The 72,089-nt window shown below is 36.5% G+C and overlaps 6 protein-coding genes across 6 annotated transcripts; 4 read left to right on the forward strand and 2 right to left on the reverse strand.

Annotated features, from left to right (window-relative positions):
• Positions 1–3,107: 3,107 nt before the first annotated feature.
• LOC131951422 (uncharacterized) lies at positions 3,108–12,809 on the forward strand. The gene is made up of 7 exons (XM_059313834.1): positions 3,108–3,222; positions 4,349–4,560; positions 6,985–7,123; positions 7,794–7,853; positions 8,836–9,077; positions 10,163–10,298; positions 11,142–12,809. Exons 1-7 carry the CDS (start codon positions 3,138–3,140, stop codon positions 11,261–11,263), a joined length of 996 nt encoding a protein of 331 aa, XP_059169817.1. The 5' UTR covers positions 3,108–3,137; the 3' UTR covers positions 11,264–12,809.
• A 2,862-nt stretch (positions 12,810–15,671) lies between these two features.
• LOC131951414 (uncharacterized) lies at positions 15,672–22,456 on the reverse strand. The gene is made up of 3 exons (XM_059313822.1): positions 22,398–22,456; positions 16,954–17,286; positions 15,672–16,136 (listed from the first exon to the last, which is right to left on the reverse strand). The coding sequence occupies exons 2-3, from the start codon at positions 17,248–17,250 to the stop codon at positions 15,723–15,725; spliced, it is 711 nt and encodes a 236-aa protein (XP_059169805.1). The 5' UTR covers positions 17,251–17,286; positions 22,398–22,456; the 3' UTR covers positions 15,672–15,722.
• A 5,379-nt stretch (positions 22,457–27,835) lies between these two features.
• LOC131951508 (tumor necrosis factor receptor superfamily member 10C-like) lies at positions 27,836–30,287 on the reverse strand. Its single transcript, XM_059313901.1, has 3 exons — positions 30,205–30,287; positions 28,776–29,124; positions 27,836–28,300 (listed from the first exon to the last, which is right to left on the reverse strand). The coding sequence occupies exons 2-3, from the start codon at positions 29,103–29,105 to the stop codon at positions 27,863–27,865; spliced, it is 768 nt and encodes a 255-aa protein (XP_059169884.1). The 5' UTR covers positions 29,106–29,124; positions 30,205–30,287; the 3' UTR covers positions 27,836–27,862.
• A 4,201-nt stretch (positions 30,288–34,488) lies between these two features.
• LOC131951389 (uncharacterized) lies at positions 34,489–36,659 on the forward strand. Its single transcript, XM_059313790.1, has 2 exons — positions 34,489–34,764; positions 36,107–36,659. The coding sequence occupies exons 1-2, from the start codon at positions 34,504–34,506 to the stop codon at positions 36,527–36,529; spliced, it is 684 nt and encodes a 227-aa protein (XP_059169773.1). The 5' UTR covers positions 34,489–34,503; the 3' UTR covers positions 36,530–36,659.
• A 2,575-nt stretch (positions 36,660–39,234) lies between these two features.
• LOC131951192 (tumor necrosis factor receptor superfamily member 10B-like) lies at positions 39,235–44,337 on the forward strand. The gene is made up of 3 exons (XM_059313533.1): positions 39,235–39,345; positions 42,893–43,168; positions 43,290–44,337. Exons 2-3 carry the CDS (start codon positions 42,914–42,916, stop codon positions 43,704–43,706), a joined length of 672 nt encoding a protein of 223 aa, XP_059169516.1. The 5' UTR covers positions 39,235–39,345; positions 42,893–42,913; the 3' UTR covers positions 43,707–44,337.
• An 18,266-nt stretch (positions 44,338–62,603) lies between these two features.
• On the forward strand, positions 62,604–64,034 carry LOC131951434 (tumor necrosis factor receptor superfamily member 9-like). Its single transcript, XM_059313841.1, has 2 exons — positions 62,604–62,884; positions 63,179–64,034. The coding sequence occupies exons 1-2, from the start codon at positions 62,624–62,626 to the stop codon at positions 63,581–63,583; spliced, it is 666 nt and encodes a 221-aa protein (XP_059169824.1). The 5' UTR covers positions 62,604–62,623; the 3' UTR covers positions 63,584–64,034.
• Positions 64,035–72,089: the final 8,055 nt, after the last annotated feature.

Raw genomic sequence — 72,089 nt, forward strand, 5'->3', positions numbered from 1 at the left:
GCTTTTGTTTCCCTAACATTAGTCAGGTACCCATTAGAGCTGGGTGGATTGATCGAGATCAGAACTTGAGACTTTGGGCAAGCTCTACCACACGGCCACGCTGTGCCATGTGAATGAATGTCGTTGGTCAAATATTTGGGGTCCTTATTTTTGGAAGTCGATTTGTCAAAATCTTCGGTTTTATGTTTCAAGAGTTCCCGCTGTCGTTAACCCTTTGAATGCGTCTTGTCAGGTCCTTTTGCTCGGGGGCCGTTTTGTCGATGCTGTTTTTCAAGGTGTACGGTTTCGCTGTGCTGGCAGCAGTGTTATTATCCCAGTGTATACCGAGTTATGCCCCTTCGCTTATTCAAAAGAGGGCAATAAATTGCATACGGTTCACACGTCTTTTACACTACAGTTTGTGTATTGATTTTTAATTTGTTTACGCAAAACTGCGTGGTTTAGTGGCCTTAGAATGATATTTTAGATCAGCTTTAGTATTGTTTATTTTACCAAACCACTATCAATGCAAAGATGCACGAACATGGATTAATGCCCCCCCCCCCTTATTGCTGGGTTTGGGGTCACGATAGTTAAATTAAACGATTAAAAATATAGGCCTTCATCATGAGCGTTGTATATTGGATTACTTTAATGAGCTTACAGTAGCTAAACTAATAGCCCAACCGCAGAAAAAAATCCCTCAGCAAAGCTGTAGGCTATTTTGTGTGAGACGAGTGGACAGGTCACATGATCAAGGTCAAAAACATACGTTGATCTCAAGATGTCATCAAACTGGTGAAAGTCAGCAACACGGCAGGCTTAAGTTAACCTGTGGGTCTAGCAAAGGTCTGGTCTGGCTAAACCTGTGGGTCTACCAAGGTGTGGTCTGGCTTAAGTTTAACCTGTGGGTCTAGCAAGGTGTGGTCTGGCTTAAGTTAACCTGTGGGTCTACCAAGGTGTGGTCTGGCTTAAGTTAACCTGTGGGTCTACCAAGGTGTGGTCTGGCTTAAGTTAACCTGTGGGTCTAGCAAGGTGTGGTCTGGCTTAAGTTAACCTGTGGGTCTACCAAGGTGTGGTCTGGCTTAAGTTAACCTGTGGGTCTAGCAAGGTGTGGTCTGGCTTAAGTTAACCTGTGGGTCTAGCAAGGTGTGGTCTGGCTTAAGTTAACCTGTGGGTCTAGCAAGGTGTGGACTGGCTTAAGTTTAACCTGTGAGTCTAACAAGTTGTGGTCTGGCTTAAGTTTAACCTGTGGGTCTAGCAAGGTCTGGGCTGGCTTAAGTTAACCTGTGGGTCTAGCAAGGTGTGGTCTGGCTAAACCTGTGGGTCTAGCAAGGTGTGGTCTGGCTTAAGTTTAACCTGTGGGTCTAGCAAGGTGTGGTCTGGCTTAAGTTAACCTGTGGATCTAGCAACTGGCTTAAGTTAACCTGTGGGTCTAGCAAGGTCTGGTCTGGCTTTAGTTTAACCTGTGGTTCTAGCAAGGTGTGGTCTGGCTTAAGTTAACCTGTGGGTCTAGCAAGGTGTGGTCTGGCTAAACCTGTGGTTCTAGCAAGGTGTGGTCTGGCTTAAGTTTAACCTGTGGGTCTAGCAAGGTGTGGTCTGGCTTAAGTTTAACCTGTGGGTCTAGCAAGGTGTGGTCTGGCTTTAGTTTAACCTGTGGTTCTAGCAAGGTGTGGTCTGGCTTAAGTTAACCTGTGGGTCTAGCAAGGTCTGGTCTGGCTTTAGTTTAACCTGTGGTTCTAGCAAGGTGTGGTCTGGCTTAAGTTAACCTGTGGGTCTAGCAAGGTGTGGTCTGGCTAAACCTGTGGTTCTAGCAAGGTGTGGTCTGGCTTAAGTTTAACCTGTGGGTCTAGCAAGGTGTGGTCTGGCTTAAGTTTAACCTGTGGGTCTAGCTAGGTGTGGTCTGGCTTAAGTTAACCTGTGGATCTAACAAGGTGTGGACTGGCTTAAGTTTAACCTGTGGGTCTAGCAAGGTGTGGTCTGGCTTAAGTTTAACCTGTGGGTCTAGCTAGGTGTGGTCTGGCTTAAGTTAACCTGTGGATCTAACAAGGTGTGGTCTGGCTTAAGTTTAACCTGTGGGTCTACCAAGGTGTGGTCTGGCTTAAGTTAACCTGTGGGTCTAGCAAGGTGTGGTCTGGCTTAAGTTAACCTGTGGGTCTAGCTAGGTGTGGTCTGGCTTAAGTTAACCTGTGGATCTAACAAGGTGTGGTCTGGCTTAAGTTTAACCTGTGGGTCTACCAAGGTGTGGACAGGCTTAAGTTAACCTGTGGGTTTAGCTAGGTGTGGACTGGCTTAAGTTTAACCTGTGGATCTAGCAACTGGCTTAAGTTAACCTGAGGTGAAGCAATGTGTGTTGTGTTTATCCACCTATACAACATAGGTCTGTTAACAACCAGTTTAGCTAAAACAATTTTAAATCTGTCAAAATCTAATTATCGCAGCCGTTCACATGATGCAAGAAATGTTTGTTTTCTATCTTGATTCTTAATTAGGTTTCATGTCACCTTCTGTCCACCCCCCCCCCTACAATATTTTTCCTTTAGGGCTAGCGATATCTCGCTAGGAAATACACTAGCTTAATAGAGTTTAGCGTGGGTTTTTTCATTCCACTAGCGTTAAGACTTTTGTAATGGAAAATTGCATTATTGTCCCACTTTAATTCAATGAAACATCCAATTACCAATTTAAATTGGTAGTCTTGAAATGTGTGTTTTCAAAAAAGGTAGATCTAGCTGCTTTTCAAAAAATCAGCTTCTTATCTACTTGATGTTTTCCCCATCTTCTGTTAACATTTGTTATCTAATGTTGCCCCCATCTTCTGCTAACATTTCTTATCAAATGTTGTTCCCCATCTTCTGTTAACATTTGTTATCTAATGTTGCCCCCATCTTCTGCTAACATTTCTTATCGAATGTAGTTCCCCATCTTCTGTTAACATTTCTTAGGCCTACATTAGTCAACACACATACACACACCACAAAAATATGCAATCGTTGCAGTAGGCCTACAATTATTCAGCAAAAACGTATACAAATACAACACATGACCTTTAACTTTCTCTTCATTGGTAGCTCTTACACCTACCAAACATTACCGTATTTGCTCTATTTTTTGATGCAGCAAAAAAAAAAAAAAAACCCTGAATCTTCCACTTTGAAATGCCTCCATTGACGAATATGTGGCCTGTGCTATTTATAGACCTGTGGATGATCTCGATGGTAGCAGGGGCCAACAAAGTGCTATGTAAGTATAAGACATTGTGCTAGGCTACCATTACACAACCCCCAGTATAAGACATTGTGCTAGGCTACCATTACACCCCCCCCCCCCCCAGAATAGGAAATTATCCTAGGCTACCATTACAACCCCCCCCCCCCCAGAATAGGAAATTATCCTAGGCTACCATTACACCACCCAACATAGGACATTGTCCTAGGCTACCAGAACCCCCCCCCCCCACCAATATAGGGCTGGTAAGTAGGTCACAAACCAGTTCTACGGCTCAATAAAAACTGCATGAGCCATAGAACTGGTTGGTCACCTACTTATCAGCCCTATAGGACATTGTGTTAGGGTACCATTACACCCCCCTTCAGTATAGGACATTGTCTTAGGTTACCTTAAAACCCCCAAAGCAATATAGGACATGCCAGATGAGTAGCTTTACCTGCAATGCCTGGGCTACCCTTACAGAACTTGCACCCCCACCTCCTAGCTACGCTACTAAATTAATCAGAAATGTTCGACCCCCAGCCCACGCACTATCTAGGATAAATTAATACCGTTGGTAGGCTAATAGGGCTGGTAAGTAGGTCACCAACCAGCTCTACTGCTCAATAAAACCTGCATGAACCATAGGGGTCATCCATAAATGACGTCACACTTTTTAAAAATGATTTTTACCTCCCCTCCTCCCCATCTCCCCTCCGTCACACCTCGTCACAAAAAGCCAGACCCCCCCCTAAAATGACGTCACACCTCAGCCTACAACCCCCCTCAACATTGCAGTTGAATTTTTTTTTTAAAACATCGATATTTTTCCAAACTCTTGTCTGAAATTTGTCAAAATAGAGTATTGTAAACAATTCCTATTACAATTTATTAAAACAGTTTTCTAAAACGCGAAATAACGTCTAAAATTCGTTTACTAACATTTGTTTTTTATAATGAAAAAAGTGTTACGTCGCACCATCTGAACCCCCCCCCTCCCCCTCATCACACATCGTCACAAAATTACCGACCCCCCTCCCCCCTCTGAGTGTGACGTCATTTATGGACGACCCCATAGAACTGGTTGGTGACCTACTTACCAGCCCTATTGTTGTGATTGCTACCATATTGGTTGACATACTGACCTATTTATCCGTAGTGGACCTGGCAGGGCCCGGATGTGGACAAACTGTTGACCTCAAGGACATGAATGACCTGGCCATCGTGTCCGGGAAGGCTGGGGTTAACGCCCCTTCCAAGTGTGAGATCACCCTCAGAACAGACCCAGGGGGGAGAATCCAGTTTCTCATTGACGTCATCAAGTTCTCTGGCTGCTCTGCTGAGATTTACATTTCTGATACAGCTCCATTGGTAAGTGGTCAGTTGCTGGTTAGTGCTGGATCTGAGAGCTAGGGCTAGACCAGTGGGCAGTTAGGGCTAGACCAGTGGGCAGTTAGGGCTAGACCAGTGGGCAGTTAGGGCTAGACCAGTGGGCAGTTAGGGCTAGACCAGTGGACAGTTAGGGCTAGACCAGTGGTCAGTTAGGGCTAGACCAGTGATCAGTTAGGGCTAGACCAGTGGGCAGTTAAGGCTAGACCAGTGGGCAGTTAGGGCTAGACCAGTGGACAGGGCTAGACCAGTGGTCAGTTAGGGCTAGACCAGTGGTCAGTTAGGGCTAGACCAGTGGTCAGTTAGGGCTAGACCAGTGGGCAGTTAGGGTTAGACTTGTGGTCAGTTAGGACTAGACCAGTGATCAGTTAGGGTTAGACCAGTGGTCAGTTAGGGCTAGACCAGTGGTCAGTTATTTTTAGGGCTAGACAAGTGGTCAGTTAGGGCTAGACCAGTGGTCAGTTAGGGCTAGACCAGTGGTCAGTTAGGGCTAGACAAGTGGTCAGTTAGGGCTAGACAAGTGGTCAGTTAGGGCTAGACCAGTGGACAGTTAGGGCTAGACCAGTGGGCAGTTAGGGCTAGACCAGTGGACAGGGCTAGACCAGTGGTCAGTTAGGGCTAGACCAGTGGTCAGTTAGGGCTAGACCAGTGGTCAGTTAGGGCTAGACCAGTGGGCAGTTAGGGTTAGACTTGTGGTCAGTTAGGACTAGACCAGTGATCAGTTAGGGTTAGACCAGTGGTCAGTTAGGGCTAGACCAGTGGTCAGTTATTTTTAGGGCTAGACAAGTGGTCAGTTAGGGCTAGACCAGTGGTCAGTTAGGGCTAGACCAGTGGTCAGTTAGGGCTAGACAAGTGGTCAGTTAGGGCTAGACAAGTGGTCAGTTAGGGCTAGACCAGTGGGCAGTTAGGGCTAGACCAATGGTCAGTTAGGGCTAGACCAGTGGGGTGTTAGGGCTACACCAATGGGCATTTAGGGCTAGACCAGTGATCAGTTAGGGCTAGACCAGTGGTCAGTTAGGGCTAGACCAGTGGGCAGTTAGGACTGGACTAGACAAGTGGGCAGTTTGGACTGGACTAGACTAGTGGTCAGTTAGGGCTAGACCATTGGGCAGTTAGGGCTAGACCAGTGGTCAGTTAGGGCTAGACCAGTGGTCAGTTAGGGCTAGACCAGTGGTCAGTTAGGGCTAGACCAGTGGGCAGTTAGGGCTAGACCAGTGGGCAGTTAGGGCTAGACCAGTGGTCAGTTAGGGCTAGACCAGTGATCAGTTAGGGCTAGACCAGTGGGCAGTTAGGGCTAGACCATTGGTCAGTTAGGGCTAGACCAGTGGTCAGTTAGGGCTAGACCAGTGGTCAGTTAGGGCTAGACCAGTGGGCAGTTAGGGCTAGACCAGTGGGCAGTTAGGGCTAGACCAGTGGTCAGTTAGGGCTAGACCAGTGATCAGTTAGGGCTAGACCAGTGGGCAGTTATGGCTAGACCATTGGTCAGTTAGGGTTAGACCAGTGGGCAGTTATTTTTAGGGCTAGACCATTGGTCAGTTAGGGCTAGACCAGTGGGCAGTTATTTTTAGGGCTAGACCATTGTTCAGTTAGGGCTAGACCAGTGATCAGTTAGGGCTAGACCAGTGGGCAGTTAGGGCTAGACCATTGGTCAGTTAGGGTTAGACCAGTGGGCAGTTATTTTTAGGGCTAGACCATTGGTCAGTTAGGGCTAGACCAGTGGGCAGTTATTTTTAGGGCTAGACCATTGTTCAGTTAGGGCTAGACCAGTGGGCAGTTAGGGCTAGATCAGTGGGCAGTTAGGGCTAGACCAGTGGTCAGTTAGGGCTAGACCAGTGATCAGTTAGGGCTAGACCAGTGGGCAGTTAGGGCTAGACCAGTGGGCAGTTAGGGCTAGACCAGTGGTCAGTTAGGGCTAGACCAGTGGTCAGTTAGGGCTAGACCAGTGGTCAGTTAGGGCTAGACCAGTGATCAATTAGGGCTAGACCAATGCGCAGTTAGGGCTAGACCAGTGATCAGTTAGGGCTAGACCAGTGGGCAGTTAGGGCTAGACCAGTGGTCAGTTAGGGCTAGACCAGTGGGCAGTTAGGGCTAGACCAGTGGTCAGTTAGGGCTAGACCAGTGGTCAGTTAGGGCTAGACCAGTGGGCAGTTAGGCTAGACCAGTGAGGCTGCTACTCTTAAAATATAAATCTGCTTTTATCTTCCTGAAGAAAATATAAGTTTTGATCCACACACTGATTTGCCAAGTCAACATTTTATTATAGACCTACTCAGCAGAATAACATTTCACAGAGAACCATTTCCCTAAATCTGATTTTAAACTAAACCCTTTCTCTCTACTGTTAAACTAAACCAACTGAATGTTAAACCCACCCATTCATTGACTGTTAATCTATTTTTATCCCAGACCAGCATCCAATGCTCAAATAACAACAAAGCCCCTTTGTATAAAAAGTCAAACAGCAATTTCCTGAAAATTGAAGTGAGATCTAAAGACACCCGTCCACAGTTGTTTGACATCAGTATCAAGTTGATGAATGATTTAGGTACAGAGTTTTATTCACAGATTTTTAATAGATTCATCCTAGCACTTCATTTGTTTTACTAAGTTAAGTATAAGATGAAGTGTCAGGATTAAGTCAGTAGTTCACTAGTAAAGGAGAGGCTTGATATTTGCAAGTCTTGAGTGCTGAAGGGGGTGGGTGCTGAGGGATTGGTGTAGAAGGATGGGGGGTGGGGATTGGGTTTTGAAGGGTGGGGGTTGAGGGGTTGTTGATGAGGCATGCCTTCTCAACCCATCTTACGTTCCTCCTTAGACCTAGTAATACACTGGGCAGATGAAGTAGAGTTCATGTTTCTTGGCCTCGGTATGTCAGGGGGTGGTGTGCTTGTCAGCACTATACTCACCCACCTTTACTTTCCCCAATGTTAGTCAGGTACCCATCAGAGCTGAGGAACTCAGTGACGTCCAAAGTCACATGTCTGAACTGAGATTCGAACTCGAGACCTTCAGGCTAGCAGCCTAACACTCTACCATTCGACCATGCCTTCCCTTACCCCTCTATAGACCTATGACAAACTTCCTTAAGATTACAATTAAAAAACATTTGACCTGTATGAACTATTGATGGGAAAAATTTCGTTGCCACTACACTTATTGCAATGATTACAGAGAATCTTATTTAATGAGAAATGACTAATTATTTTACATTTTAGGGCCAAGCTTATTGGACTCCAAAAATATAGCAAATACGCTGGAGGAAAGGGTAGCTTTGGGTATGTTCACTGGTCTATGTTGAAATTAGTCTTAATTGTATTCACATTTTATAATTCTCCAATCAAAACATAAATTAACATACAAATAAATCTGTAATGAATCTAATTGTATTCTTATTTTTCTAGTTAAATAATAAATTACTTACTGGTAATGCCAGCATACAAAGGAAATAAATCTTAAATAGGTTTTGTGTTTTATTTAATGAATGGATGAAAACAAAAGCTTTCAACAGACAAAGAGGTCTTATATTTGATAAACAAATGGACCATAGTTTTTTGTGATGTAATGTGCATGGTAAAAGTGGGGAGGGTTGGTGGACCTCTTTCATCAGATCCAGCATTAGTTCTCTGTTGAAACAAAATATTGAAAAGAACTTTTAATCCTGTTATTTCAAGTTCATTTTGTGCTCTATAGGGGATCAAAACAAATAAAAATTACAAAGAATTTTCCTACTGAAGAACTTCTTACTGTAGTAGTCTACACTATGCAGAACTTTTCTACTGTAGTAGTCTACTTTATGCAGAACTTTTCTACTGTAGTAGTCTACACTAAGCAGAACTTTCCTTCTGTAGTTTGCTCTACTCAGAATTTTCCATATGGCTACAGTGTAAAACATTAGCAAACTCACCTGAATAGGCTTTACAATTACAAAAATATATTTTGAACTTTTATTTATTTACTCATATATGGAAGAAAAAAATACTTGAATCGGATTTAAAAATGGCTTCATAAAACTATAGCAAAAATAATTATTGTTCTCTGTTGGTATATGTTGAAGAAAAATAATTTTCAATTGATAGAACAAGTTAACCAATATAAATGAAATTTTTTTATTGAAAATTTTCAAAAGTTATTAAAATCAAGTGAATTCTATTACAGCATGAAAAGAAATTTTCCAACATTCACAACATTGTTTTGATATACTTTTTTTCATCTATTTCAGTAGATCTTCCTAGTAATGTTTTTTACAATATATTCTAGTGGACCTCAATGGGGCAGGGTGTGACGCATCTGAAGGCTTCTACCTGAAGGACCTGAACGATCTGGCTGACGTCTTTGCTTACATACACACCAGCGCTATGGCCACCAGAGACCACTGCGATGTCACTCTGAGAGCAGACGCGGGTCACGTTCTTCAGTACAAGATAGAACAGATCCAGTTCTACGAGTGTGGCATTGATATCATCATCTATGACAACCCAACGCAGGACGTCGATCCTCTTGTAAGGAGTTTGTCTATTTTTTGGGTGGTGACAGGACAAATGATCTCGGACAAAATATCCCAGACAAAATATGTCAGACAAACCAGACAAAATATCTCGGGATATTTTTTCTGAGATCATTTGTCCTTGAACTGGATATTAATTTTGGGACTATTTATATTTGGTAAAGCATTGTATCGGTCATCTGTCAATGAAACTCTGGAACCATCACCTCAGGGTGAGACATGGGAGACATGTTACTTTAAGGTGGGAAGGGGGGGGGGGGCAGATAGTTAGAATACCTCAGCATTGCAATGTCTCAAAAGTTTACATGGCCTATCTATATCTTAATATATGACACTATTGATCATTTTTAGTAAAAAATTTTTTTCTTCATAATTATCCTTAGCACATAAAAGTTTAATGCTACGTCAGATTAATTAAACCCTTTGTTTATTGGAAATATTCACAGGAGTTTGAATTTCACCATCCTTATTTGCATGAAGCCGGGCAATGTAACACATCTTTCCCTCCCCTTCTGTGTGTAGCTAACATTCACAGTGTAGGCCTATAACTAGACAAACCAAAATGTGACGCAGAAACATAAGAATCAAATTCAACTATGCTCCCTCCTCCCCCCATCCCTTTTTCCCGCTGTAAGATTACGAAGCTCTATTGTTTATATTCCTTACATCATTACCACACTTACATCTTATAACACCACTCCCACTAAAGTTCATTGCTTACCTGTTATAAATTTAGTAATAAATCATTTCTGCTAGGTCAAATGTGTTTATTCTCATGTCACCGCTCAGCATAAAAGTTTCTGGTGTGTTTTAAAGATGTTTTTAAATGATCTTTTCTGTCCCATACATTTTTGCAGCACTTAATTAAATGATGGTTTTTTCTGTCCCATACATTTTTGCAGCACGTAATTAAATGATGGTTTTTTCTGTCCCATACATTTTTGCAGCACGTAATTAAATGATGTTTTTTCTGTCCCATACATTTTTGCAGCACGTAATTAAATGATGTTTTTTTCTGTCCCATGCATGTTTGCAGCACGTAATTAAATGATGTTTTTTCTGTCCCATACATTTTTGCAGCACGTAATTAAGTGTCAGGACAATGCCAAGGTCATCTGTGGCAAGTCAAGGACAAACTACATCAGAATACGGGTGCGCAAGGCTACGCCACAGACCAAGAATTACCAGTTCCGTATGAAGCTGCGTAGTGATTTAGGTGAGTTTTGATTCATGAGTTCTGTATTAGGTGAGTGTTGATTGATTAATAATTTATTAGGTGAGTGTTGATTCATTAATTCTGTATTGGGTGAACCTTAATCAATTAGTTCTGTATTAGGTGAGTGTTGATTCATTAATTCTGTATTAGGTGAACTTAAATCAATTAGTTCTGTATTAGGTGAGTTTTGATTCATTAGTTTTGTATAATGTGAGTGTAGATTCATAAGTTCTGTATTAGGTGAGTGTTGATTTATAAATTCTATATTAGGTAAAGGTTGATTCATAAGTTCTGTATTAGGTGAGTGTTGATTCATTAATTCTGTATTGGGTGAACTTTAATCAATTAGCTCTGTATTCGGTGAGTGTTGATTCCTGAGTTCTATATTAGGTAAGTGTTGATTCATTAGATCTGTATTAGGTGAGTGTTGATTCATTAATTCTGTATTTGGTGAACTTTAATCAATTAGTTCTGTATTAGGTGAGTTTTGATTCATTATTTTTGTATTATGTGAGTGTAGATTAATTAATTCTGTATTAGGTGAGTGTTGATTCATAAGTTCTGTATAAGGTGAACTTTAATTAATTAGTGCTGTATTAGGTGAGTGTTGATGCAATAGTTTTGTATTAGATGAACTTTAATTAATTAGTTCTGACTTAGGAGGGTACTACTGAGTGACAATGGTGATCATTCTTTTCTATTTTCAATAATACCTTTAACTTCTTTAACTTTGTATTGGTTTAATCATCTACAATTTTACTATGAAAAAATTTATAACAAATATTTTAATCACAAGGAATATTTGTAACTACTCTTGAAACAGCATTTGTCTACCCTTAATAGGTGCACCATTTTATTGTGATGAGCCAAGCAAAAATGGATCAGCAGCACAGGTGTCTGTGTACACAGTTGTGATTGCTGGGATAATTTCCTACCTCACAATGGCTGACACACATCTCACATAAGCTGATGGAAATACACACTAAGGCAAGGTGTACGTGTATGCCCAGATGTCAGCTGACCCTAAGGGGTTTGTATGTGTACGTATAGTGTACACGTACACCCAGATGTGAGTGGGTAGTGTGAACCACAGGCAACATCCAGACATAGGTCTATTAAATCCTGGTCGTGGACTTGTATCCTTACACCACATATAAACTTGCGATGTATACTATACTTGTCTAGAAAAAATAAATGACTAGGTCCCCTATACATGTTCTGATAAAATTAATTTGACAAAGTTTTTTCTTTCCTAGACTTGTATAGTCCTACATGTGGGTAGTGTAAACATGCTGTTAGGAAATAATAATTTCAAGAGAATATCTAGTGTCAAAACAAACTTTTTTATACTTCGCACAATGAGTTTGGCCTACTTTTAATTGAAACTGCCGCTATTTACACATTTATTGGGGCATAATGTAAATATAGTCACAATCCTCTTGTGTAGTTGGTGGCAAGTTTATGTAGATGTATATTTTTCTAATGAATGACTTATGTAAGATAGAATAGAAATGTAATTTTTGTGTGAATGTGCTTGTGTGAGAGGATGTAATTTTTGTGTTAGTGTGCACATGTGTGAGAGAATGTAAGTTTTGTGTGAATGTGCTCATGAGTCGATATAGATGGCTAGCAATAAATTTGACAAGAAAATAAGTAAGCGGAGCAAGTTTTTTGTTTTCAAATTTATTGAATTTTTATTTAAAATATTGCTTTAAGAATGTACCTTAGGATTAAAAGGATATTTTGCAATGAATATACAGCACTTATTATGATAAATTTTAAGCAGCCTTATAAAAAAAACGCCAGTGTGATTAGTGTATATATATGGCACTTTTATAAGGTTAGTTACAATTCCAGACAGGTCCAATTCAAGTAAATCATGATTTAAAAACTTTCTTGTAAAAACAGTAATAACCAATACAGGTACTCGTGGATCAAATGAAAGCACATGCTTCATTAGTTATAAATCATGTTTTGCTGGGTAATAGAACAATATTGCTAAATGTTTTTATTTAGAATAATAAAATATATAAGAAATGCACATTTGTGTCAATTGTATACCTTTTAAAATGGAATAAAGTTTAGAACATGTTACAACACAGCAGAAAAAATATTTAATTAAACTCAACTTGTTTTTTTAGACTGCGAATATACTTTAATCCATTTTATCATGTTTTTTTTATACTGCAAGTAGTGCAAGCATAGTAATTGTAATAAATTTTCAAAAAATATATTTAAGTACGTTACAATAAAATCTTAAAAGCTGATTAATGCTGAACATATTTAGATGCAATGTCACTATTTAGGATTTATCTATACCGGCTATAATGTGGTTTATTTTTGTACTTAAGTTACCATTGTCTTTCACAAACATTTTTTATACTTGTTTTTCCTTTATTAAACTTTATTATTTACTGCATAAATATTTGTGTCTGTTAAAACATAGAATAAAATGTATCGAAAATAAAAATCTCACCTTAAGTAAATGTGGAGAAAGGGCTTAAAATTTAGATAGCATGTATTTTGTACTTAAAAAAAAATAAAAGATAAAAAGCACTACTTTTCATTGATTACATTTGTTTATTTGGACGTTATCATGTACTAACACTGAATGACAATATGGTGGACACATTGCCTTACAAATTTTAATTAGTTCCAAGAATTATAGAAGCATGGATATACTTGGGTGTTGGCATATAAAGCAATAACTAACATTATACATTAACAGGTTGGGACCAATCTCAAGGTTGTTTCAATTATTCAGTGGATACCTACCTCTAAAAATGTACTCATGCCTTCTCCCCATTCCCCAGTTTCTTTCTTTCTTGGATACTAATTTACCTGGGTCCAGATTTAGCATTTCAACCGATTTGTCTAATATACTAAAAAGTCTGGAAAATAAATAATTTGCTAAAATGAAATTTCAAAAATGATGTTTTAATTACTGAACCTTTTACCATGTGACGTAAGTCCCACTAGACACTACGGACAACTCCAAAAAAAAAATACGATTATTAGAATTATTTGGATACACAACTTTCAGGAGTAAAACATTAAGTAATTTAGTCACGGCACTCACACATACAATTTGGCAATTAGTGCACTGCACACATAAATTATGGCAATTAGCATGCTGCACATACAAATTTACATAAATTAGGAGAACACAAAGCAATTATTTTCATAAATTTCGTTTAGAAATTTAACATTTCTCTAATTTAAAAGTTTCTTATAAAAAAAATGGCACCGGGCATTTGATGATGTAAAAAAATTATAAATCTATGTAAAATTGTGTAAATATATGTAACATAACAGACCTTAAAAATATACACTTGTAAACAAAAAAACTGTTACTGACTTTTGACCAATGACAAAATGAACCTCATCTTAGCTATTTCTCCTTAGTACAGGTTAAATAGCTCAGATTCTGGTGGTCAAAACTGACTGATGAAAGCTCAGGTCAAATCAAAAATATCATTCAAAATGTGGGACGCTATCAAATAATCTCATACATATTACATGTAATTAAAAAAACATAAGACAAAACACCATCTGTCCATACTATTTAGGGACCAAACTACTTGCTTTAAAAAAAATATTTTGTTGACAAAATCGCTGTAACTGAACTTAAAAGATTTACTGTAACTAATCCTCACACATTGTGAACTTACTCCATTGAATCTACTTCACCTTTTTATTGTCTGTTCAATTTTATATATAAACAATGTTACTTGGTATTCAGGTGACTAGAATTTTTTAAAATACAAACTATAACTTTTTAAGCTCTAATCGGATTCTAGAAAAGTATACATTTATACTGTTGTGCATAGACTGGATGAGCGCAGAAAATGTATACTATTGTGCATACTGCATAGACTGGGGAACATAATACTTTTATGCATAGATTGCACAGAATAATTTAACAAAACAGTGGAAAAATCTATGAAATCTCATCAAATCTTAGATGCCCAGGTGAACACATGCCCAGGTGTACCACATGCCCAGGTGTACCACATGCCCAGGTGTACTACATGCCCAGGTGTACCACATGCCCAGGTGAACCACATGCCCAGGTGAACCACATGCCCAGGTGAACCACATGCCCAGGTGAACCACATGCCCAGGTGTACCACATGCCCAGGTGAACCACATGCCCAGGTGTACCACATGCCCAGGTGTACCACATGCCGAGGTGTACCACATGCCCAGGTGTACTACATGCCCAGGTGAACCACATGCCCAGGTGAACCACATGCCCAGGTGTACCACATGCCCAGGTGTACTACATGCCCAGGTGAACCACATGCCCAGCAAACAGTAACATTAATGAGATGGAAATGTTAGGTTCAACTCCAAACTGTTAGAACTAGTCAAACAGACCTCTAGTTGTTAAGTATTAGTCCAGCTAATCTCCAAGTAATCTAAACTTCTAAAAAAAAACTAATATAGATAATCCCCCCCCCCTCCTTCCAGACACACACAACAAGAAACTGGCATTACTGAAAACTAGATGGACTCACCAAACTAATATTCAAACTGACATTACTGAAAACTAAATGGACTCACCAAACTAATATTCAAACTGGCATCACTGAAAGCCAAATGGACTCACCAAACTAATATTCAAACTGGCATTACTGAAAACTAGATGGACTCACCAAACTAATATTCAAACTGGCATTACTGGAAACTAGATGGACTCACCAAACTAATATTCAAACTGGCATCACTGAAAGCCAAATGGATTCACCAAACTAATATTGTTGACTGATATACAGTGTTTCTTCCCAGAAGAGTCTACCCCCCCCCCCCCCCGAACGAAATGGAATTCATATAGAAAATATATACTTCTAACAGTGAGTCGTCATCCCCCCCCCTGGAAATTTTATTTCTCCCCCCCCCCCCCTCCGGAGAAAAAAGTCTGGAAGAAACAATGCTGATAATGATATAAGAAACTGTTAATGGTCATGAACTTCAATGTATTTTAATCCCTTAAATGAGAACATTGATCAAATTATGCATTAATACTGATTTTATTTTTCTATTGTAGTATCCTACCACAAACTATGACGTTGTCGAAATAGTCCGACATGTAACTACATGTATAAATTACACGTACAATAATGATTGTCACACAACACGCTGAATAGTTTTATGAAAGTCAAGGTACCGCAGGACTAGAAAACCAGATGCATTAATTACCCTCCAATTCATAAAACTTAAACATTTTCAAAAATTACCTCAACAAAAACATTTCTATTTTGCTGCCTAAATTTCTATACCTGGACTTTGGGAAGTCCAAAATTACTGATTAAAAAACCCTAACCATTTCATTTCTATAATGCACTATGTATGAACAGAGAGGGGTATTAAATAAATAGAAAGAAACCTACAGTTGAGCAAAGTTGTATACATAAACAATTATTAAAAAAATGACAAATTGTAAACTTTCAAATAAAAGATCAAAGAAAAGATAACCAGTGCAGTTGCCTGAGGTTGACGAGCAGCATTCTCATTGTTGGAGTGATCTTTTTTATGTGACAAATTCTCCTTCTGTGTAGTAGTACTCACTTCCCTGTGTGATCCTGACTGGCTCTCCGCACATGTTCCATTTCCATCAACAAAATCACTGTCTTGTTTACAGCATATTGTGTCTCTATAGCCGTCACAGGTTTGTTTCTCAAAATTCAAGTAAAGATTTACACTCACCCCACATAGGCTGCAGGGGACACAATCAAAGTAACACTTTCCATCATAACGTTTCTTACGGTACATCCTCCCTTTGCAGTACACCTCTGAATCCCTTGTAGCATTGCAAGGATTCTTGAGATATTCATTCTAAATAGAAAAAATTTAATCAATAAATTATTACTACTTTGTGAGATTTAAAAATCATAGAATAAATATAGAATATGATAATATAAATATGATAATTTATTTATCCTCTGCATTTAGTTTAGACAAGCCAAGCTCACTTAGTATGCTGCAATTGTGTTCTAAGTTATAACAAGATGCCTCAATGTTGCTCTAATTATCATACAATGCCTTTAACAAATAGGCCTACTTTTATTACTGGTTTAGTTTAGGTAGTATCATTGTTTTTTTTTAATTAGGTAGTATCATTGTTTTTTTAATTAGGTAGTACATTTGTTTTTTTAATAAGGTAGTATCATTGTTTTTTAATAAGGTAGTATCATTGTTTTTTAATAAGGTAGTATCATTGTTTTTGTTTAGACAGTATTATACTTGTTTAGGTTGTATTATACTTTTTGTTTAGGTCATATACTTGTTTAGGTCATATCATACTTTTTCTTTAGGTCGTATCATACTTGTTGTTTAGGTCATACTTGTAACTTGTTTAGGTCGTATCATACTTGTAATTTGTTAAGGTAGTATAATACTTGTTAAGGTCAAGGGCTTTTATGTTCCACTCCTCAACAGGAGGGAAGGTGGTGGTAGAGCAGTGTGGTTTTGGTCAGGATGCCCTAGTTTATGGACAATCCTTGACCCACTTTACAGCAGGATACTTTACGCCCAATTCTAAAACATAAATCATAGTATTTCATTCAGAAAACAGGTCAACTCTACTTCATTTATTCTATGAACCAACAAAGCTTGAATGGGAACCATGCACAATACATCTAGCAGTACTCACAACAGGATCAATAGCGTAGCATTGTTCGCAGTGAGAATGTTTTCCTTCCCGAGCCATCGCTTCTGTCATAAAGTGTCCAGGTTTGCAAGGCTCACACACGCCAGTGGTCCCGTGCCAAAATTGTCCAGCAGGACAAAAAATTTTATCTCCCGAAGATACGGCGTACAGTATACGTGGCTTAGGTAAGGGTCTTGAGGGCACGTCTGGATCACAATCTCCTTCTTCTGAACTCTGGGCTCCAGCTAATGATGCGCAGCACACAACTGACAAAACTATAGCACTGAAAATTTGATGCATTGTTGACTTTCAATTCTTTGAGACAGCACCAGTTACCTGCAAAGAGATAAGACCATCCCATGTTACAAGATTAGACTTAACGAGCCGACCCGCGGTGTATCATACGCCGGTATTTAGTTGTTGTTTTTTCTACTTTTCAGTAATTTATAATTTGTGAATTCGACAGTACCAATGCTGCCACTGAAAATATTTGCTTAAAAACACTAAACCCCGTTTCCCCCTCCCCACGTGAAAGCAGCCTCCTCTTACTTACCTCCTCTAAGTTTAAAATCGTTTCAAACTAATTTTCTGCCCCTAATAGCCGTCACCAAACCCGTCTCTATGATTGTAAAATTTAAACAGTGTGAACCACAGCTCACCAGACCATGTGAGGGGGTGGGGGATGTGGGGGGGGGGGAGTTTGGTAGCGATAGAGAGGAAGAGAGGGGACTGTAAGGCGCGCTTTGCAGCTTATTTTCTAACGGCTCCCAGAAGAGAATTATATATATAGATTATGACTTCCATACAATACATTTTATTTACATATTTTTCTAACCAAATGAAAATGACGTATCAAACTAGTTGGACTCTCAGAGAAGATTTGAACTATTTTTGCAGTCTTATTAGTAAATTATTAGCAGTAATTATAAAAGCTTCATAAGTTACATTTTCTATCGATTTAAAAAAAATTTAATGCACTTTTAAAAAAAGTTTTTATTAATGTCAAGTAGCCTACAGGGGTCGGCATGGTCGAGTCGGTAAAGCTCAAGGCTGCTAAACTGAAAAGCCTCGAGTTCGAGCGCTCTGGCAGATGAGGCTCATTAGCTGGGGACAGCTACTCTTCTAGGAGAGAACTCCAAAATCAAACAACTGCTGCTTAGTTGTCTGATGTTTGTGAATCGCGACATACCATAACTAGCATAAAAATGTGTCCAAATTTCAAAACAACTATATACTATATTTATATAGATCTACCTCAAATTCACTTTTTTTTTTATTCAGTGTCAGTTGAGTATAGTATTAGTATAATGAATAATTGTGAATGAGAGAAATTCAGCACAAATAATTTTTTACTAATTTTACACGCTTGGAACATAATTCTGGCGTCCGTTAAGGGCTTAAAAATGTGAAATAATTACTCTCGCTAGTGTTGGCCAATTTTACATACCTACAGCGATAGAATAGATTACCCATTTTGTAACTTTCAAAACATAGATCTAAATCTATCTAAATCCTCCTAAAAATGTGAAATAATTTTAAAAATTTAACTCTTTAAGATCGTAACGACACTCCCAGCTGTCGGTATGCCGGCCTGCCATACTGTAACGACGCTCCCAGAGTTCGATAAAATTTTCTCTATTTAATTCATTGTTTTTCGAAATCCAAGTTTTTAATTGTATGTCTAGGTCATGATAACGCCAGAGCAGCCATTTTTCGTTGTATTTACTTCTTGTAGTTTTCTCGTTAGGTTGAATTTGTATTTTATAGAATTTTTTTTGTAAACAACTCAAAAAATAGCATTTGTTAACACTGCGGAATGCCATTCAGCGACCGCGTCTATATATTTACACCGCCGCTTTATAAAATTAACCAAAACTAGAAAAATGAATGTACTTTCGCTTTCTATGACAAAGAACTAAGAACTCATGAAAAGAATTCTTATTATTAATTTTCCCGACAGAGGCGTAATTTTCGGACAAAAAAATCAACTCTTTATTTTTTCTTCTTTAAAACTAAGTAATTATCTTTCTTCAATAAATAAATAATTCCTTAAAATTTATATCAGTGTGTAGGGTATTCAATTAGGATTAATTTTTATCAATAATGTGTGGGGTTCAAATTAACGGGTAAAAAGTTATGGGTCATTTAGCCGCAGGGGTACTGAAAAAAAATAAGTGAAAAAAAATAATTCCGGTCAAACGTGAAAATAAGTACGGCTTACGGGCTTAAAGAGTTAAACTTAAAGTTCAACTTAAAGAGTCACCGTTTTGTACATTACTTAATTAATACATTACTTACAATACTTATTGTGGTAAAACTCCATTTTAGCGTATTTTATTCTACGCTTGTCGTTCACCTCCAGTTGAGCGTATTTTATTATAATAACCGAAACACACGAAAACATTAGGAAAACACGATTGATTTATTTCATTTGTATTGTATTTTTGTTTTCACAAATGAATAAAATGAATGTTTTAAAAACACGACTTATTTATTTGTATTGTATTTTTGTTTTAACAAATGAATAAAAACAACAAAGAGACTGACTGAAAAGCTTTGTTTGTTGGTTACAAAAATAGAGATGCACACTTTGTACAAATAAGTGTTCCAATGTCAACTAAACTGAATAAAAGTATTAAAATGCATAATAATGCTGCCGAAAGTGGGGCGGGGGTAGGGGTGGTGGAATTTGGTGAGGGAAAGTGTGACAACTCACGTTGTCATTTAACAAAAAATAATGTTAGGGGTCGTCCATAAATGACGTCACACTCGTAGGGGGGAGGAGGGGTCCGTAATTTTGTGACGGTGTGTGATGAGGGGAGGGGGGGGAGGGTTCAGATGGTGCTAAGTCATTCTAGGGGGTGGGGGTCTTGCTTTTTGTGACGGAGGGGAGTGGGGAGATAAAAATTGTCCAAAAAGCGTGACGTCATTATTGGATGACCCCTTAAACTTAAACACTGATTTCATACGTCACACCTCAGCCTACAACCCCCCCTCCCTCAAAATTTATGTTGAATTTTTCTTAAAACATCGATATTTTTTTCCAAAATCTTGTCAGAACTCTGTCAACATAGAGTATTTTGATCAATTCGTATTACAATTTATTAAAACCGTTTTCTAAAACGCGAAATAACGGCTAAAACTCGTTTTTCTAGTAATGCTTTTTTATAATTAAAAAAAGTGACGTCACACAATCTGAAACCCCACCCCCTCCCCCTCATCACACACCATCACAAAATTGCGGACCCCCTCTCCCTTACGAGTGTGACGTCATTTATGGACGACCCCACATCAATTTTTTTTAAAAGTCAGAAATTTACTCATACAAAAAATCATACTTGATACATATATCAAAATATTGGGAAGGATGGTAGATTTACTATGAATTTAAATAACATACAAACTATAGATCTAGTAAAAATATTTTTTTCAGTTTTGGCAAAATTTTCAAATTAAAAAACACAGAGTTTGTACATTTATTGCATAAATACAAAAACATAATACAGAATAATTAACAGTGTATCAGTTTCACCATGAGACAAATGCCTTTAAAAAAATACAATACAAATAAACAAGTCATGTTTTTTAAATATTCATTTTATTCATTTGTTAAAACAAAAATACAATACAAATAAATAAATCGTGTTTTCCTAATGTTTCGGTGTGTTTTGGTTATTATAATAAAATACGCTCAACTGGAGCCTGTCTGGAGGTAAACGACAAGCGAAGAATAAAATAATAAAAATATGGCTAAAATGGAGTTTTACTCTTGCCTTATTGTTATTACATTACTTGGGTAAAACTCCATTTCAGCGTATTTTATTCTCCGTTGCTTGTTCACCTCCAGTTGAGCGTATTTTATTATAACAACCGAAACACGCCAAAACATTAGGAAAACACGATTTATTTTTTTGTATTGTATTTTTGTTTTAGCAAATGAATAAAAATGAATATTTAAAAAACACGACTTGTTTATTTGTATTGTACTTTTTAAAAAAGGCATTTGTCTCATGGTGAAACTGATACACTGTTAATCATTCTGTTTTATATTTTTGTATTTATGCAATAAATGTACCAACTCTGTGTTTTTTAATTTGACAGTTTTGCTAAAACTGAAAAAAATATTTTACTATAGAGTTGTATGTTATTTAAATTCATAGTAAATCTACCATCCTTCCTTTTTTTGTATGAGTAAATTTCTGACTTTAAAAAAAAAAAATTGATGAGGGGTCGTCCATAAATGACGTCACACTCGTAAGGGAGAGGGGGGTCAGCAATTTTGTGACGGTGTGTGATGAGGGGGAGGGGGTGGGGGTTTCAGATGGTGTGACGTCCCTTTTTTGCATTATAAAAAAGCAATGTTAGAAAAACAAGATTTAGCCGTTATTTCGCGTTTTAGAAAACGGTTTTTATAAATTGTAATATGAATTGATCAAAATACTCTATGTTGACAGAGTTCTGACAAGATTTTGGAAAAATTATCGATGTTTTAAGAAAAATTCAACAGAAATTTTGAGGGGGGGGGGGGGGGTTGTCGGCTGAGGTGTGACGTCATTTTAGGGGGAAGTCTGACTTTTTGTGACGACGTGTAACGGAGGGGAGGGGGGAGGTAAAACTCGTAAAAAAAGCGTGTCGTCACAAAAAGCAAGACCCCCCCCTACGAGTGTGACGTCATTTATGGACGACCTCTAACATTTTTTTTTTAAATGACAACGTGAGTTGTCACACTTTCTCTAACACTCCAAGCAATCCCTCACCAAATTCCACCCCCCCCCCCCTCGGCCCACTTTCGGCAGCATCATTGTGCCTTTTAATTTTTAATACTTTTATTCAGTTTAGTTGAAATTGGAACACTTAATTGTACAAAGTGTGCATCTCTATTTTTGTAACCAGCAAACAAATCACTTCAGTCAGTCTCTTTGTTGTTTTTTATTCATTTATTAAAACAAAAATACAATACAAATAAATAAGTCGTCTTTTTTAAACATTCATTTTATTCATTTGTGAAAACAGAAATACAATACAAAAAATAAATCGTGTTTTTCTAATGTTTTGGTGTGTTTCGGTTATTATAATAAAATACGCTCAACTGGAGGTAAACAAGCAACGGAGAATAAATTACGCTAAAATGGAGGTTTACCCATTACTTGACTTAGGCCAGTTAGGCCCTCAGACTTAGGCCTACTAGAATCTAGATCTAGAAATCTAGATCTAGATATCTAGATCTATATTCTAGATCTAGAATCTAGATTTAGATCTAGTAGATCTAGTGATTAGGATTAGACCTAGAGTGACAGAGTCTACCTTAATTAATTATTAATTAATTAGATCTAATTATTAATGACAATATGAATATTTTAGGCCTAAGGTAAATCGAGATGTAGAATGTAGATTCTAGATCTAGATCAAGATTCAGAATAAGTTATCATCACTGTAACCTTACTCACCTACTGCCGTACTGTAATGGTAGATCTAGAACCTAGATCTAGATCTAGATCTAGATCTAGATTTAGAGTTCTCTTTTTCCAGGAAATCGCTCGGTCTAACCAGCCTCTCGTAGCAAAGAGTTACAAAAACGAAAGCGCACTAAACACTTCTACTGATTGGCCTAATTAATACCACGTTTACACTTGCGACATGTATACTATACATTTCTAGAAAAAAAAACTCCGCTATAGGGTCTAAGATCACTAGAGGACAGTGTTTCTTCCAGACTTTTTCTCCGGGGGGGGGGGGGGGGGCACTTGAAATTTTCGGGAGGGGGGGGGGGCGGTAGACTTTCTTCGGGAGGGGGGGGGGGGACTGACACTGTTAAAAGTACATATTTTCTATATAAATTATATAAATTTCATTTCGTTCGGGGGGGGGGGGGGGAGGTAGAATTTTTTCGGGGGGGGGGGGGGGCTGGAAGAAACTCTGCTAGAGGAGAATCTGTGCAGTTTTTACGAACAGTAAGGTCAATAAAAGGGCGGCTAATCAAACAAAGTAAATAGTCAACAGGTATAACAGCAACTTTTGCAGATGTTCATGCTTTTAAGCAAACGTAACAGTGTTTCTTTTTCTCCCGGGGGGGGGGGGGGCATTGGTAAAAGTACATATTGCCTAAAGACTTTCTTCGCCCCCCCCCCTCCCATGAAGAGATGCTTGGAAGAAACGTTGCCACAGAAACAGTAGATTTTTACCTCTGTCTGATAGTTTCTGCGTCACAATATGTCGCAAATACCCGTCACGCTTTTGATTACAGATCCATTAACATTACAGTGTTCTTAAATGGGGTTTGTTTTCTAAAATATTGAAATCATTGAGCTGGGTGAAAATTACGTATATTGATACATTTACATAACGATTTACAAAATGATAAATGACCTAGCATTAAAAATATTATTAAAAATAATTTTTAAAAAGTCTGGCGTCACGCTTTCTGAACCTGTCTCCTCTCCATTGTCATATATCGCCACCCCCCCCTCCCAGTGGCGTAGCTAGGGGAGGGCGGGTGGGGCGGCCGCCCCGGGCGCCAACCGCTAAGGGGGCGTCAAAAAGGGTTGAAAAAAACTGATTTTAAGTAGGGGTGTTGAATTATATATACATTTGTACAACAATTGTGAGGCACCACAATAGAAACATTTAAGGATAGTGACTGGTTAAAAGCGCCACCTACCTTTCCAAGAGGGTGGGGGGGGGGGGGGGGTTCACTAACTTGAATAACAATATATAAATAAATAAATAAATAAATAAATAAATAAATAAATAAATAAATAAATAAATAAATAAATATATATATATATATATATATATATATATATATATATATATATATATATATATATATATATATATATATATATATATATATATATATATATATATATATATATATATATATATATATATATATATATATATATATATATGAGCGTGTGGGGCGCAAAATGGATGTTTCTACACGGGCGCCGGAATCGGTCGCTACGCTTCTGCCCCCCCCCCTATTATTTTGGCGTCATTTAAATAGAACCCCTAACTGTTAGCATGTTTACCCTAAACAGTTTACGGAAGCATTTTTTTCATGCAAAGCGAAGTAACTCTATTAAAATAATCGACCCAATAAGCCTAGTCTAGTTATATCCCCTTATAAAAAATGTAAACTCTCAGTTATCTTGTACATCTGTTATCTGTGCAGCCGTTTCCATTGTGTTTGTAGTTTTACTTCAAATTAGGAATACAATTCTACAGTGCCGCCAGACCCCGCAATGCCCACGCCGACCATAATCCATTTTTTTAGTTAAGAAATCTTAATTTTCTTTTATTTTTGACTTGATGGTTGTTTTGTTAAAAGAATACTGTAGCTGTGGTTAGATTATCTTATTCTATAGACACCATCCCACGCTCTTGTATAATTATTCTTTTTCCCTTTGCTTTAAACCAGGGGTCTCCAAACTACGGCCCGCGGGCCGAATGCGGCCCGCGATGTCCTCTCATCCGGCCCGCGGAGATCTTTTTGTCCACGGAAAAAACGTCTGTTGGTAATGGCTGAGGAACTTTGACCAGAAAAACCAAAGACATGTCAGGAACTAACTGGCCCCCAAACTGAAATTTGATAGTTAATGCGGCCCTCGGACTGAAAAGTTTGGAGACCCCTGCTTTAAACCATTGTGAAAGAAGGCAAACGTTTAAACCACTTCCATGACTTATTTCCCTTTTTTAAATAGTCAAACAAGAGTGCTCATAAGCTCCTTTTAATAGATTTTGTACTAAACATTTAAATAGCAATTACTTCTCTTAATTTTTTTAAATACATACTAAAGGATGACATAGTATAAAAAGGAAATGTATTTAAAATTAATAATATAAATACGAAAAGACATAAAAATAAACATAACACGAGAAGCCATTACATATAAAGCTTTGATATTTCAGATTTTTTTGACCGTATCGAAGTTAAGAAAATTTACGGCCGAAATCAAATAAAACAGCTTTTCAAAAACACTAAAGCACTCACATGTCCTGCGTGATTGTTTTTTATAGGCCATTGGATCGTGTCATGTGTCCATTTATTCTGAGTTTCTTTCCCTTGACGATGCTTTGCATGTTCTCATTTGGCTTTTCTTTAACGGATCTTAATGAGTCGAGTATGAGATTCCTAGAGGTCTACTGGCACGTTCTTGTATAGCTTTTGACAGCATTGTCAGTTTAGAAACTTGAAGCACACATTTATACGTGGAAAAAAGTATAATAAGCAGTAGCTAATTGAACTATTCTAACAAATTTTATTTTCCATATAAAGCAACAGATAAGCACAGGATATAGAGCTATACAATTAAAAAGGATTTGAAAGTGTTAAACCACACTTAACCTAACCACTTCTTACACAACCATATCTTACACAACCATATCTTACACAACCATATCTTACACTACCATTTCTTACACTACCATTTCTTACACAACCACGCCTAACACAACCACATCTAGCACAACCACATCTTACACAACCACATCTTACACAACCACATCTTACACAACCACATCTTACACAACCACATCTTACACAACCGCGCCTAACACAACCCCTATCCAGCACAACCACAGGTAAGCCTACCAGTCTCAAGATAAATGATCGATGCAATACAACACGATCGTTAGTTATTGATATTATCTGCTAAATGATAATGGACAGTACAAGATTTTAAATTATCACACAATAGCTATTTAATAGGTAAGACAAAATTAAAAGTTGCTATGACGTAACACACATTTCTCTAACCATACAACAACAGTTGTTTCAAAACGTACAAAAAAGTTGTTTCGAAACATAAAAATATACCATGGTAGTATAATAATCTTTTCAAAATGCAAGCAAAGAAAAATATTGAAATATTGGAATATAAAACTAATGCCTCAAAGGTATTTCAATACATCTTCGATACGCTAACCAGCGTTAAGTTAATATAGAATTAGATCGAAATTTACCAGTAACAGAAAATTGCACACACTGTGTGATATAGAAATAATACTTGTCTCGAACACAGAAGTAAAACCCACCCTAAAGTCCCGACTAGAATTTAACCCATTCTCTAACTACATTCTTTAAAGAACGAATAACACTATTTTTAACCCATTCTCTAACTCATTCTTTAAAAAAACGAATCATACTTTTAAAATCCTTATTCTAACTACATTCTTTGAAAAAACGAATTATACTTTTTAAATCCATACTCTAACTACATTCTTTAACAAATGAATCACAAAAAAAAAAATTGAGCTCAGAAATTATGCAGCCTCTAAAATCATTTGGCATATATTATGTTTTATAAAACACAAGGATGACATTAATTTTAATTACGAGCCTAATAAATGAGCAACAAAGCGCTAAACATGTACACTAACAAATAAAATACAATGGCATTTTGTTTTCGATCAATGTTTTAAGCACATGCAATACAATTCATATCTGAATATCAAAAGGTGCACTGCTAAAAGTGAAGCGGAAACGTTCAAAAACTGGGCTGAATAAATTCATCTTAAATCAATAAGCACCGATTATGTAAATCTTTCTTAGCGTACCCATGGAAAGCAACTTTATTTGAGGTAAATATGTGTACATTTATAATATAAAAGTAAAAAAAAATAAGTATCAAAATGCAATATTTTCTATAAAACCTAAACTCACTATAATTTTAAGAAACCTAATAAATTGAATTTTCATTAAAGGATTTGTTAACAGAATCCGCAAGATTTTTTCCGAACTTGTTCTAAACATAAATAGCAAACCTTCCTAGTAAAATTGATAGAAATCAATTCATTGGAACATTTTTAAAATTGTATTCGATACTTCTTACCATAAACTAACGGCCTTTTAAAAACAATGATATAGATTAAAATAAGCATTAAAAAATTCATTCCTCAATTTATATTGCTGTTTTTTTATATTTTTAAAATGTAGGCATATATGATGTAGCGTATCTCAATTTCATAGATTAATTAATCTGGCTCTGAAGTAAAATCTTACAATTTAATTTAAGTTATGTTTGTTTTAATTTTTTCAATTATATTGATTTTGTTCTTTGAAATTGCTGAAAAATAATAACGCAAAATATTAATTAGATTAACAGAGTGGTACCGTTTTCATATAACATGGAATGCTTATAAATTATCATTGTTTTTGCTGAAAAAATAAAACTATCCAACTATCTAAACAATAAAACTATCCATTTATCTTACTAATAAAACTATCCAAATATCTTAAGAAAAGAGCTGTTTTATTTTATTTTATCAATAAAGCTATCAATTTATCTTAAAAAAAAAACTTTACATTAACAATAAAACTATCCATGTATCTAAACAATACATTTATCCATTTATCTTAACAATAAAAATATCCGTCTATATAAAGAATAAAACTATCCATTTATCTTAACAATAAAACTACCCATTTATCTTAACAATAAAACTATTCATTTATCTTAACAATAAAACTGTTCATTTATCTTAACAATAAAACTGTTCATTTATCTTAACAATAAAACTTCCCATTTATCTTAACAATAAAACTGTTCATTTATCTTAACAATAAAACTGTTCATTCATCTTAACAATAAAACTACCCATTTATCTTAACAATAAAACTGTTCATTTATCTTAAAATTAAAACTACCCGTGTATCTTAAAAATAAAACTATCACATACACTCGTGTGATTTCTATATTTGAGATCATAAAAACGAATGTTTATTTTTTAAGTCACGTATGTTAAAATTTAGTTGATGATAATAAAATTTGCATGCAGGATTTATTTATATCAGTGTATAAATATTAAACATACATTTTGAATAAGCTAGATATTACACAACCAACTGATCTCCTTATAGGTCTGTCCAGCAGAACCTATTCTAGTGCCAGCGAATGTACACGACACATCAAATATGATGTAAAGATGTGAATACAATAAGAAAGCCTACTATACATGCAGAGGCTTTTGGTGCCGAAACTTCATTTTTTGGCGTTTCTTTAGCTGCCCCTTTAGGAGGTTCAGTGATGGTGTTTCCTACATATAATAAAATATCAGGCAATTTAGTGATTTCTTCGTGAGTACTGTTGAGTGTTTGCTCCGCTCTGACACACGTCCCATCTTCCCCTATGACGTCATCTGCGTGTCGACAACACTTCACGTCTGTGTACCCGGCGCACGGTCGTGCCGGGTAGTTGAGGCCCAAACTTTCCCCAACGCCACACAGTGAGCAGGCCAGACACTCGAAGTAGCATTTACCGTCCTCAGTCTTGTGGCGGTAGAATCCGTCGGTACAGAGAATCTCCGCGTCCCGTGTGGAGTTACAGGGTGTCACCAGTCGTTCATTCTGGTGGGAAATGGGAAAACAGTGGTTTCACAACTGGTTCATTCTGATGGGAAATGGTAAAATTAAAGTGGTTTTACAACTCGTTCATTCTGATGGGAAATGGTCTAATAAACTTGCTTGAATTCTTTTACAACAAATCAGTAACCTCCAATCATAGTTAGAACAAATCAAGAACTTACAATCAGAGTTAGAACAAATCTAGAACTTACAATCAGAGTTAGAACAAATCTAGAACTTACAATCAGAGTTAGAACAAATCTAGAACTTACAATCAGAGTTAGAACAAATCTAAAACTTACAATCAGAGTTAGAACAAATCTAGAACTTACAATCAGAGTTAGAACAAATCAAGAACATACAATCAGAGTTAGAAAAAATCTAGAACTTACAATAACAGTTGGAGCAAATCTAGAACTTACAGAGTTAGAACAAATCAAGAACTTACAATCAGAGTTAGAACAAATCAAGAACTTACAATTGTGTCGAGCTGGTAACACTTTTCACATTCTGTGTGTTGACCACTCGCCGCCATCATGGCTGTCATGAAGTATCCCTCCCCACATGTCTGGCACTGTGATGTCACGGTGTCCAGAAACTCCCCCGCCGGGCACTTGACCGCGGTCGGGGTTAGAACTCGAAGTGTGACCTTCTTAGGCAGCGCCCTGGAGGGAACGTCCGGATCACAGGTGCCAAAGCTTTGGTCAGACTCGTGGTGGGGGGAGATTCCAGAAACAATGGCAGACAGCAAGTTGCAGCAGTGTAGGAAGAACAGTGCTGTTCCCAATTTTATAGATATGGTTGGCATTTTTGTTCCCCTTGCAAGACTGAAATCAGTATACACATTGATTGTATAGATTGATACAACCATATTTTGGTAATATAATCAGTTTTTAGATTAAATTAAGCTAATAAAAAAAAGAAACATCTAATAAATTGAAAATAATTTTAAATTAATAGTTGATAAGAAAAGTTAGTAACCTATTTAATTTAATTATATATATATATATATATATATATATATATATATATATATATATATATATATATATATATATATATATATATATATATATATATATATATATATATATATATATATATATATATATACAGGGGCGTAGCGAGAGGGGGGGGGGTCGGGGGGTGCCGACCGCACCGGCTGACACCATTTAGGGGGGTGAAACCAAGGCAAAAAAATAGCAAAATATATAGAGAAAAACTTGAGGGGGGTTGGCAAATCGAAAACTTGAAGGGGGGGTGCAAATCGAAAGTTTGAGGGGGGGGGGGGGGTGGAAATCGAAAATTTGAAAGTTTGTCCCCGGGAAGGGTCGCTACGCCTCTGGGGGTGACACCATTAAGTGCCGCACCGAGTGACACCCGACCTCGCTACGCCACTGTATATATATATATATATATATATATATATATATATATATATATATATATATATATATATATATATATATATATATGTATATATATTTATATATATATATATATATATATATATATATATATATATATATATATATATATATATATATATATATATATATATATATATATATAAAATTGTAGGCATATATATATATAACACATAGACACACGTATAACTAATGTATTAAAACATTGTCTTATGCCATCTATCTAGCTTGCTTATAAAAGGAAAACGTAGAACATTAACAACGAATATGGTTGAATTGTTTAGCAACGCAAGAAGGGAACTTTTTATAAAGAGTTATTAAAAATATTATTGGCTGACTGTAAAAATATTCGTGACTGACTAAAACAATTTTCCACCATTAAACATAAACAAGAAACATATCAGTGACCCTTGACTAGATAGTAGATAACCATGTACTAAACAGGAATGGGTTGACGGTAGTTATACTTAGATTACTTACTTCTTACAGCTTGTTACTATAATGTCGTGTTTTAATCATTTAAAGCATATCAGGGTCCACATGAATTTCGTTTTGAAAGTTGGTAATTTACCTGTTCTTTAAATGTAATAGGGAACATGAGCTTGAACTAAAAATAGTTAGCCCAAAATACCTGTAATTCCATGAAAGGCCTATTTATAATTATCGGTACTTCTTTTTCTCACAACTTGAAAATCCGTTTTGATGTTTTGATGTAACACGCCAATGATATTTTTACAGTTCGGGGGATAAGCTGTGACTACGGTTGTGGTTTGGCGTGGGGTGTTGTAATTAGTGTTATAGTGCGTGCAATGTTTTTATTAAATAAAAATTAAATAACGATTTAATTACACGGTAATGAAAATACTGGCCACACCTAAAATCATTAGGGGTCGTCCATAAATGACGTCACACTCGTAGGGGGGAGGGGGGTCCATAATTTTGTGACGGTGTGTGATGAGGGGGAGGGGGGGTTCAGATGGTGCGACGTCACACTTTTGCATTATAAAAAAGCAATGTTAGAAAACGAATTTTAAACATTATTTTGCGTTTTAGAGCACTTTTTAAATAGGAATTGATCAAAATACTCGATTTTGACAGAGTTAGACACGATTTTGGAAAAAATATCGATGTTTTAAGAAAAATTCAACTGCAATTTTGAGGGGGGTTGTAGACTGAGGTGTGACGTCATTTTAGGGAGGGGGTCTGACTTTTTGTGACGATGTGTGACGGAGGGGAGGGGGGAGGTAAAAATCGTCAAAAAAAGCGTGACGTCATTTATGAATGACCCCCTAGCCTTTCTATCAATTTTCTAATTTTATTTTTAGAGTTATCTGAAAAATACATATTTAAAATTGTTACATAACCTCTGCTCACTAACACACACGCTACTCTCAGTCTTATAGGTTAAACTACTCTACTAAGGTTCTACATTCAAATCTGTTTACACAGAAAATATGATCGTAATCAAAGCTGATTTCCCGAAAAGTTTGTAAGCAGGAAGTTATAATCTAGATCTAGGTACATCTAGGTATATCAAAAAATCTGAATATAAAGTTTTGTTATGATTAGCTGATCTGATTTTTTTTTTATTTCATTTTTTTTTATTTTTTTTCCTTTTTTTCTGGGGAGGGGGGGGGGAGGGAAGGGGGTGACATCACTGGTACCGCACCGGTCGACACCCAGCCTAGCGACGCCATTGGTTTTAATAATAGGCTTTCAAACGCATTAAAAAAAAGAGAAAATAAGGTAGGCCTGCAGTACCTCTACCTCACCTCTACTCATTACCTCTACCTAATACTCTTTTCCAGTTGGTGCCCAAGACATACAAGGCAGATGAAGTAGAGTACACCTGTTTCATTAACCTCAACATATGAGTGTGGTCAGCACTATGAACATCCCCTAACGTATGTCACGTACCTAGTAGAGTTTGGTGGACTCAAGGATCCACCAGACTCGAACCTGTGATTCGAACTTGAGACTTTCAGATTAGCAGTTGTAAACACTACCGCCCGACTACAATTAGAACTTAAAGTTGATTTTTTTTCATTGATTATTTAAATATTTAAAAAAATAGAAGTTGTAAGTGTGGCAACTAACTCCCAGAGAGCAATCGAACAACACGAACTATATCACCAACGTTTTAACAAGTTCATAAGGATAAAGAGAAAATTACTTCACTAATTAGCAAGTGACAACCGAATAATGTCGTTATATCAATTAGGATAACATATTAATAAAAGTATGTGAGTCGAAGCTTTTTATGGTCCGCTTAGTTCTGATCTATAGACCAACTTGTGGCGGAGATATTTCCCGCAGGGATTAGTTTGCTCCAATGATCTCCCTGTAAGACTTGTTACACGGAACAAACGTCACGGTTTAAAAGTGGAACTGGGTGCCTACATCTGTGTACATGACCAGGATATAGATCATAGGTGTTAAAGACATACGTACCTGTACCTGTCGCTTTTGCTGAGTCATCCGTGTCATTGCTATGTTAGCAGCACACTTAAAGAGACCTGGCTCGTGATCAGCTGATAAAAACTATAGGTAAGTTGATAACTTTGATTTAGGTGTGTTGATAGTCCGAACTTTTAATGGAATATTTTTATTGTTTTGAATAAGACATAGGGCCTATTTATTAGGCTGGTGTTATACAGGTGTTATGTATTCTAAGTTTTTAAAATAGTTTCTACTTGATAGGCTAATAATAGTTATGGTCTTTTGTTTTGGCATAAACAAATTTGAGGAGTTGATAAAGGTGGATAGAAGGCGAGTTTTACTGACATATGAAAACAACAACACAGTTAAACAGGAGGTTAACTATCTTAGGGTACACCGTGTCGAGATATAAAAACAAGAACACGGTTAATAAACTGGGTCTAGATCTCGGTGTAAACTATGTTAAACGGTATCGGTATATAGTGTAGACTTACTTCCTTGTAGCGAGGGTACAACGAGCAGTGACAGACACATCTAATACACAGATATCGCAAACAATAAGAAAGTGCCGAGTATAGAAGGACAATGCAGGAACCTATGGAAGTAAAATTAAGGAGGAGGTGGCGCTGGGTGGGTCACACGCTGAAAAAGGCTCGCTCTAATGTGACACGCCAGACGCTTGAGTGGAACCCCCATGGGAAAGAGGAAAAGAGGACGCCCAAGATAGACCTGGAGGCGGAGTCTACCTGAACAAGTGAAGAGAGCAGGGATTTCTAGGGAGATAGCAAAATCAATAGTCGGGAACAGGACAAATGGAAAGATTATTGTTGAGGCCTTGTTCGGGAACAGGACAAAATGGACGAGCTTTGTTGAGGCCCTGTTCCATCAGGAGCAAAGAGGAGTTAATCGAGTAAGTCAAGTCAAAAATAACACATACACGAACATACACCCCAGTAGCGGAGCCAGAAATAAAGCCCCCCCCCCCTATTAAGTGCTTATTAATGTGATTTTTTTAAGCGTGGCGCTCAGCACTAGTACTACACGGTGTGGCATATCCTATATATAGACTTCTGTGTTTATCTATTTAGCATTTCTTTATAACTGATATAAAATCGAGCTAAAGATACAAAGATAATTAAAAAGTTTTAAAAATTAGAAATCGGGTTCTACTTTTTATTTTATTTAATTTAAAAGCCCAACAAAGATGCATTGTATACCAATTATTTTGTTTATCATAAATTAAATTAAGTTAGTTAGTATTACGATACATTAACAGTTGGATTCGGTTTTTGTTATTCTAGAGTTAAGGTAAGTTGAAATGGGTATGACACTAAGTTTAGATTGAGATTGGGTGTTATTACATTTTGAAATGATTAAAAATAGACTTGGTTAATCATACTGCTCCGTTAAGATTGGTGAGTTAAAAAAATTAACGTGAATAAAATATGTGGCAATTATAGCGGTGGTGTATTGCAAGATACGTTAATTATTTGAGTTAATTATTTGAGTTAATTATTTGAGTTAATTATTTGAGTTATTTATTTGAGTTAATTATTTGAGTTAATTATTTGAGTTAATTGTTTGAGTTAATTATTTGAGTTAATTATTTGAGTTAATTATTTGAGTTAATTATTTGAGATAATTATTTGAGTTATGTGAGTAAAAGCACATAGTAGATTGGAGTTTGTGTTTAATTAAGTGTTAAAGTAGGCCAACTATAAGTAACGTGTTGTAAATTAATTTACGCATTCAGCTTACGTCATATTTTATTTGGGATTTGAATATGGATAGAAATAGTGATAGTTACAGGTTTAGGTAGGTGAGAGGGATAGCAATAAAGAAAATAAAAAGGGTTAGGAAAAAAACGGCAAGGAAAGGGCTCATGGGCAGAAATAGGGAAACGATTAGGTTTACTATAGGGAGGGCGATAAGGATAAAAAATCGCTTAAAGATGATAAGCATTATAAGCATGACTTTAAGTATACGGGTCAGGATAATAAGGATAAGTTTACGAATAATGATGATACTAATGATAAGTATGATACATTACGGATAGGAAAAGAGATAGGGATGCTGATTGGGATGGGGAGAGTGAAATTGATATTGATAGTGATAGGGATAGGGATAGTTTTAGGGATGGGATAGATATAGGGTTATGTTTGTGTTTAAGTTTACAATTACGGTTGGGGTTATGTTTAGTTGCATATTGACATTAAATTGAAAATTGTATATATTACCAAAAACCCCGGCAGTGCCGGGGGTATGCTGCTAGTCTTTTAAAATGAAAAAAGAATTCACGTTTTCAATTTGTGTCGTCAGGAAATGGTCCAAAATAACGTGATGCCGTGTGTGATGTTGGTGTCAGCAGCTGTGTATGCTGTAGCCCGGGCCGAATGTGACCCAGACATCCCTTCCAGACAGCTCCCCCCACAGGGTAACCCACAGGCTTTGTCTTCAAGCCCACCTCTGACATGCGGGGCGGGTGTGTACAAGGACACGTCATCACATACCTGCCGTCCATGTCCAGAGGGCACGTTCATGACCACCAAGATGGCGAGCTTGGAGTACGAGATGTGTGAGACTTGTCTGCAGCCCAACAGTGTAAGTCTCCTGACGATCTATTTAAGGCTTTTACTCTCCATAGCAGTGTAAGTTTCCTGACGACTTCTCTAAGGCTTTTACTCTCCATAACAGTGTAAGTTTCCTGACGATCTAAGGCTTTTACTCTCCATAGCAGTGTAAGTTTCCTGACGACTTCTCTAAGGCTTTTACTCTCCATAACAGTGTAAGTTTCCTGACGATCTAAGGCTTTTACTCTCCATAACAGTGTAAGTTTCCTGACGATTTCTATAAGGCTTTTACTCTCCATAACAGTGTACGTTTCCTGACGATTTCTCTAAGGCTTTTACTCTCCATAACAGTGTAAGTTTCCTGACGATCTAAGGCTTTTACTCTCCATAACAGTGTAAGTTTCCTGACGATTTCTATAAGGCTTTTACTCTCCATAACAGTGTAAGTTTCCTGACGATTTCTATAAGGCTTTTACTCTCCATAACAGTGTACGTTTCCTGACGATTTCTCTAAGGCTTTTACTCTCCATAACAGTGTAAGTTTCCTGACGATCTAAGGCTTTTACTCTCCATAACAGTGTAAGTTTCCTGACGATCTTTCTAAGACTTTTACTCTCCATAACAGTGTAAGTTTCCAGACGATCTATTTAAGGCTTTTACTCTTCATAACAGTGTAAGTTTCCTGACGATATCTCTAAGGCTTTTACTCTCCATAACAGTGTAAGTTTCCTGACGATCTATTTAAGGCTTTTACTCTCCTTAACAGTGTAAGTTTCCTGACGATGTGTCTAAGGCTTTTACTCTCCATAACAGTGTAAGTTTCCTGACGATCTAAGGCTTTTACTGTCCATAACAGTGTAAGTTTCCTGACGATCTATTTAAGGCTTTTACTCTCCATAACAGTGTAAGTTTCCTGACGATCTAAGGCTTTTACTCTCCATAACAGTGTAAGTTTCCTGACGATCTAAGGCTTTTACTCTCCATAACAGTGTAAGTTTCCTGACGATCTAAGGCTTTTACTCTCCATAACAGTGTAAGTTTCCTGACGATCTAAGGCTTTTACTCTCCATAACAGTGTAAGTTTCCTGACGATCTAAGGCTTTTACTCTCCATAACAGTATAAGTTTCCTGACGATCTAAGGCTTTTACTCTCCATAACAGTGTAAGTTTCCTGACGATTTCTCTAAGGCTTTTACTCTCCATAACAGCTGTTTTACACGGATGCAAAGTTCACACGCTAAATAAAATACAACAACAAACACACGTACAAATAGAAATGGAAAAGAACAGCAAATCATTTGTAAAAATTCATTATTATGTATTTTTTTTTTAAATTTCAAGCATGTATTGATGTAACAAAAACTATGTTACAGAACGAGAGAGTGGAAGAGAAGTGCAGCGCAACACGAGACACGAACATTCTGTGTCTGGATGGCTTGTACAGGTCTGCAGGTACAGACAGGTGTGACTGGGAGTGTAGGAACTGTGACGTGTGCGGGCTGGGCAGCCAACAGTACCTCAACTATGAAAAACGGAAGTGCAGCGGGTTCAACAACACCGTCTGCTGCAAGTATGACGACATGGAGGTCATCAATGATCGATGTGTTCCGGTGACAACACCTCCCACAACTCAACATGTTACGTCACAGACCGGAAGGTCACAGATCACATCACCAAAACCCACCACTACACCTATTCCAGTCGGATTCAAAAGAAACAAGGGAACAAGAGTTTCTCCCCCTTTGTATTTTACTCTAACAGTATTAATTATGTCCCTTGTCCGGTTCGTTATCTAGTCCGTCCTTTGCAATATTAATCCAGTTTTTTTTGTCCAATTATCAGATTGTTTGAGGCAAAAACAAATAATTTTTTAAGAGCGAAATTTGTTTCTAAAAAAAAAGCCAACTCTTTTGTATTGCTCAGAATCTATGTATATAATTCTCTTCTGGGAGCCGTTAGAAAACAAGCTGCAAGTGCCTCCTTGCAGTCCCCTCTCTTTCTCTCTATCACTATCACTACCACCCCCACCTCACCCCCACATTGTCTGGTGAGCTGTGGTAACGCTAAATGTTTACAAAGCTAAATGTTTACAAATCGTAAAGCCGTAGAGCCGGGTTTCTATTAGGGGCAGATAATTTAGTTCCATTTTAAACTTACAGGAGGTAACTAAGAAATAACTAAGAGGAGGCTGCTTTCACGGGGGGGGGGGGGGGGGGGGGGGTGTAGGGTCGTGGTTAGGGGAAAGGGGGGTGTTAGTGTTTTAAAGCAAATATTTTCAGTGGCAGCATTGGTACTGTCGAATTCACAAATTATGAATTACTGAAAAGTAGAAAATAAAACAACTAAATAGCGGCGTATGATACGCCGCGGGTCGGCTCGTAGAAAATATACGTCCAACTATTACAGCTTAAATAATTTAGTTTAAGTTTGACATCAATAATCATTGGCTTAATAAAAGAAGGGTTGCTCATCTTAATGTGTACGTGTTTTGTTTTAATCTTCTTTTACTTCTAACTTGATATTGATAAAGTTAAATTTTACACAGCTAATAAAATCCTCACAATATTGTAACAACGATTTGCAGCCATTGAGTACTAATCAGCTTCTGTTGGTACTCTATGATCACGACAACAGAGTCATGAAGCGTGTAATACACATTTAGAAACAGTAGTTTTTAAAAACTAAAAACTTTTTAATAAGAAACTATTCTAATTTTTTTTTAAAAATACAATTAAAAAAGACAAACACCGCATTAGGATTATAAATATAAAGTATTGTGTGTTCAATAGTTCAAAAACAATGATTATAAAAAAGTAAAATGAAACCACATGTAGCACAACCACTGTTTAGCACAACCACTGTTTAGCACAACCACATGTAGCACAACCACATGTAGCACAACCACATGTAGCACAACCACTGTTTAGCACAACCACATGTAGCACAACCACTGTTTAACACCACCAGAATGAACACATATCTACCACTAAGAGTGATACGTTGTATAAAGTTGTTCCATACATTACGACACCAAAGTAAACATTTATTCTACGTCCTGCAAAATGTTAACTTTTGGTAAAAATATAAAAAAATAAAAGGAACTATTTAAATAAGGGATAGGTTAAAGTTGTTATTTCTAACATGAACTTATTTTAATTGAGATACAACAACAGTTAGTTTAAAAAAAAATAAAGTTAAACTAAGCTGCATGCCCGAAATTTCGTGTAAAAATGTAAACAAACAACCAACCCCTTAAAAAATAAAATAATTAAACAGTGACATAACTTAAACCATAGTAAAGCCACACACGTTCTTAAGCTAAGACTAGTTTTCGACTAAATGATTTGGCTAATGATGAGGCAGCAACTTCCACCATCACATTTTTATCCTCGGCATTTTCAATAAACATCTAAGAACAGGCAACATGGCTAGATTTGTTGTCCAAAGTTTTAAACTTTCTCGATACATCTAATTAATGAATACGAAAAAAGTTAGCTGCACATACAGAATCAAATGCACAATGTTGCTTAAAAATAAAAGTGTTTTAATATATCCCGATTAAAAAAAATTGCGAAACGAATACACGAAATGCAAATTTATTTAACAAATATTGCTATTTTTATAGCAATAAATTAATATGAATCTAGATGGAATATTTTCCATATTTGTTTATTTTTTTTTTAATTATTGCCTAAATTTACTGCTCTGTAAGAAATAAATATTCCAGAATCAGAACCCATAATCCTCAAGTTATATCCAAAGGTAGGCTTTCAATTAAATAACCAACGGAGTTAATTAAATTGACAGAACATTTTAAAAATTAAATTCGACACATCGCATCATAAATGAAAGAACTTTTTTTAACATGAAGTATGTTACTGAACTTGAATTATTACCAAAGTATAAAAAGTAAAATTGACAAGATTCATTGACAAGATTCATTGACAAGATATCAGTCTACCTAATGTGCAGCTACAATACCTAAAGATTGGATAGAGTGAAAAACTAAGTTACACTTGTCACAAGAACAAGTTTCAACAAGTTGTAATAACAATAGTCAACGCTAATTACCCTACTATTAATTAGTTCTGAAAGCTTTAATATTTTACATTGAACGAGTACAAACTATCTAACTCATCTAACGTAAACTTAATTTCTGTTTTTGGTCAAATCTAATCATTTCAATCAATGATTTCTTTTCTTCTGTAGAACTTGTATTGTTAAATCTACTGGAATTGTGAAGTCTCAAATTTTTTAGGTTCAACAAAAAATTTAGCTAATAAAATAACATGCCCAGTAAAATTATAAACTTTAAATAAATGATTTATGTTTTGTGTAATAAACTAATTTCCACTAAATTTACGTAAAATTTATATTACATTATTTAATTGTATACGTGGGTTATACATATCAGAACGGATTTTCCCATACCAAACTTCTTTCGTTTTCATTACAGATCGCAGTCTGTTTGGTTTTTCCGTGAAAATTCCTAAGTGCATAACAACAGTCCTTGAAAGACGTATGCCCCCTATATAATTTTTTTTTACTTTGAACGGCTTACTCTGACAGATCCAGAGCAAATCAGAGTGACTCATGGTGGCTAGAGCTTCAGGTAAGAATTTTATCGTTGAGATAAAAGTTTATAGATTGGTTTACTTGATTCTAGTGTGTCAGCTACAGACAAACATTTTTAATATGTATATATATATATATATATATATATATATATATATATATATATATATATATATATATATATATATATATATATATATAATATATATAGGCCTATATATATATATATATATATATATATATATATATATATATATATATATATATATATGTGTGTGTGTGTGTATAAGTATATATAAGTTTGCATATGTATGCATATATAAGTATATATATATATATATATATATATATATATATATATATATATATATATATATATATATATATATATATATATATATATATATAACGTTTATTTCGATGTTCGATAGTAAAATTGAACTTTGTCGTCTTCACACCGAGTAATATATAGGAAATTTACAACATTCTTACAAACTTTTTTTGTCAATTTACTAGATTCTGTTTTCATTTAATTCTCAATATTTTTCGACTTTTCTGCTCTTTGTGACTTCTCTTCTTGCCAATAATATTGTGTTAGCACTTGGTCATACCACTTTATATTCAATACTATCAGCCTAATATAGTAAGATTTATAACATCCACCATCTTTTTCCTTTTGCATACTCAAAATGTTTTGTAAATAACGTATAGTGTAGCTATGTGAAGTCTGTGTAATATTTGGAGGGTGAAAGTCGAACTGTTTGTAATAGGTGAACGAGTGGCAATGTAATAGGGGAGGTGAGCGACTGAGTTGGTGTAAAGAGGCTATTGGGGACAGCTGGGGGATTTGGGGAGATGACCGCGTCGGAAAGCAGTGTTAGTCTTCAAAGCTGTACGGCAAGTGCCTACAGTATAGGTGATGACTGCTTAAAATGGCGTCACTGTAACCGGCATCACATTAGGTGAAGCTGTACCATCATCACATTAGGTGAAGCTGTACCATCATCACATTTAGTGGAGCTGTACCATCATCACATTAGGTGGAGCTGTACCATCATTACATTAGGTGGAGCTGTACCATCATCACATTAGGTGGAGCTGTACCATCATCACATTAGGTGGAGCTGTACCATCATTACATTAGGTGGAGCTGTACCATCATCACAATTCATGGAGCTGTACCATCATCACATTAGGTGGAGCTGTACCATCATTACATTAGGTGGAGCTGTACCATCATTACATTTGGTGGAGCTGTACCATCATTACATTAGGTGGAGCTATACCATCATCACATTTGGTGAAGGTGTACAAGCATTATAATTAATGGAGCTGTACCATCATCACATTTGGTGAAGCTGTATCAGATAAATTTTAATTAACGCTAATAATTAGTATAATCAGTAATTTAATCGCAAATATATTTCTTGTTTTAACTTAACTGAAACTTAACAGCCATTAAATCAATAATTCAATAACATACGGTTTGTATAAAACAAGTCTATATCAACCCAACGAGAATTCCTTTTATGAGTTGCTGTAGTTTTGTTTTTTTTATTGACACACAGTGTGCGGGTGCAAACTTGCGTGACACGGCCTTGTCCTAACAAAACTGTGTTGAGAAAAATCTCCGGTTCCCATGTGTTCGCTCATGCATGTTTAGAGTGTTTTCGTGTGCTCCGATTACATAGCTGCTAGACGGCAAAGTCTTAACAAGAACAGGAATATACAGCCGAGCATTAGTTTTATAAAACTAAACACACGTTTTAAAAACTAAGAAAGCGCGAGGTAATTTTACACTAAATGGGAATAAATAGATGAAAAAACTGTTGTCTTGGAATAAATATTTCGCAATTTTTATTAATCTGGTTATGTAGCATAAAATAATTACACGTGAGTAAATTTACTTTTGTTTTCAAATTTTTGGATTTCCATTTATGAAACATGTGCGTCCTCCGCTCTATCTGTGAGTTTAGCATGGATGGGCACTGGGGTCAGTAGGTTGTATACACGGGTCGCCGATACTTGTCATCCAGTAGTTTAACTCAGAGACGTAGTGAGGGCGGGGCGGGTGGTGCAGACCGTACCGGGTGACACCAATTAGGGGGCGGGGGTGACACCTAGGCAAAATTTGCAAAATGTGCAGACTAAACATCGTTACCATTAAGTCTGAAGGGATTAAAGCTTATACACATATGTGTACCCGTATGTGGCATATATTTGAATTATAGGCCTTTGTAGGCCGAAACACACACATACACACACACATACATATATATATATATATATATATATATATATATATATATATATATATATATATATATATATATATATATATATATATATTGTTTCTTGGGGGGAGGGGGGTGACACCACGTAGTGTCGCACCAGGTCACACCCGACCTAGCGACGCCACCGGTTTAACTAGGTCATTCCACGCCGTCAGAAAAATAAAACTCCGCTCGAAACAAGTTGTTCTATTTTACCAAAACTGCCTATACTTACAAAAAAATCAACATGTTTTAAATCTTTCTTTGATTTTGAAAGTTAATACAAAAAGATTACTGTGAAGCCTGAATGTTAGGCAAGACTCATATAAAGGTCAAGGATAGGCGAAAGGTAGAATAATAGTGTAGGTCAGCTAGACATTAGTCAAGCAGAGCCAATTGGATTGCAGTGGAACAATCTGACTAGTCACGTGAATGGTCAGCTGACGGTTGCAGTGTTGGAGGTTCGGTGAGGGGTTTATAAGCAGTTGGTCATTGCGAGTTAGAAAGCAGTTGTAGATATATATATTAGTAGTAGATAGTTGAGTTGGATTAGGAGATTAGTAAGGGTATAGTTGAATAGTAGAACTACTGTATAGTAATGTAGAGTAGGAGTAGGATATTGATTAGTGTAAATAAACAAACTACCACATATTTGACTTGTGTTGATGTCGCACATTGTTTTAGGCTATAGAAAGGTCGATCTACTAACCACACTATATAATAGACCTACACATTACGTGTACGATATATAATGTTGAAACATCTCAAAACCCTGATATTGGTGACAAATAGATCCTGTCCACTGAAGGGTAAGGTGTATTAATTGACGACGCTTTACAAAGGAAATTAAAACCAGAATGTAAAGCTTCACAATTAAGCTATTGAGTGATTCGATAATTAAATAAAGAATCAAGAGCAGTCGTGTTTATCCTACTCTTATGATAAATACGAGAGTGATGTCACTTTAAAACTACAAAACTAGCCCAATGTACCAGGATTGTATTGATCATGTGCAGGGGTCTCCAAACTACGGCCGGATGCGGCCCGCGAAGTCCTCTGATCCGGCCCGCGGAGATCTTTTTGTCCAAGGAAAAAATCGTTTTTTGGTGATGGCTGAGGAACTTTGCTCAGAAAAATCAAAGACATGCCTGGAAGAAACTGGTCCCCGAACTGAAATTTGATAGTTAATGCGGCCCTAGGGCTGAAAAGTTTGGAGACCCCTGATCATGTGTGTTATAGCTGTTAGTTTATCGTCCGCTTTTCTCGGAAATTTTGCTGACGTGTTTATACTTTCAGTTTCTAATTTTGCAGATGCTATGAGGAACCGCTGCAATGTTGACCTGCGTCTACCTGCTTTACCTGTGTCTACATGGATCTAAGGCTCTTAGTGCCTGTGACCTTGACATTCCGAGAACAGCAGGGGGCATGTTGGCTGACTCAGAAATGACTCACGCCACATGTACTGAGGGGATGTACTTCAACACCGACCTCCAACAGTGTGTCGTCTGCCCCGGTGGCACCTTCATGACGTCACACATGGCGGGTAAAAAACTAGCAGCCTGTCGGAAGTGTAGCACACCTGTACAGGTAATCTAATTTTCTTTTAGCTAAAGTACTTTGCAGTATAGTTAGTTTTTGAAAATTCTCCTTGATTTTTAAAAAATAATTTATTGTGTAGAGTAAATATTTCTATTGTATTTAACTTCAGAACGAGGTAATAAAGTCTGCGTGCACTCCTACAAGAGACACAGAGATAATGTGTGCGCCAGGGTTTTATAAGGTAAGGGACGCCAGCGACCATTGTGCCTTCTCTTGTCAGGCTTGCAGCGTCTGTGGTCTAGGTGAGCAGTTCTACAAAAACTACGAGGCGAGGCCGTGTCTAGAGGCTAGTGACACCATCTGTTGCTATGACGACAACATGGATGAGAACTGTGTGGACAAAAAGACCACGACAACAACAACAACGACAGTAAGAACAACAACAATGTTACAACTACTAACAGCGAATGAATTACCTAAAGCTGCACACTTGCGAGGTTTCAACTCAGCTCAGATAGCCCATCGTGTGAATATCACTCGTTATCTTCTCATTTGTATTGTCATCATAACACACCGAATCATGTGACTGTCATCAGTTATCTTCTCATTTGTATTGTCGTCATAACACACCGAATCATGTGACTGTCATCAGTTATCTTCTTATTTGTATTGTCATCATAACACACCAAATCATGTGACTGTCATCAGTTATCTTCTTATTTGTATTGTCATCATAACACACCAAATCATGTGACTGTCATCAGTTATCTTCTTATTTGTATTGTCATCATAACACACCAAATCATGTGACTGTCATCAGTTATCTTCTTATTTGTATTGTCATCATAACACACCAAATCATGTGACTGTCATCAGTTATCTTCTTATTTGTATTGTCATCATAACACACCATATCATGTGACTGTCATCAGTTATCTTCTTATTTGTATTGTCATCATAACACACCAAATCATGTGACTGTCATCAGTTATCTTCTTATTTGTATTGTCATCATAACACACCAAATCATGTGACTGTCATCAGTTATCTTCTTATTTGTATTGTCATCATAACACAAAATCGTGTAAATATGACCTGCTTCTATATTGAAATGATATTGTTTGCCTTTACTATTATACTTTGCAATATTTTTCTTACGTTCTTGTATCTCACATTTATGTAACTGAAAAAAACCAATAAACGCATTCAATTATCCAATTATTGGACACAACTTTATTGTATGTGAGTTATGGACGCAATCGATTACGTCTTAGTCTTGTGGTATTCACGACATAATGTATGAAAGGGTTAACGTCTTCGTTAACATCGATACGATAGACAGCAGGAATCGAATGTACCATGCTACCATAAGCTTGAGTAAAACATGAAGAGAATTTTCAAATTGCTAACAACTCACAGGCAAATCTGAAATATCACATAATTAAAATTGTGGTCTTTAAAATACAACAGAACATTTGTCGAAACATAGAATACCAAACATCTACAATTATATTAAAAAGTTAAGTATCATTCAAAGTATACACTTTATTATAGTGCTGACGGATTATAAAAGGAACGACTACTAACCCAAAAGACTAGAGTTCGGATCGCGTACTTGAATCAGTTAGACTTGAATCATGTATGGGACGGCATGGTCAAACGGGAAGCGTTCAGCTACTAACCTAAAGGTCTCAAGTTCGAATCTAGTGCTCAAATCTTTAGGACGTCCCTGAGTAAACCCAGCTCTGATGTGTGTGTACTATCCCCATGTGTAACTAGGTAATTTAAACATCAACTCTGTCGTCTCTGCCAAGTGTCTTGTGAAGATCTGTAAAATCAGATGTTAATGACTGACTACTAGATCTAATTCTTGTGCCATCGGTGTAGAATATCTGCAACATCAACTCACTGACCACTAGATCTAGTTCTTGTGTCATCTGTGTAGAATATCTGCAACGTCAACTCACTGACCACTAGATCTAGTTCTTGTGTCATCTGTGTAGAATATCTGCAACATCAACTCACTGACCACTAGATCTAGTTCTTGTGTCATCTGTGTAGAATATCTGCAACATCAACTCACTGACCACTAGATCTAGTTCTTGTGTCATCTGTGTAGAATATCTGCAACATCAACTCACTGACCACTAGATCTAGTTCTTGTGTCATCTGTGTAGAATATCTGTGTCACCAGTTTAGAGTAACTCGTTTCTTAAAACATTTTTGTCACGTATTAAATGAAGAACAAATCAATTTCTGTAAGCCACCTGATAAATGTTTTCCAAGAATGAAAAAAAAAATCGGTGAAGTTATTCAATAAATAGCCATTCACGTTTTTCTTTCTAGTTATTGAAATAGTAGGTGATTATTTATATTTAAAGATAATCATTCATTTTCTCCTTTTTAGTGCATTATTACATAAAAGCTTGTTATAAAAACGTTGAGTATGTATCTTAAAAAATACATAAAAATAACTATCCTAACAATGACGTAAAACTTTATCGGTTAATTACATAACAGATGTACACATGCATAGACATTTGTCGCTACATCTGTTTAACTAAAAGGTTATCAATGGTCCTCGACATAGTTAAAAAAATCATTAAAATTCCGTAAAAATCGATTCAAAATATTTGCATCAAATTTTGATAGTATGTACTGCTATAGCTGTTGGCTAGAGATGATTTGTAGTTATGTTTGATGAATAATCTTTCTTTATAATTAAGCATTTTTATCCCGAATTAATAATATATGGACAAATCAAATACAAACATAGACCAACTGTGGTCAAAGCCCCGATGATGACATAGTTCCTATGGTAAAGGCCCCTACGGTCAATGGTCAGAGTACCATACATACATACATATATATATATATATATATATATATATATATATATATATATATATATATAGGGCCTATATACATATAAATATATACATTGAAATATATTTTTTCCGCATTCTGAAATATAAGTTATGTGAGAGTAATATATGACTTATTTGCTACGTCCAAATAAAAAAGCAGAAAAATAAGTTATTTTAACAATAACGTTTTGGAATTATTAGTTTGAGAGAACACGTTATTTTGAAATTAAAATGCATTGTAATTTTGTTTTTAAACTCATTTCAATAGATACTTCTTGTCTAATTTGTTTCGTTGTGTGTAAAGAGTATATGCCACAAAGGTTTAATTTAAAGAATATGTTTTTTTTTAAATTTAAATCAAAGTCAAAACTAAATCTACTAAACGGAAAAACATTAGTCATCAATAGTGGTTAAGTAAGTTTTGAAACTAATTGAAACAATGAAACGCTACATTACACTTTCCGCATCTAGAGGTCAAGTAGATGAGTAGACACGACTTCATCGGTAGGCCTAGTGATTCATAGCACTACTTATATAGGCCTACCTAACGTGATGGTTTTAGTCAGTCTATTGAACTGAGTAGTACTTACTTTTTTCAACAAGAATTCACAACTGTTGTGGGTAAGGACTGTCTTTTGACGCTTCAGATTTAATTTAGTAGACACATTTAAACTTTCAAAAACTACTAGATCTAGATGCATTTTGATGATGAAGAGAAATAATTCAATATCGTGTTTATGCTTAATCTTACCAATAGAATATGAAACTCTAGTGTTCAAAGTTTTAAGTACTGTTTGATCTAGTGCTTAAATAAAACAGGGGACAGTTTTTAGTTCTCGTGAACAATGGTAGTGGGAAATTCTTACACTCTCAGAATTTTTTTAAAAAAAGCGTCGAGTCGGAAACAGTTCATTTTTACTTTTAAATACTTTTTTTTGTCGATTGGATAAAAAAAACATTGATTTTAAGGTGGTATTATAAACAGCAGAGTGCAGAAATAGAGAGAAATGAGATACAAAATGGTACAAATTACCCGCCGAGAGTTCCACTGATGAGAATAACGTTTATTAAGATAAAATGTTTGCACTAATGTTTTGCTTTGTATACAGGTATTGGTCTATGTGTAACCTCGCTGGATGCAATACATTTTACGAGCATTAGAATTTTCTTTTAACTATGCCCTAGATTGATTCAGTTGTTGCGAAATTAGTTTGACCGTAACTGTCTTTTGGCTGAAGTGAGTCACAAAATGCCGACCCCCCCCCTACCCTAAAATGACGTTACACATCAGCACTCAAAATTATAGATGGATTCCGTTTCAAACATCGATTCCCCCCCCCCCCCCCAAATAAAAAATAATAATTGACAAAACGTTGTCATGAATGAGTATTTATCAATTTCAATTAGAATGTATCAAAACAGTTGCCTAACAAGTGAAATAACAGCGAAAATTTCACGTTGGTGGCTTGATTTAATAAACTTCAAACTGTTAAAGAATCTTAACAAGCAACTATTTCAGTGTTATCAAATGTTCGGCAAGTTCTTAGACCGCGTAAATTGAAAAGCTAACACCTTACCATATCTGGTAATAGCCACAGACACGTTTTGTCGGGGACATTTTGTTAAGGGTCGTTTTGACGGTGCACCAGCTAAACGAATAGCCTCTTTCGATCCGAAGTTTTGGAAACCGCTAAAACAGACAAGCGTCAAATATAACACATTTTAACATATCATCCCCTGACACCATTGCATGTATTTTCTATTTTACAGCTAGTTCAACATTAGTTCAACTTGACGCTAAAGTATTCGGTGAAACCACTACTAATGTGGGCCCTCCCCTTGCAAGAAATTTTGAGAGAAAGTTTTCCTGTGTGAAGGTTCGTCGGCTGTAATTGAACTCTAATTGAACTTTAAACTGGACATAAATATAACGTTAACCTTCCTAACACGGTTAATAAGAACATAATGTCGATGGGGGTAGTACTTGTTGTGACATTGCTTTATATACAAGCACTATGTGATCCAGACATCCCTTCTAGACCAATGCCTGATAGACCTGTCAGCCTCGCTTTGTCCTCAGAGGAGACGTTGACCTGTCCAGCAGGACATTACATAGACGAAGTAACAAACTCGTGTAAGGCTTGTCCTAAGGGGACATTTAACGCGGCAATGAGGACCGAGAATTTGGGCTGTCATAGATGCCTGACGCCTGACTCATGGGTAAGTAGAGAGTGGTTTGGGTGATGGGGCATTAGTTCGTGAAGTGATAAGATGTTAGCTGACAGGGAGGGAGAGGGATGGTCAGAATGTGACGACACACTTTAGCATATTTACGATGTTATGATATAAACTGATTGCTAGATGTTTTAAAAAGAAATTCATAGTTGATAACAATAAAAATAGATCAATATATCTATATCTATTAAAGCAAAGTGGGTTGTTAATTTCTTTGTTTGTTTCTACACCTATTAGATCGGTTATTTGCATGACAGTAACAGGAAAATAGCCCTTGACAAAGTTTGCTGTTAACTCTCATTCTAAAGGGAAACTTAGAGTTTAACATTAATCGCATCCGATTAATTTCCCCCTGTCATTTACGGCAGGGCGATAGAGAGAGAGGGACTGCTAACCTTAAGTCTCGAGTTCGATTCCGGGTTCAAGTCAGTAGACCGTCCCCCTGAGTCCATCCAACTCACACATCGATTGGATACCTGCCATGTCTTGTGTACATACTGAAATCTTACATTTACCCCTCAAGTGTATGAGTAACACTACCATTCATTTTCTACCAGGAAGAAATAGTAGTCACACCATGCACCCCAGTGCGAGACGCACGCATTATGTGTATGGACGGTTACTATAGACAGGAGTTTGGTGAAAGGTTTAAGTGGATGTGTCGCATCTGCCGTTTGTGTGGCGTGGGCGACAACTTGGGCCTGGACTATGTAGGGAGACCGTGTGGGGGATACAACGACACGGTATGCTGTCGTCATAGGGACATGATGGTTGTAAACGACATGTGTGTAGAGAATCCATTATCACCAAGAACAACAACAAAAACAGCTGTGAGAAAAATATTTATTCGGGGAGAAGAAAAGTCTGGTAAAAATTTGTTTAACAGTACCGTGATGCTTTTCGGTACTTTCTTTAGAAATTTTAAAGAAAAATTATATATACATACATATATATATATATATATATATATACATATATATATATATACATATATATATATATATATATATATATATATATATATATATATATATATATATATATATATATATATATATATATATATATATATATATATATATATATATATATATATATATATATATATATATATATATATATATATATATATATAAAGCAATGTATGTGTGTGTGTCTGTGTGTCCTTTATGCATTACTACACCTCTCATCACATCGCCGTGAAACTTTGGGAAGTTGTTGAGAATATTCCTGGGGAGGTTTCTGCGAAAAAAAAAATTCAAATTCGCAGGGGTGGCGCCCCGGCAGGGCGCGATTTGTTTTTCTCTATATACGGTATATAAAAATAAAAGTCTTTTTTTATTTCACACTGTTGATCCGATAGGCATGAAACTTTGGGGAGTTGATAAGAACACTCTAGAGAAGGGTTCTGTACAAAAATCATTTTTAATTTCGCAAGGGAGCGCCACGGAAGGGTGCGATTTTTCTCTATTTACGGTATATAAACATAATAAAAATTAATTGCAGTGACACCGTTTATCCAATAGGCATGAAACTTTGGGGAGTTCATTATAAAACTCTAGGGAAGGGTTCCGTAAAAAATCATTTTTAATTTCGAAAGGGCGGCGCCACGGGAGGGTGCGATCTTTCTCTATATACGGTTTATAAAAATAAGTCGATTTTGGTGTGACACCGTTATCCAATAGCCATGAGACTTTGGGGGAGTTGATTAGAACAATTCAGGGAAGGGTTCTGTAAAAGAAATCCTTTTTTTAGTTTCGCAAGGGCGGCGCCACGGGCGGCTGCTATTTTTCTCTAAATACGGTTTATAAATTTTCGGTTTCACACCGTTCATCCGTGTACCATGAAACTTTGGGGAGATGATTAGATCACTCAATGGTAGGGTTCTGCAAAAAAATATTGCATAGCGAGTAAGGGGTACTACTATATTCAGCGGTAAAACTATAATAGGCTTCTAAAAATAACTTTGTAACGCGAGTAAATCCTTCTGTACAGTTTCGTCACCTTGCGAAAGATGAAAAAATAACTTTTTGAATTTGAGGAGCCTACTGTAGAGTTTCATCACTTTGCGAATGATGCAATAAGCATCTATTATTAGACAATTCAGTCAGAAATTGAGATCGAGCATCTAATAATAGACCATTAGTAACGCTAGCATATTGCATCAATCACACTGATATTTAAAATACGTCAAATAATTTTTTTTACGTGTTAAAGAAAAAAATCCTGTTCATTTGTATCACTTTAGCGAATGACGAAATCTGCATCATTGTTTACATGATGCTATTGGCACGCGGGGTTATCCTATGAGCACGATGGCGCCTGTTAGGTTTAAGGAGCCAGGGGCCGTACGCTGCGCCTATGCGGTAGTGTAATCGGATGGTGGGGGGGGGGTCCTGAGAGCGCCCCTCTACGTCCATGACACATGGGGGGTCACCAAAGTGTGTTCTACCTCATTATTTCGGTGAGTGATTAATGTACACTCAAGGTTTTCATGCGGTAGTGTAGGAAAACCCGTGTCCCGAAAAGTATTATCCAAGCGCAAGCATTGTTTACATTTAAATAACACAATTTTAGAAAAGAAGGACACGCATTTAAGAACATACGATTGGTAATGCATTGGTGATATCCTTCTAATATATTTCGTCAGACTTTCTTCTATCCCCGCGGTAACGCGCGGGGGTCGGGTACGCTAGTATATATATATATATATATATATATATATATATATATATATATATATATATATATATATATATATATATATATAATTATATACATATATGCAGAGTTTCTTCCAGGCATCTCTTCGGGGGGGGGGGATGAGCTTCCCCCCCCCCCCACCCGGAGAAAGTCTACTGGCCCTTTGAACGAAATGAAATTTATATAGAAAATATAATATACTTTTAACAGTGTCCGCCCCCCCCCCCACCCCCCCCCCCGAAAAAAGTCTACCGCCCCCCGAAAATTTCAAGTGCCACCCCCCCCCCCCCTACGGAGAAAAAAGTCTGGAAGAAACACTGCCTATATGTGTGTGAGTGTATTTGTGTGCGTGCGCGCGCACATGTAGGATCTATTTTCGGAAAAATGTTCAGGAAGTAACTGTTGTTTTTTTTTTACATTTAAATGACTGATAATATGACTGATAATTCTTAAGAATTTTTCCAATGTGTCTCATTAGTAAAGCAAAATTATCTGCAACCCTACGAATACTACATTGTTTTTTTTTATTTATTTCTGTAATGGAAAAAAATTAAGTAGAATTAGAATAAGAATAATTTCATATCCAGCCTAGAAAACGCAAGTAAGAAATATTATTTACATTTTGTTACATGTTATATCATTTCAGTTGAAAAGCCTACTTTTAACAAATATTCTTACAATAATGTCAATTCGCTTTTCCTAATTAAATGTTTTACAACCTTAAGTATTGCACGAATTTGATTATAGAAGGAAATACGTTGCGAGAAAATACAAGTCCAGATAACAAGCAATACTCAACCAACATGTTGACAGACTCTACAGTAACACAAAGTCCACTTGTGACCGTTGGGCCCACCAAGTCCATATCTAGTTCACCAACCAAAGGTCCACATCACGTACCTGGCTTGACCGTTAGGCCCACCATGTCCACATCACCAACAAAAGGTCCACATCACGTGCCTGGCTTGACCGTTAGGCCCACCGCGTCCACATCTAGTTCACCAACAAAAGGTCCACATCTCGTACCTGGCTTGACCAATGGGCCCACCGAGTCCACATCACCAACAAAAGGTCCACATCACGTGCCTGACTTGACCGTTGGGCCTACCGAGTCCACATCACCAACAAAAAGTCCACCTAAAGTACCTGGTCTGACGGTCGGGCTTGCTGTATCTACATCATCACTTCTACTGGTCTCAGCCCTACTAGGCTCAGCTCTGGTGTACTACAGGTGGGTGGATTTTATCGTTTTGTCGTGGCTGTTTATATAATCAACTACTAACTAACAATTCAATTACTACCTTAAATAACCGAAACACATCAACTAGCTTAAAACCTTTTTTTTTGCGAGTGCATTGAACACAGTTTGTTTTTAAGCTACATACTGTCAAATTAAAAAAAGAAACGAAAAGAAAAAAAACGAACGCGTAAACTGTAAAAAGACTTCATTAAATGTGGAATGATCTTTCTATATTTTATGTTTTAGTTTTATATTACTTACAAAATAGTTTCCATAAACTGTAATATTATAAAGGTTTTAAAAGGTATCAATTTTAGTCGACGATTTAATATCATTAATTACGTTTGTACATTCCTATAGAAAAAAGCAGAAATCGGCTGCAAGTTTGGCAGTGAAAGGTTCCGACACCTACGACACGCCAGACGTGGATGCACATCATTACCTCACACTTGGCTCACCAACAACCAACCGACCCCAGCAAATATATGTCTTGTCCATTCAAGGTACTGTATCAACTTTTCTATAGGAGATAATTTGAAGCTTATATTTATTCAATTCATAGCATACTGATTTAGTCGTCGTAGTGTGAAGCAGGATGTAATTATTTTACCCACATACTGGATAAAATTGGTTTAATTTTTTTACATATATTTTTTTAATAAGTACACTTATTTTTTTTTTATTTCGAGCTATCCAGAAATTTAAAATCGAATTTTACAATTTATTTGAGAATTAAAACAATCAAAACGTTGGTGCCTGGCCGCTAGCAGTTGAGACATTAAAATGCCATGCGTTCATTTGGAAAAGGGAAGGAGGGGTACAAATTAGTGTTTTAATTATGTCTTTGAGTAACACCAGTTCACCTACACGACTGTTTGTTATGGTTTTAGTCCTCAATGGTGTCTGTGCTAAGGTTGTTGTAAGTTAACATTTACATGTTTAGCAAAGGTACAAAAATAATATTTGACTATGTTGACGAGCCCTGATAAAACAATATGATCAAAATTAGCTGTTTTTGTTTCACTCAAAACACTGCAAGACATTTGATTTTTTTTATTTGTTCATGTACTGTTTTGTTTTTACTTTTTCTTTTTACTAGATCCTTGTGCAGGAGATCGGAATGATTACTCAGTTATTCCAGATTACATCGAGGTTCACTAGCCTGCTGACATTTTTTTATTGGGCTAGTGCTTTTGTATTGTTTTACTGTTGATTTAAAGAAAATACAGCTATAATGTTGCTTATGACATTCATATAGCAACCTTCGAAAATAGGCCATTTTATGTTTTTGTTAAAGTAAAACAATTTAACTACTTAAATTGGAAAATTGGTTTGGTAAAACAAAAATGTGTAAAAAAAAAAAGGAAAATTGTATTATTTAAAGAGTGAGAAAGAGTCATTTAATCAGTTTAATTAACAGTATTAATCAAGCTCATTATTAAACATATCATTCTGTTAAATTTTGAACTTGTGATTTTGTAAATAAATTTATGTTGTTTATTCCTTAAATAGCAGTTAATTTGATTTAATCAGCTGAAATAAATAAAATCATATTTAGAGCGCTTCACATTTTCACCGTAAAAATTCACCCGTGATTTGTCTATGCAATTTCCTAGGAATTTATTTTAAGTTGAAAAGTACTTTTCTTTTCCTGTGTGGCTGTTTGTGTGTGGAGGGGGGGGGGTGGGAGTGATATTTCGGGGAAACACCAGCTGTAACTACAATACAAACGAACCAGTCGGCGCATAGCAAAAACACTACAGCTTGATTGTGCTGAAATAACTTATTGTAGACAGTAAACAAATATCAATTAGCCTTTTCAATGAAAACCTGATTAAATTTTATTGCTGCTACATTACATAAGTGCTTTTTAATGGAATGATGTTGTTTTTAAAACCACAATTGATATAATATTTGAGAACTATAGCCGAAACATTTATTATACTCAGACCGAATATTTGGTCACTTTTCAGACAAAACAGAAAACAGTTATAAAGCGCAATAAAAGCCCTTACACATATTCTAATTGACAGTGTTGACTGGAGTATTTTATTGTAAACGTAATGGTCCACACAGGAAGTACATTAACCCGACCACACACACACATAAATTGAATGTGTTATAAAATTACTTATGTTATAAATAAACTTGTGATTAAAATCATCTAGTGAAAATACTATCTTATTTACTTAAGATGAGCTATATTTGAAATGTGCAAATATTGTCTCAAGGCAACAGTACTGATGTGTCTACTGGCTTGCAAATATGGCCACAAGTCAACCGTGTTATGTGTGTACTTGCTTGCAGCACTATCGTCTGCACTTCCTTGTTTCCTGCAGGTGATTTTAAGTAAGGGTTGTTGTGTGAGGGGAACCACCCGCCTTCACTATAAATACCATGTGTAAGGGTTGTGTGTGAGGGGAACCACTCGCCTTCACTATAAATACCATGTGTAAGGGTTGTTGTGTGAGGGGAACCACTCGCCTTCACTATAAATACCATGTGTAAGGGCTGTTGTGTGAGGGGAACCATCCGCCTTCACTATAAATACCATGTGTAAGGGTTGTGTGTGAGGGGAACCACTCGCCTTCACTATAAATACCATGTGTAAGGGTTGTTGTGTGAGGGGAACCACTCGCCTTCACTATAAATACCATGTGTAAGGGTTGTTGTGTGAGGGGAACCACTCGCCTTCACTATAAATACCATGTGTAAGGGTTGTTGTGTAAGGGGAACCACCCGCCTTCACTATAAATACCATGAACCAATCGCTGCGTGTTACTAGCTGTGGGGCTCCACAAGCTAACGAGGGTTCCTCTCTCGATATCCCTAAGTCGCTTCTTGCTTAAAATTACTTTGTTAATTCAATACTGTAAAAAACGTTCTATAATTTAAAATTATTATTTATAGTTATATGTAATACAATTGAAACAATGGAATGACTTAATCTGTTATAATCTTTTCTAGAAGATATGAGTATACATCGCTATTGAACAAAGATTTAAACTATGAAAAACTTACATTGTTATTCGGACTGAAACTCAGGGTTAAGAGCTAGGCCCACTTATTTTCTTTGTACCTCCACCCCTCACACCTCCACCCCTCACCCTCCACCCCTCTACACGACCTCTAAGTGTCACCAAATTGAAATCCGGGAAAACAAAAAAAAAACTATTTCAGAAAAATTGAGTCAGCTAGAAGTTGTATCTGTTGTTTAAGACTATTTAATATTACTATCTGTTGACTGTTACCCGTTTAGAAGAAGGTTCTCTGAGGACGCTAGTTGTACACAGGTTTATTCTATTGTGTGATTACGTTTTATACTTATTGAGGTTTTCAAGTGTTAAATTTAAATCACAATGCAAAGATTGGTACTGTACTAGTCATATATTTGTTAGCTTTTGTTTGTAATACTTGGATTTATTTTGTGCTGGGTAAAGAATCGGTAAACAAGATTTTGTATCGATACTTTCAAATCTGTATCGATACATTCCGATTATATTCGACGCATTCTAATAACAATCGATGTATTCAAATCTGTATCGATGCATTATATAGGCAAAGGCATGCCTTAGGCGTAGGCATAGGCGTAGGTGTAAATGTAGGTGTAGGTGCAGGTACATGTACGGAATAGGTGTAGGTGTAGGTGTAGGTGTAGGCGTAGGCGTAGGTGTAGGTGTAGGCATAGGCGTAGGCGTAGGCGTAGGCATTGGCATAGGCACTTGTGATAAGAAAGATAAGATATCAATACAAATATTTGCTGACGGCAATAAAGTATTGTATATCTTATCACACACTGTAACAGTTGTGTCCAGGTTATTGATAGCGACCAAAGAATTTTATCTACTCGTTGTCCAATGTCTATTTTTAAACTTTATCTTACGCTTTCTTGTAAACGATTTTGAATTATTCTTCACTGCAGTTTATTCTGTTTCTTATTGCCACAAGGAACTGTTGCAATGTTAACCTGTGTCTGGCTGATTTACCTCTGTCTACCTGATTCCAACGCTGTGAGTGGCTGTGACCCTGACATTCCATCATTCCCAGGGACGAGAGCTGCAGAGATGTTGGGTGAGTCAGGAATAATGCAGGTGAAATGTGGTGCTGGGACGTACTACAACACCCGCCTACACCAATGTGACGCCTGTCTTAACGGTTACTTCATGACGGAAGACATGGCGAATAAAAAAGTAGCAGAATGCCTTAGATGTAGCACACCACGACAGGTATTTATAAGTATATATATATATATATACATATGTATAAAATATATATATATGTATAATATATATATATATATATATATATATATATATATATATATTTTCAATAGTATAAATACCTAAACCCAGGCAGCACAGCGTATATGCTGCCCAAAGAGCACCAAGTTACGGCCTTTTACTGAGAAGTTAATTGGAGGGCCTGGCCGGTACGTCTTGTGTGTATAATTATATATATATATACATATATATATATATATATATATATATATATATATATATATATATATATATATATATATATATATATATATATATATATATAACTAGATTAGACGTTGTGCTTTGCAGCGTTCTTAGAAGAAATACCAGTATACAAGCAAACAATAAAACACTTTTGCTCGCAAAGACTCGGACATAATTTGGCAGATAAACAGAGAGAAGGGCGCACATGGGCTTTTATATTTTATGTTTTGTAGTTAGGTTTTGATCCTCCCTAAATATCATTTTGAGCGTAGAGTAAATTGCTAAACTAATATCGTATTTTTAAAATTTACTTTCAGAACGAAAAAATAAAGTCTGCGTGCACTCCTACAAGAAACACAGAGATAACATGTACGCCAGGATTTTATAAGGTAAGGGACGCCAGCGACCATTGTGCCTTCTCTTGTCAGGCTTGCAGCGTCTGTGGTCTAGGTGAGCAGTTCTACAAGGACTACATGGCGAGGTCGTGTCTGGAGGCTAACGACACCATCTGTTGCTATGACGACAACATGGATGAGAACTGTGTCTACAAAACGACCACCACAACAACCACCACAACAACAACAACAATTACTACGACATTGATACCGCAAGTAGCACGTGATAAAACATCTGCAAAGTTTGAACATCAAGTTAGCTACAACTCAGCTTGCTCGTCCAATACTGTAAATAAAACTCAGTTCCTTCTTCTTTTCACAGTCTCAATAGCTAGCATTGTTATGTACATTCATATCATATGTTCGTATATTTTCACAATCATAATACATGTTTATACAAGTTTAGTTCAAAGGGCGCAGAATTATCAATTATTGTGTTTATTTTTATCGTCTAATACACCTTTATAATGAGTTATTTATTCTTAATTTTACAATTATATAGAAGGCTAGCTGGTTCCTGCAAAGCGAGATAAAAGCATGTTCAACTTTTCTCATAGTGCTTTTTAAATCAATAATATCAGAACATAGGGTATGTATGTGCATAGCAATGTTAGCTATTTAGACGGTGAAGTACAAGCCACATTGTACGTTGGTCGTGTGTAACGATCATCGTGCAATAGGGCTAGTAAGTCTCGGTCTCTCTCGCGTTAAATTCCAAATCTCGCCAGCCAGGGAGAGATATACATTTTCGGACTAAATTATTTGCTATGAACAGGGTTCCCACTTACAATGTAAACATGGCGGCTATTTGTTTCTATTTCTTGCCTTAAAGATTTTAAAATTTCAAGAGTACCCAAAAAATGCAGCACGTTTTTTTTTTTACTAATAATAGAATCAAATTAAGGATAGGTTATTTCTATTGTTACTACGTTTACGACAACTTGTTACGGATTCGAATAAGCAATGGCCAACTGTACTCTTCTTTTTACAGAATCACTATCTAACGTAGCCTACATTTCTCTTTAAGATAGTCTACATCTTCTAGTCTATCATTATCATTGTTTAGGATTTTAAATAATTTAACAAAAGCGGTAGTATTTATTAAAAATACTTTTCAATTTTTGAAATATTTTTTACCGATTAAATTGCAATATTTAAATTTGGATTGAAAAATACTGGTAGGAAAGTACTAGAACTAGAAGTTGATGACAAACTTGAAACTTACAAATTGTATATTGCTTAACATAATGCAGTGGCGTATCGAGGTCGGGTGTCACCCGGTGCGGCACTTAATGGTGTCACCCCCCCCCCCATATGCGTTGCGACCCTTCCCGGGGACAAACGTTTTCGATTTGCACCCCCCCCCTCAAACTTTCGATTTGCACCCCCCTCAAGTTTTTCTCTATATATTTTGCTATCTTTTGCCTTGGTGTCACCCCCTAAATGGTGTCACCCGGTGCGGTCCGCACCCCCCGCCCCCCCCCCTCGCTACGCCCCTGCATAATGTAATGGTAACAATTGTTTGTAGTTTCATTTACAATTACAGTATCAGAAACATGTGTATATACTGTAGATAAAATTGACGTAGTTTTAGTGCCTTTTGATTGACGATTTGTAGGCCCTATCATGAGAGGCATCTAGCTTTCTGTGTATCTGCCAGTTTTATTGTATGTTGTTTTTTTTAGATTACATTGAAGTAAGTCTGTGTGTAGCTGGCAGTTTTATTGTGTGTTGTTTTTTTTTAGACTACATTGAAGTAGGTGTGTGTGTCGACTCTAGCTGGTTTGGCAACTAGTCTCTGTAGGTGTGTGGACTTTACTTGGTGGGACAAAACCTTTAGTTTTGTACACACCGTCAAATTGACTATGTGTAGCTTTGAATTAATGTGAGTAAAAATAAAAATGCTATTGTTTTAATTTATTCTTTGTGTGGTCGCCCAGAGAAAATTGGCGTGTGTATGTCAATAAAGGTTAGGATGGCGTATGTGACTATCTGTGTTTTAATTTAAGTAAAGATCTTTACAAATTAATATCAATCTATCGGCAGCGTAATTGTCTTACACAGATTCAGACAGTAACGTGTGTTTGATGTACTCGGCTCCTTGCTAGTGTACACAATACTACATGTATGACTGACATATAGCTAGAGTACACAATACTAGATGTATGACTGACATATAGCTAGAGTACACAGTAAAACTAGCTGACATATAGCTAGATTAAGGTAAAGTAAAGTTTCCCTTTCAAACCTGAGGTCTATGGGCAAATGAAGTAGAGTTCACTTTTTTCAGTGACCTCGGCATATGAAGAGATAGTGTGGTCAGCACTATGCCCAGCCGTCTTTACTTTCCTTAACGTGAGTTAGGTACCCATCAGAGTTGGGTGGACTCAGGGACGGATTACTGACTTGAACCCGGATTCGAACTCGAGACTAACGGGTTAGCAGTCCAGCTCTCTACCGTTAGAACACTCCGTCTCGTTATAGCTAGAGTACACAGTAAATATGGCTGACATATAGCTGACATGTAGCTACAGTACACAGTACACAAAGTATGGCTAACATGTAACTAGTGTACACAGTAAATATGGCTGACATATAGCTAGAGTACACAGTACACAAAGTACGGCTGACATGTAGCTAGAGTACACAGTACATAAAGTATGGCTGACATGTAACTAGTGTACACAGTAAATATGGCAGGCATGTTGCTAGAGTACACAGTACAAAAACTGTGACTGGCATGTGTCTATAGTGTGATGTCACAAAAAATTCTGTTGGGTGGCATACAACTTTTGCCGTGGAACCAGTGCCTGCTCTCTAACCCCATTTGTTTTTCTGCTCTACATTGTCGAAGGACTTAAGGCAGCTGTAACACGAGGTTCTATCGTTAGTTGGTACCCTTGAGGTGCTATCGTTAGTTGGTACCCTTGTGGTGCTATCGTTTGTTGGTACCCTTGAGGTGCTATCGTTTGTTGGTACCCTTGTGATGTTATCATTAGTTGGTACCCTTGAGGTGCTATCGTTTGTTGGTACCCTTGAGGTGCTATCGTTAGTTGGTACCCTTGAGGTGCTATCGTTAGTTGGTACCCTTGAGGTGCTATCGTTAGTTGGTACACTGGAGGTGCTATCGTTAGTTGGTACACTGGAGGTGCTATCGTTTGTTGGTACCCTTGAGGTGCTATCGTTTGTTGGTACCCTTGAGGTGCTATCGTTAGTTGGTACCCTTGAGGTGCTATCGTTAGTTGGTACCCTTGAGGTGCTATCGTTAGTTGGTACCCTTGAGGTGCTATCGTTAGTTGGTACCCTTGAGGTGCTATCGTTTGTTGGTACCCTTGTGGTGCTATTGTTAGTTGGTACCCTTGTGGTGCTATCGTTAGTTGGTACACTGGAGGTGCTATCGTTTGTTGGTACACTGGAGGTGCTATCGTTTGTTGGTACACTGGAGGTGCTATCGTTTGTTGGTACCCTTGAGGTGCTATCGTTAGTTGGTACCCTTGAGGTGCTATCGTTTGTTGGTACCCTTGAGGTGCTATCGTTAGTTGGTACACTGGAGGTGCTATCGTTTGTTGGTACCCTTGAGGTGCTATCGTTAGTTGGTACCCTTGAGGTGCTATCGTTAGTTGGTACCCTTGAGGTGCTATCGTTTGTTGGTACCCTTGTGGTGCTATCGTTAGTTGGTACACTGGAGGTGCTATCGTTAGTTGGTACACTGGAGGTGCTATCGTTAGTTGGTACACTGGAGGTGCTATCGTTAGTTGGTACACTGGAGGTGCTATCGTTAGTTGGTACCCTTGTGTCCGAAATAGGAAGAGAGTTGTCCCTGACATTGGAACTGGCATTACCTCAATCCAGTGGCGTAGGCAGCTATTGGTCATGGTGGGGGGTTGATTTTTTTTACCTCACATATAAATAGGCTCATAACTAGAGACTGGTTGTATAAAACGTAAAATTGTTATATAAATTAATAAACCATAGGCATAAAGTAGAAGGAGTATGTAGTGATAATTTTTATTTGGAAGTCAATTTGGGAGAGGGGGGTAAACCCCCCCCCCCCAAAAAAAAAACAACCACCTCACACATGCCCACGCCACCACCTCACAGTCAATAGTGAAACGATTCAATATTTTACTATGTGGACATAACGTCCAAGACACATTGTCCTGTAGGCTGAAATCAATACCCCCATAACGAATAGACTCAATACAGGACAGTTGGCCTGATCATGAGAATGTCAAATACACTTTGTATGTACTTTCTCTACACACATGTGTACAAGGTGAAAACTGGATCACAGTTCTACTACACAGTAAATTCAGGTAGGGGGTAGTAGAGAGGGGGAGGTAGGGTGGTTGAAGTAACGACGTAATCTTCTAGGAAAGAGACCCAATTGATATTGTTTCTTGCCGTTTAGTGTTTTGTTTCGTTTTCACAGAAAATATTTTGAATCAGCACTAAAACAAACGGTATATCGTGTTTAGTGAATCTAATGCACCCAATTACTTGTTTCCATTTTTTAGAAGTGTTTATAAGATTATCGATTATGTCCGGCTCCAAATAATTAATTCTTGAAAATTAAATATCGCTTAGGTCTTTACTTTTCTTTGTTGTTTTCCTTGTCTTTATGTGATTATTACCTCACGTAACTTATTGACGTAGAACTCCAAACTTGTTTTTCTGTCGATCTTGACCGTGTTTTTAGGACGGACTACGAGCGACGATAATACTTTAAAGCAAATTGGTGTTTGACACATACAACAAATCAATAAATCAATATTTGAAGTGAAAGTTCAAAAAAATCAACACGGCAGGTGAATTGCGTCACTGTGCTAGTGACGTACGTTCTAAATATCAAGAACGTTTGGAATGTCATTGGTGGATTGAAATGAGACCATGACATCAACTTTTATACCGGTAAGACGCTGATAAAATAGGCATCTACATTAATTTTGCATTACATTGTCTTTAATTTTACAGTTATTTAGAATTATATTTAGCACATTTAAAGTTTAAATATTTGATATTGATTTGTTGTTTCATTCAAAGCCATGTCTCAGCTACGTTTGCTTCCTGGTCTATTCATTATAAGCTACCAATTCAAAAACCACATATCTACGAATTAACATTTTTAGTAACACTCAACACACTGTGAAATATATATATATATATATATATATATATATATATATATATATATATATATATATATATATATATATATATATATTGCTGAAGATAATGATCTCATAACCTCAGAAGAAATGGTGACAGCCAGAGAAAGAGAGAACATGTACTTTTATATCATAAGATTTCAACTCAATAACATGCGTGTTAATTTTCTTATTTTTATTGCAATCATAAGAATGATGTTATAAAATGTATAAACTTGTTTTATTTATAAAAAGTCACACATTATGTTCCTTTGGTAGGTTATTTGTGGTTGGGTACATTTTTGTGGTCAATTATGTTTAAGTCAGTTAAAACCTATTTCTAAAAACAAAAAAAATATTCTCAATTAGCCCATGCAAGATGTGTTGCTATTTACTTACAAACTATTTTCGTTCGTTTAAAGATGCCTCGTTTAGAAGAAGAAAATAAGAATGAATGAACTCAGTGGACTTCTTCGTGTGATGCTGGTGGTCTCTACCCTGGGGTCTGCCCGTGGGACGGGCTGTGACCCTGACATCCCGTCCAGACCCCCACCCCAACAGACACCAGGACCAATAAGCTCTTGTGATGCTGGTCAGTTTAAAGACGTCAAAACACAGTCGTGTCTACCATGTCCTCCAGACACCTTCGTGACCAAGCTGATGGTTGAACGTGGGTTTGGGACGTGTGAGAAATGTCTGGAACCCGTTCAGGTAAGTCTGATATCTTCATGTGGAGCTTAAAAACAATAGAATACGTTTAAAGTTGGAAATTGCGAAGATTTGACTTAGCTTTGGATTTAACTAATTGCAAATAAAGAATTATTTAAATTCGACTAAAGTCGTACTTTTCAAAATAAAGTTAAACAATTTTGAAACAAATAAATTCTCTCTGTTGGTGTAAGCGACTTCTCGGTTGTAAATTTTTGACTTAAATTTGAGATAAAAAAGAACATGGGAGCTCAAATTATTATTTTTAACTCAATAGTTTATATTATTTTCTTGCAGTATGAAATTAAGAACGCTAATTGTACATCGACAAGAGACAGTGAGATCATGTGTGAGTATGGGTTCTTCAGGTCTATTTCTGGTAGCACATGCGACGGCAAGTGTGAGTCCTGCGACATCTGTGGTACGGGTGATCAGTTGAGTTTAAATTACGACAAACAACACTGTGGTGGTTTTAGCAATACGATTTGCTGTAAACACGATTACATGGTGATTGTCAATGGCGAATGTGTTGATCTTTCCACCATACAACATCCAACCTCCGCAGCCACTACCACACACAGCGTCACAACACCACCCACAGCAACAACAACAGACGACAGCCAATCAAAACACAGCAAAAACATTGGAACTAAAACCACTTTAAGTATGTTCTTGGTTGCTGCTGTTCTATGTTATTTATAGTAAACAGGTATTTATAGTAATATTTATCTTTTTTGTAAAATGTGTTTAGTAATCGTAAATACTTACAACAACTCAAACAAGGAAGATCCAGTCTGTTTCTTTAAAGGAGAATCTTTCTGTCGGTGATAACATTTAAACCCATTAATGTGATACAATATTTATATTTGTGCTTAATTAAAATATTAAAAACTTCGTTTATTTTTTTAAAAAAGAGGGTAATTTGAAATGTTTATAACCATTTTAATATTTTATTATATTCTAAAAAAAAATTGGAAACATTTGCTTTATATAATTCTTTACATTTAATTCTATACATTTATCTCTACACATTTTGTAAAATTAAAAGCATTACTTTTAGTCAGAACTAGCCTACATATTTGAATTGTCTTATTAAATAGAACATGTGACAAACTTGTATGACACGCAGGCTCTTTAATTATTCTGTTTTACTTAAAGGGTTGTATAGTTTTAATTAAATGATATTAAAAGATATTCTCAATTATTTATATGATATTTGTTTTTTTTTATTTCTACCAACACAAATATTACGAGCAGTTCTAATTATTCACTAAGAATTAGGTAAATTATTGTAGCTTGAAGTAGTAGTCTACATACCTAATCCTGGTTGTCGATAAAAGCAGGTGAAGTAGAAATTATGTGTATTTTGTGAAGTTACTATGTGGTCATTTTTGTGTCAGTGTTTGATATCCGCACTCGTGTAGTCAATCAGAGCCAGGTACTCAATGGTGACCTTCAGGCTATAGCCAATCAGAGCCAGGTACTCAATGGTGACCTTCAGACTATAGCCAATCAGAGCCCGGTACTCAATGGTGACCTTCAGACTGTAGCCAATCAGAGCCAGGTACTCAATGGTGACCTTCAGACTACAGCCAATCAGAGCCAGGTACTCAATGGTGACCTTCAGACTACAGCCAATCAGAGCCAGGTACTCAATGGTGACCTTCAGACTACAGCCAATCAGAGCCAGGTACTCAATGGTGACCTTCAGACTATAGCCAATCAGAGCCCGGTACTCAATGGTGACCTTCAGACTACAGCCAATCAGAGCCAGGTACTCAATGGTGACCTTCAGACTATAGCCAATCAGAGCCAGGTACTCAATGGTGACCTTCAGACTGTAGCCAATCAGAGCCCGGTACTCAATGGTGACCTTCAGACTACAGCCAGTCAGAGCCAGGTACTCAATGGTGACCTTCAGACTACAGCCAATCAGAGCCAGGTACTCAATGGTGACCTTCAGACTACAGCCAATCAGAGCCAGGTACCCAATGGTGACTTAGTATTTTTTGTTTGCTCAATAGTAAAGGATTACAAACACGAAATGTATTGTTCTGTAACCACAAAAAACAAGAACACCTCTTAAAATGTAAACAGCATATATGTATTTGACAACGTAAATAATTCATAACTGGGTATTTACCAGATGAAGATTTTGCAACATATACAAGTACCAAACAAATCAGAGTTCAGAGTTTACTGGGGTCATCCATATATGACGACATGCTTATTTGACTAGTTTTACCTCCACCCGCCCCCAACCCCCACTCCTTTCTATTCCGCCACACATCCTTACAAAAAGCAAGATCAATGATTTCCTTTATTACGCTAAGCCCTAACTTAGATACACAAATATATAAAAAAAATAAAGTAAATTAAATAAGAGGTTGTTTTTTTCTTGAGTCTTCTGTTAAAACATCGATTTCTTTCTAAAAATATTGACTGAGCTTAATCAACATAAAGTAATTTAATCAATTTCTAATACAACAATTTTACAAAACGCGAAATTGCGACTAAAATTCGTTTTTAACACTACTTTTTTTTAAAAATGCAAAATTGTGACGTCACACTATCTGAAACCATCCTCCCCCTCATCACACACTGTCACAAAATTAGGGAACCCCATCCCCCCTACGATTGTGAAGTCATTAATGGACCACCCCCCCCCCTACAATCGGGGTACCTTGTCTAACACTAACATTGTTGGGTGTACATCTAGCAAGGCAGGCGATACCGTCTCTATGTGTGAAACATGGAATAGAAAGCGTGAAGTCTTCACTCCCACACACATAAACTGTGGTCGCCACACTACACAATGGAGCGTACCTTCGTTCGATGGCCCCAAACATATGATCGGACAGTCAAACCCCGACATCATCCGCTCCAGATATTCACGTTTGGTAATTGACCGGGGAAAAAAAAAAGTTTTTGCGCAAATAGAGTCCAAATCTGACACAAGCATCTCAACATTCAACTTTTATTTAATTCTGTAATATGAAATTAAAAACAAAATAGCTGCAAACTTTTATCTTAACTTAAAGCAAACTTGATGCTAGTTGCAAAAAGTCCAATGAATGCAAATATTACAGTTGGGAGAGAGTCGCTTTATTGCAAGACTACAATAGTAATAGCACAATTGTGTCCCCTGAGCCTTTTAGCACAATTGTGTCCCCTGAGCCTTTTGACAGATGGTCATTAATAAATCAATAATAATTTGTACTGTACCATTTATTTTAAATGTTTGGGAAGAATGAGAAACGTCTTTAAATATAAAAAAAAAACAACTACAAAAGTTTACTAAAACCCTAATCTCAAAATTGTATAAGGGAACAATGTGCCACGCCGTGAGTTAAATATGTGGTCGCGGATGGTTAAAATATTTTTATTTTTATCTAGTCCATACATCTATTAGTTGTATAACTAATTTGTATATATTAATTGTATATACATCTATTAGTTATATAACTTAGTTGTATATATTAATTGTATATACATCTATTAGTTATATAACTTAGTTGTATATATTAATTGTATATACATCTATTAGTTATATAACTTAGTTGTATATATTAATTGTATATACATCTATTAGTTGTATAACTTAGTTGTATATATCAATTGTATATACATCTATTAGTTGTATAACTTAGTTGCATATATTAATTGTATATACATCTATTAGTTATATAACTTAGTTGTATATATTAATTGTATATACATCTATTAGTTGTATAACTTAGTTGTATATATTAATTGTATATACATCTATTAGTTGTATAACTTAGTTGTATATATTAATTGTATATACATCTATTAGCTATATAACTTAGTTGTATATATTAGTTGTATATACATCTATTAGTTGTATATATTAATTGTATATAGTAATTGTATATAACCTATTAACTAATCTATTAGTTGTATAAATTAGTTGTATATATTAGTTGGACTATAGTCCTAACATTGTCAGCCTGCAAATTGTTCCGTCACATCTACATATGGCAACATTAAAAAGTGTACATAAAAAAATTGTTTTACACCGGTCAGTTTAGTTACGTCATATACTAAACCTATTTATTAACATATAACGTTTTTATAAACAAATAACATTTTTATTAACATATTACTTTTTTTAACATACAATTTTTTTTATTAACATATAACTTTTTCTTCAACAACAACCCGTATTTTTAAAATTTTATAATTAGAGCATGCTGCTACTTTTTTAAAAGTAGCAAAATTAATAACATTATACACTGTTTTATTTATTTAACTAATTTTTTGTTATAACTAAGGGGTCGTCCATAAATGACGTCACGCTTTTTTGGCCATTTTTTACCCCCCCCCCCTACGTCACACATCGTCACAAAAATTCAAACATCCCCCACCCTAAAATAACGTCATTGGATTTGAAGAGCGGGGAAGGATTTCATACAATTTTATGCATTGAGCAGCAAAAAGATGGAAATTTATGCGAAGAGCCATCTGTTGAACGTTTAAACTTCACTGCCTAAAAATCAGCAGGATAAGTTAGGGTTTTTTTTTTATTTTATTTTATGTATTGCCGAGTCTGGAAACTCATATGAATTGTAGCAACCACTACGCTACAGAACGAAGGACAAACTGAGAGGTTTAACAACTTGGATCTTAAAACCGTTATGAAAATAACATTGAAGTACACATAATGTAAAATGAAAAAAAGTATAATTTTAATTTTTATCGTATGAAAGGTTCTAGGGGCCAATAATAATTCCTCTTGTTTATTATCCACATTAGCTTCAGTACACCAATCACACACTTATTTGATTCCCCCTTAGGTTAAATAATTTCAACCTGCTTTGTCTTAAATAGCGTAGCTTTTAGAGGTTCTTTAATTAATATTCTAATATTCAATTAGCCTGAAAATTTGGATATATTGTATTTTTACCTGAGGTGTAAATGTGTAGTGAAAACGTAAACAATGCGTCAAATGATTTGCTATAAATATTTTTGAATAAGGCTAATTAACCTTAGAGATATCACGTGACAACAATAGGTGGAAAAGGTGAGACGTGTGTATTCAATGACTTCACGCTTGACATGCGACCATCCACGGACGACTGACAATACGGTAAAGAAAATAACGTCACGGAGCATGCATCCACCCGATCGGATGACGTCATTTGTTGACACTACCCGATCGGGTAACTTGTCGGTCAGCCACGTTTGTTTTTCTTTCCTCGCCGCCTGTGTAAACAAACACTATAAACACAACTACAAACAAACAAAAACTAGACGACCAATCAGAATGAAGCGTGCTAACACTAAAAGCAGAAGGTAGATGCTTTAAATAAGTCCAAGCAACAGGGAACCTATCATTCGAATTCTCTGAGTACTAGCAGAAGATTAAGTTTGGAAAAATTTTATCCCAGCAGTCTCCTTGATTTACCAGCTTTGATTACTGAGTTATTTGACTTCAGGTATGTAAATATAGAATCAACTATGACTTTTTCTTTATTTAACTTCGCATAGTTTTGTAGTTTAAGCAAAATTTGTCAAGTGTTGCAATTATTAATACACACTAATTTATTTAATTAAAACTAATACAACTATAATAAAACATTTTGGTTGTGTTTAAATTAATTTCAACCTTTGATCCGCAGGCCTCAAAAATGAGCAGTAACTTCGCCCACCACCTTCTGGTAACTTACGAAAATGTCGAGAGGTTCTCTAGTTACTTAATCGCTATGCCACTACCTGACTCTAAGAAAAGTCATAGTGAGATCAATGAAGAACGGTAAATGAGATTTTTTTTAGATAGGTCATTAACTATCTATTATTTTGTGTATTAATTGTTTATCAATTATGCAAATATTTTGAATAATACATTTTATCATGCATATACGTTTTAATAGATAGTTTAATGCACTAAATAATATATTGACTATTGCGTATTTGTTACTTGAACGTATAGTTTAAAATGTGTATTTTACGCTTGGAAAAGATAACGTCGTATTCATTAACTTCTGCTAAATTTAGGCTTACCAGCACTATTTTTTTTTACTATAACGATTTAAGTATACGACTACTATTCACATATTATGTAAAGTAGACATCAAGTGTATCTAAGTAACACTGAAGTGTATTTCTTCAAATTTAAAGTCGTTGTAATACTCACATGCTCTAAGAAAAAATCCTTTATTTAAACAAAATGTGCGAAAAAAAAATACTAATGCTAAATTTGCTCATAGAAATGACCACCCTTTTCTTTAATTCATTTATAAAGCTAACATGTATTAAGCAAAATTTAAACGTTGGCATATTTCTTTCACAGCAAAATTCTTCAGGGCCAAGCCCAGAGTGGAAAAAGACGAAAATTATCCTCTTGTAACGATTACATGGTGAACATTCGAGAAGAAAACATGTACTACACTCTGGTCATGGCTCTAGTAGAGGGGGAGCTCGAATTGGTCAAGCAGTTGTTGGACGCTGGGGTCAACCCCACTGGACCAAGTGACCAATACTTTGAAACTGTGATCTGTCTGGCCCTGACCTTAGGTCCTGATGTTGTAAGAATGGTCATCAACTATGGGGCACTCAAAGGCTGCAATAGGTACGTCAACATAGCTTCACATTTGTGATTAACTATTAACTTTGGCACTAAAATGTTATTGTTTTGTACAATTTTAAAACAATTATGCTTATGTTAAAACTATATTTCTAAAATTATTTTCCACATTTAGTCATTCGAAAACTTGTTACTAAGATATTTTAAAAATTATTTTCCAGGTTCAGTTATTTGAGAATCTTCTCGACGTTATTTTTCTTACCAAAGCCACAAGATGTTTTGGACGCCATCTTTGAATCAGATCTGGAAAATGCCACCCGAGGATTTAACGACTACATGTCCCTGACCTACACCCCAGAAACCCTGAAAGCTGCATCAGAAAACTACCCGATAATGGAGAAGGTAAACCACATCCAGCGGCTCATCTCACGGCCCAGAAGTTTATTTTCATTGTCCAAGCAGGCCGTTGTCCAGCGTCTTGGACCTATGCCGACTAGACGAGAGAAAGTCCAGCAACTAGCCGTCCCAAAACTCGTCCAACAAGACCTCTGTGATGTGGATCAGCTCGATCTGACCAACCGATCACATGAAAATCTGAAGTCTGTTAATTTAGTAGAAAGGTGCACTGTTTTCACCCCTGATGCAATGCTTGTGTTTGAGACCGAATTTTATATTTTGTGATTTATTATATGCCAGCAATATGTATAACATGATTTTAATCATTTCAGTGTATATTTAGTTTTTTTTTACAATGTTATATAACATGCGTGTTACTTTTTTCAAAGGGCAAATAGTATTGAATGTAAAATAAGGTAAAAAAACAATTGATGCTTTTACATTACCATATTGTTTTTTATTTTTTAAATTGTGCTTTCAACATTAAGCTGTTATCTAAACTTTATTTTTGTAAATAATGTAAATAATTGTACATATTTATTTGAAAAATAATTCAATAAATAATTTTAAAAATATAATTTTGTTTTTCTTATAAAGGTGTGTGTGTTTTTATATGTTAGCTATTTTCTAGAATTTCAAATTTGAAAGAAATATTTGAAATCAATGACTCTTATTGAAATCAATCACGGAGTTCCTTCAGACTAAATCATCTTTCTATTGCAGACACTAAAATATCTCTCAATAGACCTATATATTATGTACACGAGATAGTAGCTACCATATTCCATCAACTTTATAGACTTTGATAGCTACAGAAATACTAAATGCTTAAAATCTAAATTTTAAGTTAATAAAATTATTATTATTAAACCAATCAGATTCATTTAATTTTCCCTTCAACCAAAGACATACAGACAACTATTTTCAACAGAGGCAGGTATGAACTCATGTTCAACACATTTGTTCAACAGTTAAAGTAAGAGAAGAGATGTCATAAAAATATGTCTATAATAAATCTAAAAGAAATGATCGTAGCTAAGACTGCCGTGATAAAAAAAGATTTAATTATTTAGATAATATCTTCAGATCCACAAGTTTTGATTGACACTTCGTAAACTTGAAAAGTTTATTGTGAGCCAACAACCAACCTCAGCCATTCAGACCAACAAAGCACGTCTAGACCTACATATCCGACCATGTTCAATCATCACTAGAAGAGTTACAGTAAGATGATATATTTAGCCTCTAAAATGTATTAATTGAACAATTAAAGAATCATTTCTACAACGATCTATCTTGCAGATGAAGTAGAGTTCATATGTTTAATGACATCGAATTATAAAGAGAAGGTGTGGTCAGCACTTTTAGACAACGTGACGTCACACTGTCTCTGCCCCCTTCCCTCTCGTCACACATCGTCACAAAAATATGAACCCCCTCTCCCGCCAAGGCGTGTGTCGTCATATATGGACGACCCCATATTACATATCCTAGATCTGGCTCTATAACATAACATCATTAAACTGACCACTTCATCTTCGACAGTTTTCTGTCTACTGCCTGAATGCTGACGTTATAAAACTTCCACATTCCTTGACCACCTGACTGACAACTTGACTCTGACCACGTGACTGACCACCTGACTCTGGCCACCTGACTGACCACCAAACTGACCACGTGACTGACCACCTGACTGACCACCTGACTGACCACCTGACTGACCACCTGACTGATCGCCTGACTGACCACCTGACTGATCGCCTGACTGACCACCTGACTTACCACGTGACTTACCACCTGACTCTGACCACAGGACTGACCACCTGACTTACCACCTGACTCACCACCTGACTGATCGCCTGACTGACCACCTGACTGACCACCTGTCTCTGACCACCTGACTGACCACCTGACTGATCGCCTGACTGACCACCTGACTGACCACCTGACTGACCACCTGACTGATCACCTGACTGGCCGCCTGACTGACCACCTGACTGACCACCTGACTTACCACCTGACTGAACACCTGACTGATCGCCTGACTGACCACCTAACTGACCACCTGACTGACCACCTGACTGACCATCTGACTGACCATCTGACTGACCACCTGACTGACCACCTGACTGACCACCTGACTGACCACCTGACTGATCGCCTGACTGACCACCTGACTGATCGCCTGACTGACCACCTGACTTACCACGTGACTTACCACCTGACTCTGACCACAGGACTGACCATCTGACTGACCATCTGACT

Source organism: Physella acuta, unplaced genomic scaffold, assembly GCF_028476545.2.
Source record: "Physella acuta isolate Inbredline_101_S28 unplaced genomic scaffold, ASM2847654v3 ptg000065l, whole genome shotgun sequence".
Taxonomy (NCBI): domain Eukaryota; kingdom Metazoa; phylum Mollusca; class Gastropoda; family Physidae; genus Physella; species Physella acuta.

Bases quoted from the DNA above. Each gene is read 5' to 3' on its own strand.
- LOC131951414 (XM_059313822.1), bottom strand. From the start codon at position 17,250: ATGCATCAAATTTTCAGTGCTATAGTTTTGTCAGTTGTGTGCTGCGCA. The intron at 16,137-16,953 runs GTGAGTACTGCT...TTTTCTATTTAG, and splicing joins GCTACGCTATTGATCCTGTT to AATGAATATCTCAAGAATCC.
- LOC131951434 (XM_059313841.1), top strand. From the start codon at position 62,624: ATGAATGAACTCAGTGGACTTCTTCGTGTGATGCTGGTGGTCTCTACC. The intron at 62,885-63,178 runs GTAAGTCTGATA...ATTTTCTTGCAG, and splicing joins AATGTCTGGAACCCGTTCAG to TATGAAATTAAGAACGCTAA.
- LOC131951422 (XM_059313834.1), top strand. From the start codon at position 3,138: ATGCCTCCATTGACGAATATGTGGCCTGTGCTATTTATAGACCTGTGG. The intron at 4,561-6,984 runs GTAAGTGGTCAG...TTTTTATCCCAG, and splicing joins TTTCTGATACAGCTCCATTG to ACCAGCATCCAATGCTCAAA. The intron at 7,854-8,835 runs GTATGTTCACTG...AATATATTCTAG, and splicing joins GGAGGAAAGGGTAGCTTTGG to TGGACCTCAATGGGGCAGGG.
- LOC131951389 (XM_059313790.1), top strand. From the start codon at position 34,504: ATGCCGTGTGTGATGTTGGTGTCAGCAGCTGTGTATGCTGTAGCCCGG. The intron at 34,765-36,106 runs GTAAGTCTCCTG...ACTATGTTACAG, and splicing joins CTTGTCTGCAGCCCAACAGT to AACGAGAGAGTGGAAGAGAA.
- LOC131951508 (XM_059313901.1), bottom strand. From the start codon at position 29,105: ATGCCAACCATATCTATAAAATTGGGAACAGCACTGTTCTTCCTACAC. The intron at 28,301-28,775 runs GTAAGTTCTTGA...ATTTCCCACCAG, and splicing joins GTTACCAGCTCGACACAATT to AATGAACGACTGGTGACACC.
- LOC131951192 (XM_059313533.1), top strand. From the start codon at position 42,914: ATGTTGACCTGCGTCTACCTGCTTTACCTGTGTCTACATGGATCTAAG. The intron at 43,169-43,289 runs GTAATCTAATTT...ATTTAACTTCAG, and splicing joins AGTGTAGCACACCTGTACAG to AACGAGGTAATAAAGTCTGC.